Consider the following 72,089-nt stretch of genomic DNA (forward strand, 5'->3'; position numbering starts at 1 on the left):
GGCAACTTCTCACTAGTGATGTGGAGCATTAGCTTAGCTCAGAAAAGTGAGCTAACTCAGAGCCTCCTAGCTCACTTGTTTAATGCTCTGTTAAGCCTGGGCAATCACCCATTGTCCAGAATGACCCTCTCCTTTGCAAAGCCATGGGTCTACACTGATAGGTTGGTCAGGCTTAGTACCTGAGCTGAGGAAACATTTTTTTAAAAAAATCCTGTCAGCGAGAGGGAGTGCACCCTCCCCATGCATAATTAGCAAAAACACTCCGATGCTGCCAGACCAGGAGTTCCTTCCTGCCTGGCCCAAAGCTACAGCACAGCACAGCAGTGGCAGAACTGGAAGAAGCAAGCATGGTGCACAAATGGGGTTTTATTTTTTTTATTTTTTTACTAACATTTCATTCAGGGGGGTTGGGATGGTGTGGACGGGGCATTGAACCCCCAGCCCTCAGATTGGCACCACCTTGGAAAAAATGGGTCCATTGGGGCAACCATGTTTTTAATGTACAAGCTGCATTGTATCAAGCTACTGAGCTATAGTCATCACCCTTCCCCTTTCCTACTCTTAGGATTTGTTTGGTTGTTCGGTAAATGTATATGCAGCCCTTCAGCATAAAACTGTCAGGGTGCTGCACCTGAAGAAAATAATGATAAATGCAGTAAAATTTGACCTAAAATGCAGAGTGGCAAGTCAGTAAAATCCAATGGAGCCATAAAACCATTTTTAAAACATTCTGAAATTATCATAATCCCTGTCAAATTCACCATATAAAATAAGTTCAGCCATTGATATGACACATGTAAAGACAAATTCTTCAAATCAAATAGTTCAGTGACAGCTTTTCAGTAATTCACACTTCTTAAGTGCATAAGGAAAACAACTGTCTATACCTTATTCTTCATATATATATCGATTTTTAAGGATGCAATCCTATGCCTGTCTAGACAGAAAAAAGTCCTACAACTCCCAGTATTCCCCAGCCAGGTTTGCTGGCATTATGTCCTAAATTGTCCTTCTCAACTTTCTGCAACCTCAAATTATTCATGACTTCTTTCGGATCTAAACCCTGTGAGACAATAGAAAATTAATTTACTAATATCCACAAACTGTTTGCTAAGACTGTATTCCCACGCATGCTATTTTGCAAATATAGCAGCACAAAGATAAGACATTTTAATTTGTTTAAAGAGTCACACACACTGCCTCTTTATTTTTGGCTAATTTCTAATGCAGGTGTGTCTCTTATTTTAAAAGTTAAGGGTTTACAAAAAATGGTGTGGAGAGAATGAGTACATAGATATTTTTCTCTGTCACAACACTAGAACTTAGGTTTGTCATGTTACAAATTGCCGCTGCTAGTGGGTCTGGGATAAAAAAAGACCTTTCTGGGCCTTCTGTACTTTTAGTACATAAGACTAAGAGGGAGGGAGGGTGGCCACTTATGAATCTCCAAAAAGAGCGAGATGAAATTTATCACCAAAAAAAAGGACAGCGAATGTGTAAAATGTGCAAATGCTAATTTATATGTGTAGAAGCAAATTTACAAATTAATTTCTGAATAATTATTGTTATTAAAGAGAAATACAGTATATCTCACCACTGTGAAAGACTGTGACCAGGTAACCTATGTGCCTGCCTGTTTAGTCTGCTGTTCAAGTGCTTACTATTACTGGGCAAGAGTTCTTATGTTTCTTTGTCTTTAAACTGGAATTGGCCAGGACAGGCCTTCAAATGGAGGATGGTCCTCTGGTAGCCCTTCAAAACAAAGGACTGTTCTCTGTACAAGAGGATACGTGGGCAGCCTGGTTCAGGGAGAAGGGAGCCAACTAGAAAGTACAGTCTGGCCTCTTTAGATCCAGCTCTCAAAAGACCCATGAAGCCTGTGGGAACTACTCTAGCTCACATCTTCAGCTCTGTCTCATTTCCCAGCCCTGGCCCAATACACCTTAAGGTGGCAGAGACACACCTTCCCTAGCAAGACCGGGCTGATGATATAGCCTTGCTTATTCCAGGAGAAGCTGGGTGCCTGAAACAACTGGGTGTCACTCCCTGTTGGGTGACATGAGGGCCTCCTCTTGCTGGGTGGCAATGGTGTGATATGGTTTTTGTATTTGAGCAGGCCCATGGGGCTGGATGCAGACACAGGTAGCACATATACCCTGCTCCATTTAAGGGTCTGCTTGCAACAGGGAGAGGGGGTAAATAGCAACTCTGCATATGGTGTGAACTTTCTCCATTGGGCTTCTCTATACGAGGCATTTATTGTGCACTTGTGATTCCTTACTCATGGTTGTTTACAGGCTCTTTAGACAATGTCATGATCCTCCAGTTTTGCTTATGTTTTTTCAGAGCACTTTCCTGTTGTTGTTGTTGTTGTTGTTGTTGTTGTTGTTGTTTTACAATGGGGAAAATGCGGTATTATTTTAGCACAGGAAAATGGCATTTTTTCTTCTTGTGTAATTGTGATATTTTGCTATAGCACAGCTCCACCTATAGGTTATGTAGCAGAAAAGCAGGAAAGGAAAAGCTGTGTAGATCTCAGATCTAAATGCTGCAATAAAACCAAAAGAACATACAGCAATCAACAGCCTCATGCAGAAAACCCCATTGACTAAAATTTAGTTAAACAAACTCTGCTGTCTCCTGGCATTTTCTTTGGAATACTGAACCATACCATTTCCCCTGCCATTTGCTCTATATATGCAAATATAATTCTGTTTTACAGAGCCTGTAATGAGTTAAATACTGGTAAATACTTTAAGTCACAGGTCCTATATTAGAATATATATTCTAAAAGGTTTGTACAGGTCTTTTGCATTTTTGAGAGAACTTTTCTTTTTCTTAACTGGAGAATTATGGAGTATTCACATACCCTTTCAAAAGTACTGTTAAAAATTAAATCCCTGGAGATATGGCAATGGCCAGGGTGCTGCATTTATAATATTATCAGTGCTCACAATGCTTTGAACGGCTGTCAAATGTACCCTACAGGTTTGTGGAATACCTGTTAAAAGGAGCTGTTTTGCACTCATGTAACAGTTACTTAAATGCAATTCTCAATGCATTAAGTGGGTTAATTCTTAAAACGTTGATTCAAACCCCTAAGGGTGAACTCTGGTGTGAATTATAGATAAATGGGAATCTTACTAGAAGAAAATCCACTGGTATCTTAAAAAGGGAAGCTGGTGAAATTATGGTACTTTTGAATTTAAAATTCTTCCTACCACCAATGCTTGAAACTGATTGCTTCGTCACTGGTTCATATTTCCAGCAACCTACAGACCTGGATTTAAAAATTCTGGTAGATCGCAAGCACCATTAGACAGAAGTACGAGCATTAAACAAGGGAGCCTAGAGGTTCTGCTGGTTGCTGCACCCAATATGTTTGTTTTACATTTTAAAGTGAACCAACCAAATCTGCACTTTCTGAACAAATACACAAAAGCAGAATGCAATTATTGCTCAGGTTTTTGTACTTCTCTGAATTTTGCAATGCTGCTCTCTGATCAAAAATTGCATGCAAAAATATGTACCTTCGGGACAATTGCACACAAAAAGGAATGGAATAGGGAAAAGTGCTTCCAAGAAATTATAAACTAGGGTAAATTGCATATGCAATTTTCTGTGCATGAAAATGCGTACAAAACCTACGTGCATTTTTGTGTAGAGTTTAAAAATATAAATAAATAAATCCTAAATTGATGTCAAAATGAGATAGAATGAACTTGTTCTTTAAAAAATGCGACACTATAGCAAGCTAAACAGACAGATTTGACTACCCCTATTCCCAGCTTGTACTGTCCTTTACACCCCCACACCTTCTGATGACTATATGGCAGAGTGAGCACTAGGCAGGCTAAGGCAACCACGGCATCATTGGGCTCATATCTGTGGCCTATTTGTCAATTTGGAATTGATGGATTCAAATGGACTAATTTTGGACGTCCCCTTAATCCATTTTAGGGAGCAATCCGGGGTAGGCGGCTGCCTCCGAACTCAGAGGTGACCACCTATCCAATGCAGGGCAGGAGAAGTGCAGAGGGGATTGTCCCCTCCATGCTTCAGCTGACCTGCATTTGCAGCTAGACAGCCGATTTTGGCTGTCTAGCTGCGGGAAGGCAGAGTGGAGGAAGTAGCTGCTGGACAACATGTTGGATGTGTTGTACCAGAATTTCCATCTTCCCCACTCCAGAATGCCCCCCCCCCGGGACGCCTCGTTTTGGCCGCTCCGCACTCCTCTTCCGATCGTGGATCATGGGGCCATTCCGCGCTGCCTACAAGGCAGCGTGGGGGGGGAGGTTGGTTGTCAGGGAACTGACCTCGGAGCATGGGCTCTGTAGTTGTTTCCCAGAAACCGACATATCTTATGGCTGTCTAGTCTCTGACTAGCGGCCATAGGATTGTGCCCTAAATGTATTAATTCAGGCCATCCAGCCATCACTAGTGCATGCAACCCTCATCATTATGCATGTTTTCTTCTGTTGGACCAGGTTGCATGCATGAAGCTGTCCTAAGACTGCGAAGCTGCACCCCCCAGCATTGTTTTCCCACTAAATTTGCTCTTCAGTTGCTCACCTTTCAAAAGCGATGGCATCTGATTTATCAACATTAATCTAGCATATCTGTGCCCGGATGAGAAATTATTAATGACTGCAAGTCCAAGTGAAATACATTGGGAGAGCAAGGAAAATTGTCTCCAGGAGCCTCCTTAATAAATCTTGCAAAAAGAAAAATCTGGAGATTGTATAATGTCTAGTCTATACTTTCCACCACCACCCCCAGCCTATAAATGCTACCTCCATATAGGCTAGGTTTATTATATATCTCAAAAGCAATTTCAAAAGCTTCTGAATTATGCTCCTTTTCAGCTTCTAAAAGAACTTAGAGCAATAAAAAGAGAAAAGTAGCCTCCGAAGTTCATTTTCATATAGATTTATAGGAAAAGTGCTTTGATGTCTTCTGCATTCCCTTGCCAGTTAAAGAAGGAACTTCTATTAAATTTAACACCACCTCCCTCACTCCTTTTCTCTCTGCTTCTCTTCCTAGTTTTCAGCTTGCCTCCTACCCTTTGTGCTTCAAACCTCATTTATCTTTTATGAGTACTGGGCATCTTGCCATAATAATGCTGTGAATAATACAAGACTCCTGTAACCATTCAGAGTTTTTACTTTTCTTTTCCCCAATCAACATATCGCATTATTGACTTTCTCATTCAAGGAGGTGCCATGAATGGTCCTATGCTTATAAGCACTGCAGCATGCTATTCAACAGAGTGAATAGACAATGTGATGGTGATAGCCAAACTTTTGGGAATGAATTATGTGCTATGAATGCACAAGGCAATTCCCCCCCCCCCCAGTGATACTGGGCTGATGTTTGAAAGTGCTGCAAATCCATCTCTTCCATAGATTGCAATAGAAGTTCACAGCAGAGTACAAAACTCCTGAAATTAGGCCACAGAGAGACAAAGATTTCAGTTTTACTTTTGAGAGGTTTCAAGGGATGCATTGCTGGGGTTCCAGGAAAGATAAAGAGAAATAAAGACAACTCAAGAGATGTGTTCATATTGAATATAACCTTTCCATGACCATAGCCCATATCTGCTCCCTTTCAAACAGAAGGAAACATGGAACACCACATTACAAGAACTAAGCTCTTCTTTCTATAAAGACACTAAAATACACATCACATTTTTATAGAAAAATAAAGAAGGATAGAAAAATTGCAGGTTACAGAGACGTTGGGATGGTGACTAGGAAAAATAGTGATACTGATGGTATCAGTCACATTGCCAGATCTCTGCATACATTGGGGAAAATGTGTGTCTACCAAAAGAATGCAAGAAGACAAACAGAAATGACAACTTTGGGGGAACTATAGATAGTTCCAATCTGCCCCCTGGTCCCCAAACAACCTGTTTTGGTGGCTTCTGCTGGCCATACCAGGCAAAGTTGGGATGGCATTTCTCTTCACTGGTGGAGAGGAGCCTCCACGGCATCCTAACTCCTTCCAGCTAGCAGACCTGGGAGTTTGGATAGCACTGTTAGGAGCCTAGCCAGAGGAGAGCTGTATTCCAGACAGAAGAACACAAAAGCCAATAAAGAGTTAACTGGAGAAACCTACATGTTAGATTACTAGTTTATCAGCCAGTTCAAGGTGGTTTACATTTTAATTTTAGGGATGGACATAAGCTGTTGAGCTAATCCTTCTGCCTGTCCCCAAACCCCAAACTGCAATAAGGCCTGAGAGATCCATGGACTGCTCATGAACCAGCGCGAGTCCACAAGCTGAAAACTTTCACTCATTATGATCTTGTTGAGGATGACAAAAGGAACTGGTGCAGCATTGCCAGCACCTTCTGCCGCTGCTGCTCAACCCTTGCCCCTCTTGGTTTATACATGATGTAACAGGGAATTTGAAGTTGCAAATTCCTCTTTGAGACAGGAGGTAGTACCTACCAGCCTCTTTGAAAAGGGTGGCAATCTGGCCACTCCAGAAGAAACCTAATCTGGACCCAGAAGATCTAAACAACTATTGGCCAGTTGTTACCATACCCTTTTGGGGCTAGAGTTGGTGGTTGTAGATGAATATAGAGCAGTACTGCTGTGCTGTTAGGCCTTAACGTGATCCAAGCATCTCCTTGGTTAGCAAACAAAAGTGGCCTGATGGCAAACTCCTCTGACTTCTGATCAACAGTTACATTGCTCCTATTCTCTACTCTTCCTTTCTTCCCTTTTACTCTTCATCTTCACAAAGGTAACTGCATCCACCAGATCTGGATGTAATATACAGGTTTTGCTAAGTTTGCTATGTTTAGCCTAGGACATAGAATTGTAGAGTCTCCCCAAAGATTTCTGGAGTAAAACTGAGTGGTTTTGTCCATCAATGTATATAAACAATGCTGTTTTCCAAATTAGCATAAGATTTCCTGAATATACTGTGGTTTTAAACTATGACATCTGATCAACTGTATATGATACCCAGAGGTACGCTGTACTTGGGAAATGTTTGCACACTTTTGGTCTATGTAGGCATTCATCTGCAACATGAGTAGACCTAACTCGGGGAGGGGATGTGGGTGCACACTTAAGCCTGACCTCCCAACATCCCAATTATGGGAGCTTTATTCATCTGAAAGCTCTTACAGAATCGTTTTGATATCTATAAGAGAAGCCAAGTGTGTGGGGATGTTTGGGAGTGGGGCATGCCTGCATCCCCTCCTTGGTCTACTACTCTTGTTGCATGCAGGTGTCTATGATAGCTTCAGATCCTCCTTTTCCATTTTACCCTCTTCTCTTGCAAACTCATATTTATTGTTCTTTGTTTTCTGTCTAGGATTCATTCTCTTGAATTGTGCCTTATATTATCAAACAAACTCTACTTTCTAAACCAACTTTAAGTTTTAATTGAATCAAGGTTTTTATAGAGCTCTCTCAGTCTCTCCTCAGGCCAGAGGAAGTGTGCATTGACCCCAACTAGAACAATGCAAAGAAATCAAGGAAAACAATAGAATGGGGAAGACTAGAGAACTTTTCAAGAAAATCAGAGATCTCAAGGGAATGTTTTGTGCAAAGATGGGCATGATAAAGGACAAAGAAGGCAGGGACCTAACAGAAGCAGATAAGATTAAGAAGTGGAGGAAAGAATACACAGAAGAACTATACAGGAAAGATCTGAATGTCCCTGATAGCCATGATAGTGTGGTCACTGAACTTCAGCTGGACATCCTAGAGAGTGAAGTCAAGTGGGCCTTAGGAAGCATTACTAACAACAAACCTAGTGGAGATGACAGTATTCCAGCTGAGCTATTTAAAATCCTAAAAGATGATGCTGTTACAGTGCTGCACTCAATATGCCAACAAATTTGGAACACTCAACAGTGGCCACAAGACTGGAAAAGGTCAGTTTACATTCCAATTCCAAAGAAGGGCAATGCCAAATAGTGTTCAAACTACCGTACAATTGCACTCATTTCACATGCCAGCAAGGTGATGCTCAAAATCCTACAAGCTAGGCTTCAGCAGTATGTGAACCGAGAACTACCAGAAGTACAAGCTGGGTTTCGAAGAGGCAGAGGAACTAGAGATCAAATCGCCAACATTCACTGGATCATGGAGAAGCAAGAGAATTCCAGAAAAACGTCTATTTCTGCTTCATTGACTACGCTAAAGCCTTTGATTGTGTGGATCGCAACAAACTGTGGCAAATTCTTAAAGAGATGGGAGTACCAGACCACCTTACCTGTCTCCTGAGAAACCTGTACGAGGGTCAAGAAGCAACAGTAAGAACCGGACATGGAACAACCGATTGGTTCAAAATTGGGAAAGGAGTACGACAAGGCTGCATATTGTCACCCTGCTTATTTAATTTATATGCAAAGTATATCATGAGAAATGCCGGGTTGGATGAATCACAGGTCGAAATTAAGATTGCTGGGAGAATTATCAACAACCTCAGATACGCAGATGATACCACCCTAATGGCAGAAAGTGAAAAGGATCTAAACAGCCTCTTGTTGAGGGTGAAAGTGGAGAGTGCAAAAGCTGGTTTGAAACTCAACATTAAAAAAACGAAGATCATGGCATCTGGCCCCATCACTTCCTGGCATATAGAAGGGGAAGAAATGGAAGCAGTGACAGATTTTATTTTCTTGGGCTCCAAGATCACCGCAGATGGTGACTGTAGCCATGAAATTAAAAGACGCTTGCTCCTTGGGAGGAAAGCTATGGCAAACCTAGACAGCATAGTAAGAAGCAGAGACATCACCTTGCCAACAAAGGTTCGTATAATCAAAGCTATGGTTTTCCCAGTAGCAACATATGGCTGTGAGAGCTGGACTATAAGGAAGGCTCAGCACCAAAGAATTGATGCGTTCGAACTGTGGTGCTGGAGAAGACTCTTACGAGTCCCCTGGACTGCAAGGAGGTCAAATCAGTCCATCCTAAAGGAAATCAACCCTGAGTGCTCATTGGAAGGACAGATACTGAAGCTGAAGCTCAAATATTTTGGCCACCTAATGCGAAGAGAAAACTCCCTGGAAAAGACCCTGATGCTGGGAAAGACTGAAGGCAAAAGGAGAAGGGGACAGCAGAGGATGAGATGGCTAGAGAACATCACCGATGCAATGAATATGAATTTGAGCACACTCTGGGAGAGAGCGGAGGACAGGAAGGCCTGGCGTGCTATGGTCCATGGGGTCACGAAGAGTCGGACACGACTGAATGACTGAACAACAAGTTCCTAGTTTCTCCCAGAAAGCACAACGTACTCAAGCTGTATGAAAGTGGCTCTTTCATACCATTACATCCTAAGAGGCAAGCTTATGGAAATATGTAAAATATTACAGCGTAAATTAATGGTTATTTATTTATTTATTTATTTCACAACTGCCTCCTTAAATGGGACTCATACACAGGACATTGAACATATAATACATATTACCACATAGGGATGGGGGAAACATTAATTAAGTTTGTATTTTAATGTGAACTTACCTAATTTTGCACTTTTGAACGAATATGCAAAACAAAACTCAGTAATCCTTCAAAATTTGCACTTCTCCAAATTTTGCAATGAACTTTTCCAATCAAACGATGCATACAAAATATGTCTTTTGGTGGACATAACGTTTACAGTGTGCATTATATTAGAAAAACTGCTTGCAAAAATGTGTATATGGGATGAAAACACATATCAAATGCATGTATGAGGACAAATGTGCACAGAAAGGCTTATGAATTTTCTTGCAAACTTTAAAACAGAAAAACTCAAGTTTGAGATGAGAAATTTTCCAAGTTCAAGATGGATCAAACTTAATACTGGAAAAATGAGGAACTGTGAGAAAACACAACTGACCAATTCATTATCCCTATTACCAGATAGACTGCTTACAATGAAGGGAAGTTTGGGGCCTTAGAAGAGGTGGATCCATCAAGTTAAGTTGACCAAACTTTAGAAATCTGGCTAATATATGCCATTTTTGTTATGATCTTTAGGGCACAATCCTAAGTAGATAGGCAGCCGCCTCCACCCTCAGCAGGAGAGGCACAGGGGGGATCATTCCCTCTGTGCCTCTCCTGCCTTGCTTTTTTTCGCTAGACAACCGTTTTCAGCTGCCTAGCAGCAGGGGGGGCTGACAGGGAGAAGAAGCTGCCATATGACACATCAGATGTGTCATACATGCAGCTTTGCTCTCCCCACCCTGGAATGCCCCCCGGAATGCCCCTTTTCAGTCGCTCCGTGCTCCTCTTCTGATCGCAGAGGACGGGGCTTCTCCACGCTGCCTCTGAGGCAGTGCAGATGTCAGCATTGATTCTGAGCGCAGGGAGATAGTTAGCAGCTCAGATTCAGAAGAGGAGCAGCCAGAACTTGGGGAGGCTTTTTCACAGGCAAAAATGGGAGGCGTGCTTCTCAGGTTACCAGCTCCCAGATGGCCGGGCATGAAGCTTCCTCTTTGCCCCCCTCTGTGAGAAGCAGCGAGCAGGAGGAGGAGGGGCTTGAGGACTGTGACCCAAGGGATGCGAGGCGGAGACACAGAGCTAAGAGGGAAACATCAGGGGCAGAGCTCAGATGGTTGAACCGGTTAGCGATGCATGAGAGGCTACACAGGGAAGCATCACGCGAGGGGCAGGAGTCAGGACCTCCCTCCCTAAGTTAGCCTAGTCAGACAGCCACCCTTTCAAACTGCGGCAACTTTCGGTGATCCCATTTGAATCCCCTGAGGCACTCCTTTGTAGCCAGAGAGTCTTCGAGGATTTGCATCTGTAATAAACCTGTGAATAAAGACGTGAGACTGAAGCCTCTCTTTTTGTGTTGTTTGTGAGTGCTTGAGGAAAGAGGAGGCCAAGTGAATCATGACAGCGGATGAGGGAGGAGATCAGATTTCCGGGAACCGACCTCGGAGCACAGGTGCCGATGTCAGTTCCCGGAAATGAGCATATCCTATGGCCCTCTAGGCAGTGTCTAGTGGCCATAGGATTGCTCCCTCCATGCATGGTGGAGCATGTCGGGTAATGAGCTGCATAGATAGGCAAACTAAAACAGTATGAAGATATATATGATGCGTTTGAAAGGATTTCAAATATGCCAAACTTTTCTTGTGAAAGGAAGAAGATGATGATAGATTGACTGGATGATACATTGATGTAGATAAATTGCAATGTTTTCAGCCCTAATTTAGGATAAGCAAAATGTCTGTTGCTATTTTCTCCTATTGACAGTTGTTTGCTGGAGAAACTAACAGTGTAACCTTAAACACTTTACAAAGGAGTAAGTCCCGTTGAGCTTAATAGTGCTTACTTCTGAGTAAACAACCAAAAGACTTTAGTGCACACCTTAGAATTTGGAGGTACAGAGACTAGTTTCCTTTCTCCCTAAAGCTGGGATCCAGAGCTTCCCCCTAAACTAGAAAGAGGTGGAAAAGCTCTTTTATGTTTGGAAGGCAAGAGCTGATTTGCCGTTTAGTTTCCAACACTATGCAGAAAACTCTTGCTGAATGATCACCTTCTTACTATTTCTACTGAGTCAGCCCATATACTAGGTTAACTCACATTAACATTAATGGGAGCAGCGTGGCTTCATCTGAGTGCTTCCCACAGAAAATGTATGTCACAGCCCTAAAGTATTTACAGCTCATACTGTTATTTGGTGCAGACTTAGGGTGGGTGGGAGTACAAAATAGTGCCCTATATTCTGTCTCTGGATTTTCAACATCCCCCTTTTAAACAAAAATGGGCCCTTAAAGCTAGAAACAGAAAGAATTAATATTAGTTTACGCAACTAGCCGTGGAATCCTATCCATGTTTCCTCAGAAGTAAATCATACTGTTCTCAATGGAGCTTACTCCCAGATAAGTGTGTGCAGGAGCTCAGCCTAAAAGCTTTACTTCATTCACTTGCATACTGCTCTGGTGTCACACACCACATTATGTAAAGCAACACAGGCCTCCAGTTGGGCTACCAGGGGCATGTTACCTGAACAGAAGGCTGCAAATAGATCAGGACCAATGGAGGCTGGTGGCTCAAATGTCAGTGGGTGGTGAATCTGCTCCGGGTTTCAGTCAGAACTCTAAAGGAGCTATAGCTGGAGCAGATTCACTGCCGCACTGACATTGGAGCCACCAGCCTCCACTGATCAGGACTGTTATCCACTGCTCTGGATTGTCACCCAGCAGCTAACACAAGGAGCTAAAGTACATCTGCTGTTTGCTACACCCTATCAAGGGCTCCTTGAAGGGCTCTCAATCTAATCCAGTAGCCAAGTCCAGACACAGACAAAGGGATTCTTTTCAAAGCTTTATTCTTCTTTTACAACTTAACAGCTCTACAGGTAGCAACTAGATCTGAGCAGCAGCATCCCTACGCCCTAAGTTAGAACAGTTGGTCCCTGTTTGAAGGGCAATTACTGGCAGACCCCTGAATATAAGGACTAGGGAGAAACCCTCCCCTTTTCCCTTGGATCCTCTGGGCGCAACCGTTCTTTGAGCGCGAACCATTTGGCGCCGCTCTCTGCGTCTGCGCCACGCATCCCCCCCAGTCTGCTATCTGTGCTGAGTCACTCCCTGGACTGCTTTCTAAACTAGGAATGTGGGTGGGAGGAATCTCCGTCAGCTGTTGGTCCTGGGAAAAAAGGAGCGCGCTCCTCTCCCAAAGGAGCGACTGCTCTTCCTCAGCATCAGAACTACTCTGGGATTCTATGGGCTCAGTGTCCACCCTGACACACCCAAGCTGAGGCCTGTCAAACACTCCTGGGAACTCAAAATGTGTAATGTCATACTATACAGCCTCAGAGTAGAACTGGCTCTTGCTCTTTTAGCTGAGCAACCTGGTTTAGGGGTTTGGGGGGGCCTAGCAATATGATCCTTGCTGAAGTTGTGTGAAGTTCCAGGTTCAGAGCCTAGACAAGCCCCGTCCAGTGGCTGTACAAAGGCTGGGCCCATAGCTTAGTGGTAGTACACATTCCAGGCATCTCTAGCTGAAAGATCTCAGGGAGCAGGGAAAGGCAGGAAGGCCAATGGACCAAAGGTAGGAGAGTATTTATTTTATTTATTTAAGAAGGACCATTGGGGGGGGGAGCTATTTATTCCAGATAAAGACCCAACAGGGAATCTCCTGTTAAGTGCTTGATCTCACAGCAAAGCTGCTTATTTTCATTGATCATCCAAACACTATCTGAAGTGCTGCTACAGGACCATCCATTTTTGGAAGGCATCCTCTATTTGAAAGGCTGCCTTGTTTGATTCCAATTTAAAGATAAATAACCATAAGACTGAACAGGTGGGCACACAGGTCACCAGGGCCAGATCTACGCTAGTGTTTTTTATCGGTATTGAAATGCACTGATAACTGTTGGGCAGATTACGTATTCTGTACTGCTTTTCTTATTTCCTGCTTTTCCTTCTGTATTATCCAAAACACTGCAACAGATGTCATTGTGTGAGCTATGAGGTAAAAATGCACAAGAGGGATATAGCATTATCATGACGGGATCATATCAATATGACGTGAAGTGTAGATCTTGCCCAGGCCACAGTCTCCCTCTGCAATGTACTGTATTTCTTTTAAAATTAAAATAATCTTTTCTAAATTTGCACTTATACATATAAATCAGCATGTGCAAATTTTATACACATCATGGTCTTTTCTTTGTCCTATTTTTTTGTGTTGTGTATCCTTTTTTTGGGCAATTCTAAAGTTAGAATCTCATTTCGAATGCCACCAAATCTCCTCAAAATAAGGGGTGGGGGTGGGCAGAGAACGCAGGATCAGCTTCTTCTTCGTTGAGTCATAGAATAGGGGGTATACATGATCCCCAAAATAAATGAAACACAATGACTGTTCAGACAACTGGTTCAGCATAAGAACATACCCAAAGGGGTGGGTGGGGATGGACAAACTACAAAGCATGTTTGCCAGAAGAAAATATGATTGTGAGAATGAAGAAAGACGGAGGGAGCAATCCTATGGCTGTTAGTCAGTGGCTAGACGGCCATAGGATGTCAGGTTTTCCAGGAACTGAGCTTGGAGCCCACACTCTGAGGTCGGTTCCTGGAGAACCGACCTTCCCCCCATTCTGCCTTGTGCTCCCGCTCAGAAGAGGAGCAAGGAGTGGCCAAAATCAGGCGTTTTGGGGGGTGTTCCGGGGTGGGGAAGGCGGAAATGCCGGTACGACACATCCTATGTGTCATCTGGCAGCCTTCTCCCACACTCCGCTTTCCCACAGCTAGACAGCTGAAATCTCCTGTCTAGCTGCAAATGCAGGGCTGGAGAAGTGCAGAGGAAATGATCCCCTCCGTGCTTCTCCTGCCCTGCATTGGATAGGCGGTCGCCTCCGAATTCAGAGGTGGCTGCTGATTCCCATAGAATTGTGCCCTAAGAGTGTAAATCTATACATGTCTACTCTGAAGTAAATCCCATCTATTTCAATGGGCCTCACTCTGAGGTAAGTGTGTGTAGGCTTGCAGCCTAAATCCCTTTTATTTGCCACCTCATGCAGTTTAGATTTAGTTTGCATATTAAGTTGATATTGCTATGTGGGATATTTCCCATGACTAGGAAATATGATTTCTATCCTATGCTCCAGCTGCTTTCTGTCTGCATACTCCACGCCACCCCACCCCCAGCCTGTCTGGCACCAATCTTGAGTGTGAAATTGATGAAGGAAAATGGAAGGCACACCGCTTAGAAATAGCTTCCACTTACTCCACACATTCTCCAATTTGTTTGGTTCTTACCGACGAAGAGAATGCCTGTCAGCAAGCTGATGCTTAAATACAACAGGTGTTTGCCACCTGCAATTTCTTTTGCTTTGCATTTTACAGTGATCAAACGGGGAAATTGATGCTGGTGTTTTAATTTCATCTGTTCAAGAAGCAGGAACACTTTCTTTTATAATGACAGCAAAGGTGACAAATTAGTGACCCAGAGAAACCAGAAGAACCCAGAGCTCAGGTATCATTCAGCCAAAGTTTGCATGACCAAAGCCCTTTATTGGGTGCACTGAATGATTTTGATATGGTTTCAGTGCCACCAGATGCAAATGCCAACTGTTTTACATTGTGTCTCATCGTATGCATACCTATGGCAGGCATAACCTAGCCAAAGATAAATACTTCGAAAGACTCATCACAGATGTCACTGGGGGAGAAACAGGCACGTGCTTTGCCCTTCTGCTGCATATGTTCCAACTTTTTACAGATGAACATAGAGATGCTCCTGCACAGAAGTGGGTGGAATCTGTCAGCCCAGTGATGTGGCATATTGGGCAAGAGTGAGGCCTTCACAATCCATTCGAGAAGAACATGGAAACTAAAAGTGCACACAAGCAGAGAGCTCCAGATCAGGACCTGCCTCAGAGTTAGGCATGATTGAGCACCTTCCAGTGGCCCCAGGGTTCTAATGGCCTGTCCAATCCCACTACCCCCACCACCATCAGAGCCTCCATTCCATGCTGCTGCAGCCACGAGCTGGTCTGTCAGTGACTCATCTCTGCCCCTGGACATATTTACTAAGGGGCAGCATTATGATGAAAGGGTTGGGAGTTGAGCTGTCACTCAGCTGCAAGTGCAGCAGGTGGCTGCCATCACAGAGCCCCCAAATGCAATGCCCTACATCCATTGTGCCACTGCCTGCCAGGTAAGCACATCCAGGGATGGGAGTGGCTGGTGGGCAGCAATGGTGTTGCCATTGGGAAATGATACCCAATGATGGAGGTGGCAGCACAGAGAACCTTTTTGAGACTCATTTTTCTCACCCCCCCTCCATTCAATAAAGAAGACCGTTTGGCAGAATTTCCTGCAAATAGTCTCTATCATTATTATTTTGTTTAGTGACTCTAACCATAGATATGTATCTAAAGAGCCATATATTGTAGTTCCAGCCAGGTGCATTCACTTCTGAAGTTAAGGGGTTCATATTCTGAAAAGAAGCAGCAGCTATTTTTCTTTTGTCTCAGGATCCATATCCATCTGGGCTCGTCTTTCCACTGGCTAAGCCGTCTAATGTATTCATCATTTGCTCATGGTTTGGATTACTTTCTGTCTGCTGTGTCCATGTCCTGTATCAATGCAAGGCAAATGGTGCCAGATACAGCTTATGTGCTCCCCAAAGGAACACTAGTAAAATGAACAAGCGGAAGTTGGCCAAAGTTACTGCTGTTATGCTAGCATCAGCCTCTGTCTGCGTTAGGAGAAAAAATGTGCTGGCAGGCGTTCTAGAAGGGTGGCGGCCTGAAGAATGAGCCAGGATAGCCATCTTTTTTTTTCATCTCATTCTTTTCCATTTCATTAATCCAGCTTGCATGGAATGCAGGCTTGATGGCAATCTACTTTTAATTGCCTTGTTTCAACCTCTGAGTTTAGGTGGAAAAACATCTTTCCTTGGTTCAGTTAGTTACTGGTTTTGTAAGTAAATTCATAAGGGTGACTCTGTGCAGTGTGGCTGCCCATGGGCTCCCTGCAGCACAGCAATGTTTGACCCTTTGGAGCTGCGACTCGGGTGGCCACTTATGAAGCACCCCCCAAAGAGGAAATGCATCACCAAAAAAGAAGGGGACAGCAATTTGCATACCATTTGCATATGCCAATGTATGTGTATGGAAGCAAATGTCCAAATAATTATTATAATTTAAAGAGAAATACAGTATATCTCATTGTACAGTGTAAGACTGTATCCAGGTGACTGTGTGCCTGCCTGGTCAGTCCGCTGATCAAGAGAGCTTCAGCTATGGGGTGGTATAGAAATGTAATTAATAGTAATACTACTGCTGCAACTGCTACTCATGTGTGTGTTTTTCCTAGGCCTTTAAACAATTTTAGTCCATGGTGAAATCAGTGTTATGCTGCCTTTAAATGGGGTTGGATCCAGGATCTGTCTTCCAGAGGGGGGAAGGGACCTTCTACGAGAAGGAAGGACATTCCATGAGAGTGAGGCCTCCAGTTGCAGAAAGTCCTTCCATCCAAGCTTTGGGGATACCCTCTCCCCTCCACACACCAGCAAAGTCTCCTGACTCTCCATGCAGCATTTTCTGGGGGCTGGAGGAGCTGCTGTGTGAAAGCGGGGGCAAGGGGTTTACTTTTATCAGCGCAGTTGATCTGGCATAAATCTGGATCCAACCCATGCACTTCCATCTGTTGTTAGTTCTGATACTGCTGCATGTTTATTTCTGATATTTTCTGTTGATAGGCAGAAGTTCTTATAGTTCTTTATAACTGTCTCTTTATAGACAGAGGCAGGTCACTAGGGCAGATCCAAAGCAGAGTCAATCCAGAGGTAAAGACAATTGCAGGCCAGAGTCTGAGCTGAGAAGTTTGCCTGAATGGGAGCTGAAATGAGGATGTAGTCAGGCGAGCAGCAAGTGGACAGGGAAGCTGAGAGACAGGGAGCAGTGGAGGAAAAGATAAGTGAACCAGCCAAGATATCTGGTGCAAGACCAGACTAGGGAGCCACACAAGCAAGGCCAGGGTCTGACTGCTACCCAGGCCTGACCTAGAACTTGCATTTGGAACAAGGGGTGGTCAGGAGGAGGAGGAATCAGTGGGCCATATGGGAAATGGAGCCAGGCTGGGACCTGGATGAGCAACACCATCCCCAGTCCTTCTTGTCTATGCTATGGCCTTGCATGTCCCCTCACAAAGAGCAACTGTACATAGACCAGGACATTCTGAGTTTGATAGTGTGCATGGGACCTTTCCCTTAACAGAAGAGTACAGGAAGCCCATGTTCAAATGGTGCTTTGGGTAACGCCTCTTGAGCAAGTGATCACCACAGTTCAAGATGAAGTGATGCTTTTCTGTCACAGGACAACTAAGTCTGAAAATATATATAAACTTCATAGGAAGTGGCCTTGTACTGGGCCATAACGTTTGTCCATCCAGCTCAGTGTTATCTATTTTGGCTGACAGTGGCTACTCTGAAAGAGAGAGGCTTTCCCCCATCACTTGCTACTTAGCCCTTTTATTAACTAGGGATGGTAGAGACTGAACATCTACATTCAAAGTATGGGCTCTGTCACTGAGCTGTGGTCTCTCCCTCCATACAGCCTTACTTGGTGTTATACATACTATGGTTAGATGCAGGATCTGCCTCCCTTCCTTCCATCCACAGGAGGCTTCTGATGCAGCAGAGGAATCCCCCTGGTGGAGTTGCCGTGGTAGCAATATTAAGCCATTCACTGACCCTCTGCAGCCAGTACGTCCCGGCAACTCTGCTCCTGAGGATTGGGGAACTAAGGATGTACAAGAATTTCACTTCACTTCGGTTCGTTTGTGAACAGAACTTGTCCCATTCACACTGAGGAATGCAAATGCATTTTGTAAGCAAAGCTTGCAAGGCTGGTTTGAAAATCCATACTTAGGGGAAATGCACATTTTAGTCAATGGGGAGAAAATACGTACTTGGGTGAGCACTTAAAAAAAATTTGTACCCAAATGTGTTCTTTTCCCATTCAAACAACAACAACTAAAGCTTGCAATCAGGAATGGAAATGAGGTAGACCAAACTTCGAGGTAGAACTTGGAAAACCTCAATGAGTCAAGCTTTGCTGATTCTCCTCTCTCTCTCTCTCTCTCTCTCTCTCTCTGGAACAGTGGGGGAGGTGGCACTACTGGCTGCAGAGGGAGGGGGAACTTGGTGAAGTTCACCTCCCCACCTTTCTGCTGGCAGGAGTGTTCCGAGCAGAACTCCACTCGGGGAATGCTCCCATCAGTGGAACAAAAGCTGGATCCAACCCTATCTATATCCATAGCATTTTAAAAATGGAATCAGAAAGACTGTAAGTTGAGTTGTTTTCATTTTGTAGTTATTCGCAATGTTTTTCCCCTGTTCTATCCTAAACAGCCATGGGATAAAATAAAGTAAGAATATTGTTGTGGGCGGGGGACAATAAAGCTCTTAAGATGTTGTTTGGCATCTGTTTTAGGCTGCCAACAGCTGTTGGATTCTTCTTTAGTGGCTCCTTATTTAATAAGACTGCATAAATCTCTGCCCACCCCCCCAAACCCACACCGTTTCACTCGCAGCTTTATTCTGCTTCATTTTAAAGTTCAAAATGAGAAGTCTTCCTCCTCTGCATTTTCTTCCTAAATAATTTAATGGGATCACTTGAAGTTATGTGAAATCACAAAAGAGAAAGAGGTTGCCCTGAGATTTGCGCCTTTGGGATCCTCTTATAAGCAGAAAGTGTTAAAGTGAATAGGGATTGGGGCAGGGGAAGATCAAACACTGGATGTCTCTGACTGGGAATGTGAAGTCTCAGGACTGGACAGCTCAAATTTTATGATGGAACTTGTACACATAGTGATGATGTCTATTTCTTCATTGTTACGTAGACATGTCTGCATTGGATGGAGGGGTGGCTATCTAGGAATGATTGTAATATACATGGACCTGTTAGAGAGAGTGGAACATTTCTTCCTGGACTGCTTCAGTTTTTCTGACTGTTCCATTGCATAGACTGGCAACTGGCCTAGATGGTGAAAAAGATGGGCAACATGGTAAAATACCACCCAGATGGCAGCTCTACTATCATCACATTTTTTAAAAAAATGATCAACATCATTCTCCGCAGCTACCCTGCCTTTGAGCTTCTCCCTATTGCTCAGGGTACTTTGTTCAATTTGCTTCTTGGCTTTTCAGACCTTCTTCACATGTAGAGCAAATATGTAGAGAAATGAATGGGGCTGTGCCACTGAGGTTGCCACACCCCACTGGTCCCATTTGAGAACTCTGCATGGGGAGTCTGAAAAGAGCACTCAAATGTACAATATGCAGGTATACATGCATAGGTATTTCATGCGGTCAGGAACCCCAATCTATCCCTGATTGTGTAATGCACTTACACACTTACACCTGAACATGCACAGGTGCCCATATTCACATGTTTGGCTGTCTATGTGGAGGTTCAGGAGCAAGGCCAGTGGGGTGCAGGGCAGCTGGGCCTGAGTCATGTCGGCATGGTCCCGCTCCCTTCTCCACACATTTGTGCTATTTGTGGAGTGACTTTGTGAACGGGGCTTAGTGATGAAAGGATTTCCCCCATTTTTCCATTTGTGGAATGTCCTCCCTAGCTGCTTACACCTATGTCACAGACATTTCTCAGCACCAAGTAAAATGTCTTCAATTAACCCAAGTATTTCAATTCAGTATTTCGACATATTTGATTAGAATTTATTTTTGATGTCTTGGAATTATTATTTAATTTATATTGCCTTTTAAAATTCAGACTTTTATTTTCTGTTATGATGTTTAAATCTTTTTAATGACATTTAATTTTTTAAATGTATTTTATGCTTTTTATGTCTCTGTAAGCTGCCTAGGACAATGTTTGGAGAGGCAATGAAACAAACAAACAATGTTCCTTCAGAGAGCAATCCTATGCCCCCTTGATAGCGTGGGCAGGGGGCATAGGATAGTTCAGATTTCTGAATCCGAGGTCAGAGACAGTGCTCTGACTTCAGACCCAGAGGTCTGAGCTATCCCCCCTCTCCCTGTTGCAGCCAGTGTGGAGAGAACCTCAGAGGGAAGGGAAAGAGGGCATGCCAATGGGCGGGGAGGGGACAGCTTATGCTTTATTCCCATGCCTTCCCAGCCTCCATCCATCCCCCTCCCCAGTGCCAGTCTAGCTAAATTGTAGAGTGGGAAGAGTAGTGGAGACAAAGATCGCCTCTGCTACACCTTCCACTCTCCATGAGTTCGGAGGCTCACAAGTAGCAAGAGAGGATCTGATTGGATTGCGCCCTTATGTTTCCATGGGTTTGCTCTAAGGAATTTCAAAATTTATGCCAGAACTGGAACATTTATGCTCTGCTACAGCTTTCAGTGCCTTCAGTTTATCTACATCTCCCCTCCCCCACCCATCTGACACTCATAAAACACCAGCAAAAAAAAAACCAAAACATTACTCTTGAAGGGGTGGGGTGGGATGGGTTGCATGATGGGATGTATCTAGATTCTTTCTTGTATTCATGCATGCATGTACTTTTGTGCATTGGCAAATAAGCACTACACGAAGAATCTTGTTGGTAATGTACATACTCATCACATCAAGACTGATTTGATTTTTCTGGTGTTTTACCAATGCATACATGCATATCAGTAAAACACTGGGGGGGGGGAAGAATTTTGTTGCAGTCATATGTAAGATCACATCAATAATATTTTTGTGAAGTGTTTTATCAATATGTGTTGTTGTTTTTATTTTATTACATAGTTTATATAGCACTTTCCAGTGGTTTTCTCTGAAGTGGTTTAGAGAAAAGATAAAAGCATAAATATAACTATAAAACACAATAAAATAATCATTGGTCACTCCAACCATAATGGCTGGGTCACCCTTCAGAGAAAGCCTGCATCAAGAGGTGGGTCTTGAGCAGACATAAAAAAATCAAGACAGAAGATCTCTAAATAATGTCAAGGAGGAGCACATTCCAGAGTGCTGCAACACTAAACACTCCATTACAGGTACTCCTGAGGAGAACCTCTGGAGCATGCAGCAGCATCGGAAGCACTCCTACTGAGGACAGCAAGGGCTGGGCAGGGACATAAGGGGTGAGGTGATCCCTATGGTAACCCGGTCCCAAGTTGCTGAAGGATGTATATGTTAACTACGTAACCTTAAACATGGCCTGGTCACTTATTGGCAGCCAGCCAGAGTAGTTCTTTTAACAGAGGTGTAATGTGCTGCTGAAAAGAGATCCCTGAAAGCAGCCTCACAGCTGCACTCTGCACCAGCTGTAGCTTCCAGACCAGGCCTCACAGCTGTAGTTTCCGGACCACCCACATAGAGTAATCCAATCTTGAGATTACCAATGCCTGAACAACTGTATATGTGTAGATCAGTAAAACAGAGGGAGGGGGAAACCACAGGTAAACATAAGGAACTGAAAGCTGCTGCACATGCTTGGTGCTAGGAACAAAATTCAGAAAGACAAATTGGACCCATGGAGGATTCCAAATGCACCAGTTCTGCTTTGAAAACAAGTCCTGGTAATTCAAAACTCCAAAATCCAGGCAGAAATTTAGAAGAAGACCATGGGCTGTATCCAGCTAGATAGCACAATCCTATGCACATCTACTTGGAAATAAGTCCCATTGTGTTCCATGAGACTTACTCACAGGCAAGCGTATATAGGAATGCAGACTTAGGCATACTTAGAGTAGACCCATAAAAATCAATAGGGCTTGAGATAGTCACCCATTGATTTCAATAGGCCTACTCCAAGTATGACTAAATCTGGACACGACCCAATTTCAGGAGCTTTTCTATCACTTACTTAAGTTCAATGTTCTGGTGACTTCTGAGGTATGGATTTTTTCCTTAAATTTCTTTTCCTCTTCTTCCTGACTTCATTCTTAATACAGTATTTGAAGCTTGTATTGGGAGTTGCTGGGGGGGAGGAATTAGATGGATAAAACCCCTAAATCTGGGAAGCACTGGTGGAATCTTTGCCCCTCCAGTAATACGTTCATAGCAGTTCTCTAATTATAACAATAGTGGAGCTCACATATCCTAAGGCCACTGGAAAAAAAAATAGTTTGACTGGTATTCCATCATCCCTCCCTCCAACTGCTAAATCTTTAATAGCATTTGTAATCTCTCCTGTCATCAAATAAGCTTCCAATAATAATTTATCTTTAGTTCTCCTTATAGGGCTTTGCCCTGAGTAGGTAGTGAGAAATGTGCAGCACACAGCTAAGTACCCAAGGAAAGCCAGCTCAAGAGATGTATCCTCTCTAGGCTTAATTATATCGAAATTAATACACCAATGCATTAAAATTAAATGAAAATTAATTTTTTATTCTAGATATGTGTGGTATAAATTAAACAAGAAATCAATGACAGAAACTCATTCTTCGTTTGAAACAGTTTCAGCAGTATTAGTATGCCTTACCTTCCTTCTGGAATGCTAATTCGGAACTCCTACTGTGTAGCGGTAGGAATTCTTAGGGCAACCTGGAAACTGTCAGTCTAAATGCAGAGGTTTGGCCTGTCATGACTGGATTTCAAGGGTTTGAATGAAAAGAGCCTCTCAAAACTTTCTCTGTCCTGAAATACAAAATCTGGCTTCATAATATCCTGTGTCTTTGGTGTAGGGTGGGTCTTGGAGGGCTATATAAGCCTGTGCTGTTCCCAGCCAGCTCTCTTTGGCCATTTTAAAGGGCAGGACATGGATCAGCGAAGAGAAGCAGAGAGGAAGGAGGAACTTTCCTTGTGGCCCAGCACCAAGGTCATGTCCTCCTGGCAGGTTTGTAAAGCCTTCAAGCCTAGAGTGGGATCTTTGAGGGCCAAACTAAATGTTCTGTCTAGTACACATGGGTGAGCTATGCATGCTAGCTTTCTCTACCTGTGTGTAAGCATGCATGGGCCTGATTCAGATCAGGATTCTAGGAGTGGAACCTTTATACAGGGTGGGGATGGGATTTCACACCAAAAAAGCAAGAAAGAAGGGAAGGAAGGAAGGGGTTAATCTTTCTTCCCTGTGTGATCCTGATCTGAATTGGGGCCACATGCACTTACTTGGAGGTAAAGAAAACTAGCATCATAGCTCCGCCATATGTGCTAGACAGAACATTTAGTTGAGGCCTAAGGTTTGGAGGCATGATGCCCAATGCTGAAGGTTTGTAAGCCCAGTGACAGCTTACGCATCTGAGGTGTGTGCATGTGTGCAGTTGGTAATGTGGTTCTTTTGTCCCAGTGGTGGACCTTGAGCGGGGGTAAATGTGCCCAGCACCACTCTGGGACTCACCTCTTCTTAGTGGAGTGGCTGGGACTCCCATGGTTTCATTGCCCACTTCCATCCATGCAGGTGGGTGTGGATCAGTAGTGTAGTGGCGAATTCCGAAGTGCAGGGTCCCTTCCTGACAGCCACAGCCACGCCCCCTCACAGCCCCGCCCCCTTCTAAGATTGTACAACCTTGTAAGACATACAGCCTTCAGCTGGGATCCAAAAACAGTGCAGCCGAGAGTAAGGCAGTAGTATTTCAACTGGACGTCTGAGAAAAAATGCAGGGGTGTTAATCTTTTTCACTCACTCACTCAAACACAAACATTTTAGGTTTTCAAAATATGATACTATATGGAAGCATCACCCTCTCAACTCAGCCCTCATGGACAGATCCCTTCTCATTTCAGCAGCCCCCTTGCACACTCCCTTAGCACCCCAACATTACCCCTTAGCCTTCCCTGAGCTCCTTCATTATATCTCTCCCACCCCACAACAGAAGTGTCCATACACACCCAGCTGGATTGAAACACACACACACACACACACACACACACACACCTACCTACCTTCTTTCTCCTCTCCCCCCCAACTGATTTTTTTTCTGTTTCCCTCCCCTCCACCAGGGCTTGTTTGCCCAGATACATGCCAACTTTATGCCAAAAAGTATAGCTGACAGAGCAGGTTGCATTTGGCAGTTCTGCTTACTGTAGAAATTAATGTTCAAGAATTAACGGTGCAATCCAACGGGTGTTTATTTCGAATTGAATTTACAGAGATCTTGGGAAGGCAGCTAAGGCTGCAGTCCTATGCACACTTACCTGGGAGAAAGCCCAATTGGCAGTTGAACATAGTGGGATTGACTTCTGAGTAAACATGCATAGGATTGTGTGATAAATCCTAAAAACTGGCACAAACCAGCCACCTGCCCTGCCCCATTAGTAAATAATGGTGGCAGTGCCCCTCCTTCCTGCCGCCGTGGCCAGCAGCAGCAGCCCTGAACGGGTGGCCAGTGTTGCAGGAGATGAGGGCAGCACCGGGCGCGCAGGCACAGATGGGCAGAGAAGCCAAGAGCTGAGGGGGAGAAGGGGGATAAGAAGAGGCTGCAGAGCTCCCTCAGGCTCCCTCTCTTGCTCACTCCCTTTGTCTGGCCAGCTCTGCGTAGTAGACGAGAGGAAGTCAAGAGGCGGCTGTCCCGGAGCGACCTGCCACCACTACACCACTGGTGTGGAACATCTCTGGCCCCTCGAAGTGGGGTCACAGTTGGAGATGGTGGCATATCTAAGGGTCTTGGCATACCTGAAGAGCAGCTGGACCCCTAAGGGACCCCTCCCTGCTTTCTGTGCGTTTTCTGTGCTGTGCATGACCTAGAATTCAAGTGCAAGGTGGCCAGCCTGGACCATTATTCTGCTACCAAGATGGACAACCACTAACCAGGTGTCAGTTCTGGGCAGTAGCCAAGTTCAGCCTAGCATCCTTGGGTTTCAGGGTTTGGGACACATTTGTTCAGGACTGGGAATGTTCTACAGCTAGAGAGCTTGGTTTTCATGAGAAGTATATTCTATCAGTAGCTCAGTGGCATTTGAGTGCATTCGGAAGTTATATCCTCTCCTTCCTGAGGCCTGGTATACAGCAAGGGTAGGCAATGTGGTACCCATGGGCACCAATGGGTCCCCTGACTCCTTTCTTGGGGCTCATTGAGATGCCCTTCCCCTCCCAGTTTAAAAACTAACAATGAATACATTTTCTTACTGGCAGCTCAGATTGCTGTGAAGCCCAGGGGAGACATCTGTGGAAGGGAGGAGGTTTGGGATTCCTCCACAAGCCCCACTCCCACAGAAGATATGGGGCAACCTGAGCAGTCCCATTGAAGAGGTGCCACACCTGAGGTCCTTCAAACACCTTTGACCACATCCCAAGCCCTTCCATGGTTCATAGATTCATAGAATAGTAGGGTTGGAAGGGGCCCATAAGACCATCGAGTCCAACCCCCTGCTCAGTGCAGGAATCCAAGTCAGAGCATCCCTGACAGATGGCTGTCCAGCCTCATCTTGAATGCCTCCAGTGTGGGAGAGCCCACCACCTCCTTAGGTCATTGGTTCCATTGCCATATTGCTCTAACAGTCAGGAAGTTTTTCCTGATGCTCTCATTAACTCCCTGCTCAGAACAATGTGCTTAAGACAGAAGGGTGCTTGTGTTGGTACTCACTAGGGGTGGGTGGATCAGTTACCCCGTTCCAGGTGGGGGAGTCTGCAGGGGAGGGGAGGCGATCCATCCCTCCCCCTGGAATTCATCCAGGTCGGCTCCACTCCGCAGTGCTGGTGATCTGGCTGGCTGCCATTGCCATGCTGTATCGCTGTGCTAAGTCTGGACACAAATGGTGTCCATTGTGGCATTTGCGTCCCTGTTTTCACGTGATAGGCTATGCAAATATCTATGTAAATATAATTTGCATAGCCTATCACGTGAAAACAGGGACGCAAATGGTGTCATGGATGCCATTTGCGTCTAGACTTAGCACAGCAATACGGCACGGCAATGGAGGCTAGCCATATCACCAGCACTGCAGAGCCGGTGGCCGGCTCCGCAGGATCACCACGTGGAGGAGCTGGCCTAGATGGATTCTGGAGGGGCATGGAGGTGAGTGCTCTGTTCCGCCATGGACCGCAATGGGGCTGGATTCTTGGAATCCGGCCTCATTGCGGTCTGTGGCAGAATTCTCTGACATCCCTAGTACTCACCTGTGTCCACTGCATGGACTTTTAGGACAGTCGTAGAGTCCTGGTGGTGCATTTTGGATAACAGCTGGAGCTTAGCTGTTGGTTAGGCAAGAGTGGTATGAAATAGTCATGTACTCCTGGCTTTCTTTCAACATGAAACATGTCACTTCCCCTGCTGCACCTGCAGGTGGGGAGGGGGCAATGATTTAGGGTTATTAAAAGGTAATTTTCCTGGCCTTGGAATACTTTTTCTGGTGGTGATGGCCAGGGATGCATATCGTTAATCTAAGATGTTGCCAAGAAGGGATTGGAGGAGAGAAGGGGATGTACAGTGTTTAGACTGGTCTTGTAATGATAGATAGATAGATGATAGATAGATAGATAGATAGATAGATAGATAGATAGATAGATTTGGATTGCCTTGTGCAATGGCTGAGGGAGCAATTTGCGTTTTGAGATCAAACATTTATTGATAAACTTAGGGCAATATCCAACTGTGACTTCTGCTAGTGCAAATGGCATCGTGCTAATGGAAAGTAGGTTCTGAATTACGTACAACTCAATCTAACTAAATTTACATGTGATTGAGCAACCGGTTACACATTTTAGATATTAGCTGAAGACTTTCTGGCTTGTTTCCTGAGACATACATTAAGGGAGGAGCAAATCAGCTGTGTGCAGTGCCGTGAGGCTTGCTCATAACTTGGCTTATTTATCATCTGAATGGGGCCATTGACTGACTTTGTTGGATCACAACCTTTTGTCTCAGTCCAGTGATCTATAAGATGCAGGCCTAGGAGCTCTAGCATGTACACATAGTGCATGCAACAAATAATGCTTGTGTGTTTCCTTTACAATTGATGTGTCCCAGGTGTGTTTTGTATTCAGAGATATCTACAGAGAACACACAGTTCTGTGGGAAACCACCCTGAGTGTATCTTGATCTCTGGATTAGACTTGATCCTCAAAAAAATAAATAAAAATAAAACCCAAACCACCTCCCAGTGGCTTAAAATAATTTAAAAATAAATAGGCCACACAGCACTAACCTATTAATAAACCTAGTTAGTGATTCATGAGTCACTTACCAAAAAGAACATGCAGAGAAACAGAAGATTTAGCCTTACCTCTTCCTTCCCCCATCTAAATTTAGATCATAAGCTCCTGGGGGCAGATACCATACTGTCTGCACTGTTTGAGATCTTTACTAGCTAATTGGTTTCTATTAAAAGCAATAGATTTTATGAGCTAAGAATTTAATTTGGTGAACACAAGCATGCTTCCTCAAAAGTAAGTTCCATTGTAATGAATGGAACTGAACTTGTAGTACATTTATATTAGACTGAGATGTACTTTGTTGAAAATGGAACACCTTGTATTTGCAATGTGCTTCCTAAAGAGTTGACCAGACAATATACTATGACCAGGAAAAGTAGATGATGGTGGATAAATAAGGGTTGCACCTGACTAGGACAGTGCCTTATTAGAACTGATGTAGTGTGTTGTCCCCTTCATGGATCACTGCCTTGTTGTGGCGAAGGGGCTTGCGTAACTCAGTGAAGCCATAAGCTATGCCATGCAGGGCCACCCAAGACGGACAGGTTATGGCAGAGAGTTCTGACAAAATGTGGTCCACTGGAGAAGGAAATGGCAACTCACCCCAGTATTCTTGCCAAGAAAACCCCATGGAACGTATCACAAGGCTAAAAGATATGACGCTGGAAGATGAGCCCCTCAGGTTGGAAGGTGTCCAATATACTACTGGGGAAGAGCAGAGGGAATTTCCAAGTAGCGCCAGAAAGAGTGAAGCGGCTGGGCCAAAGCCGAAAGGACACTCAGCTGTGGATGTGTCTGGTGGTGAAAAGAAAGTCCGATGCTGTAATAGGGATGGACAAACGTCACTTACCTGGTCCCGCAGCTTGCTTCGCAGTGGGGGGGAGGCGCTCCGTTCCTCCCCACTGAAATTCTGGCCGGGGGGGAGGCGCCCTGTCCCTCCGGCTGAAATTCTGGCCGGGGGGGAGGTGCCCCGTCCCTCCGGCCACGAATCCTCCTGGCCGGCTGGGACGCAAATGGCGGCGGCCGTAGCTGCCGCCGTTTGCATCCCTGCAGTCAGCTGTGATAGGCTACGTAAATCCTTACGTAGCCTATCATGGCTGACTTTGGGAAAAAAAAGAAGCGCGTTCGCAAATGGCGGCGCCCATGGGCGCCACCATTTGCGTTCCTTATTTGGGCACGTGTAGTCTACATCAACATTTACGTAGACTACAGAGAAAATAAGGGCAATGCAATGTTTACGTAGACTACACGTGCCCAAATAAGGAATGCAAATGGCGGTGCCCATGGGCACCGCCATTTGCGTACGTGCTTCCCCCCCCCCAAAGTCAGCCGTGATAGGCTACGTAAGGATTTACGTAGCCTATCATGGGGTTTTTGGAAAATCTAGCTGTGATAGGCTACATAAATCTTTATTTTTTTGTTTTTTGTTTTTAATTAGCCATTTTTTGTTTTTAATTAGCCACCGCCATTTGCGTCCCTGCTAGCCAGCGGCTAGATGTCCGGCCGCTGGCGGAGCCGTCCGGCGGCTCCGCAGAATTACTGCGGAGCGGAGCCGGCCGGCCAGGATTCGGGCGGGGAGGGACGGAGTGCCTCCCCGCCGGCCAGAATTTCGGAGGGAGGGATGGAGTGCCTCCCCCACAGCATCAGCATAATCCGCGAACAGGTAAGTGACTTTCGTACATCCCTACAGAGTTCCAGAGAATAGCAAGGAGAGACAAGAAGACCTTCTTAAATGAACAATGCCAAGAAATCAAGGAAAACAATAGAATGGGGAAGACTAGAGATCTCTTCAAGAAAATCGGAGATCTCAAGGGAGTGTTTTGTGCAAAGATGGGCATGATAAAGGACAAAGAAGACAGGGACCTAACAGAAGCAGATGAGATTAAGAAGAGGTGGAAAGAATACACAAAAGAACTATACAGGAAAGATCTGAATGTCCCTGATAGCCATGATAGTGCGGTCACTGAACTTGAGCCGGACATCCTCGAGAGTGAAGTCAAGTGGGCCTTAGGAAGCATTACTAACAACAAAGCTAGCGGAGATGACAGTATTCCAGCTGAGCTATTTTAAAATCCTGGAAGATGATGCTGTGAAAGTGCTGCACTCAATATGCCAACAAATTTGGAACACTCAACAGTGGCCACAAGACTGGAAAAGGTCAGTTTACATTCCAGTTCCAAAGAAGGGCAATGCCAAAGAGTGTTCAAACTACTGTACAATTGCGCTTATTTCAGCAAGGTGATGCTCAAAATCCTACAAGCTAGGCTTCAGCAGTATGTGAACTGAGAACTACCGGAAATACAAGCAGGGTTTCGAAGAGGCAGAGGAACTAGAGATCAAATCGCCAACATTCGCTGCATCATGGAGAAAGCAAGAGAATTCCGGAAAAACATCTATTTATGCTTCATTGACTATGCTAAAGCCTTTGATTGTGTGGATCACAACAAACTGTGGCAAATTCTTAAAGAGATGGGAGTACCAGACCACCTTACCTGTCTCCTGAGAAACCTGTACGAGGGTCAAGAAGCAACAGTAAGAACCGGACATGGAACAACCAATTGGTTCAAAATTGGGAAAGCAGTACGACAAGGCTGTATATTGTTGCCCTGCTTATTTAACTTATATGCAGTGTACATCATGAGAAACGCCGGGTTGGATGAATCAGAGGTCGGAATTAAGATTGCCGGGAGAATTATCAACAACCTCAGATACGCAGACGACACCACCCTAATGGCAGAAAGGAAAGAGGATCTAAAGAGCCTCTTGTTGAGGATGAAAGTGGAGAGTGCAAAGCTGGTTTGAAACTCACCATTAAAAAAGCTAAAATCATGACATCTGGCCCCATCACTTCCTGGCATATAGAAGGGGAAGAAATGGAAACAGTGACAGATTTTACTTTCTGGGGCTCCAAGATCATCGCAGACGGTGACTGTAGCCATGAAATTAAAAGATGCTTGCTCCTTGGGAGGAAAGCTATGGCAAACCTAGACAGCATAGTAAGAAGCAGAGACATTACCTTGCTGACAAAGATTCATATAAACAAATCTATGGTTTTCCCAGTAGCAACGTATGACTGTGAGAGGAAGGCTGAGCACCGAAGAATTGATGCGTTTGAACTGTGGTGCTGGAGAAGACTTTTACATGTCCGCTGGACTGCAAAGAGGTCAAATCAGTCAATCCTAAAGGAAATCAACCCTGAATGCTCATTGGAAGGACAGATACTGAAGCTGAAGCTCAAATATTTTTTTGGCCACCTAATGTGAAGAGAAAAGTCACTGGAAAAGACCCTGATGCTGGGAAAGATTGAAGGTAAAAGGAGAAGGGGATGGCAGAGGATGAGATGGCTAGATAGCATCACTGATGCAACAAATATGAACTTGAGCACGCTCCGGGAGAGAGCGGAGGACAGGAAGGCCTGGCGTGCTATGGTCCATGGGGTCACGAAGAGTCAGACACAACTTAACGACTGAACAACAACAGCAAAGTGATGTTGTGGGCATCTGGTTGGGGCTCAAAGCTGGGTGATTTCTTGCTGCCTTGGCCCCCCCAGATGGCAGTCTGTGGATCCCTGTGCTTGCCCAACTTGGAGCACACTGAGTTGGGCAAATGCAGGGATCCCCACCACCTTAGAGAGCTGCAAAATGGATGCTCAGACTTTTTTTTTCTAAAGGGCCATTTTATGCAAATGTAATCTTGTGTAAATGGGCTGCTTCATGGCTGCTATTTGCATAAAACTGTCATTTATGGAAGAGACTGAGTTGCCCTTTGCATAAAATGGTGTCTCGGGGAAGGTTGAGAGGTGAGCAGGGTTGGGTGGCTGGTGGGGGCCTGGCACATGGCGCATGCGGTGGACTGGGGTGAGTCCGTCCATCCCTAAGGTGATGTAGATTCAGATTTATGGATGAATTTCATTAGCTAATCTTGTAAGAGCTTCTGCAAGGCATTTGTTAAAATCTCCATGAGAACCTGACTATATATAAAAAACAGCCTACTTTCCTGGGCTCTGCACATTCACTGCAATATCTAAAGATTATGCAGTCTCTCTCTCTCTCTCTCTCTCTCTCTCTCATGCTAGATCACACTTGCAAACATTTGTCTCAGTTTACTCAGAGATGCATTATCCATGTTTTTTGTAGAAAGGATTAGATTCAGGATGAAAAAACAAGAGGAAAATGCGCTGGTTGAGAGCCAAATATGCCAGTTTGGTTATGTTCTACCATTGCCAGCTCAAGTCTCACTGTACCCAGCAGCAAATGAGCTCAGCTGAGAATTGCACCTTCAGTGTACAGCTTGTGTACAGAGTACAGAGTATAAATCTTTTGTTTGGAATTACTGAGAGGTTTTCTTTTTAACTACCAGTCATAACAATCTTTCGTGGGATCCAATTCTAGCCATCTGGATAATCTTGTATGGTAAAATAAAATATTTCCCAAGACAGCTTGTAATTAGTGATTTAAACACACACACACACACACACACACACACACACACAACTGCTCTCTAGGTAAGCGAAGGGAAGCACCCAAAATACAGAAGTTTGATATTCCACTTCACTAAAGCTACAATCCTATATCCATGTACCTGAGAGTAAGCCCCACTGAATGCAATGAAACTTGCTTCTGAGTAGACATGCATAGGATTGCACTGTAAAAGAACAAACTGTTCTATGGTACTTTAAGGACTAGAACATTTCTTGTGACTTAAGCATTTCAGGGGTGCTTCCCTGCAAGTGCTCATGCCACTGTATACGTGCTAGTCTTTAAGATACCATATGCTTTGGACACAACAAATTTTCTTTGGTTTTATGCAACTTTACTGTCATGGCTTCCTTCAAAGAATTCTGGGAATAAAAGGCTAGGGGTGACATATGAACAATATTTATTTCAGTATTTTAAAAATATTTTCTATGTCCAGATGTAATTTAGTACACACAAACACTGGAAATAATTAAATGACTCCATTATTATGAGTTGACATTAGATTTAACCAGTGGAGGCTGGTGGTTCTGAGTTCAATGGAGTTATGAATCATTTCTGGGTTTCAGTCAAAACCAGCCAGAACTTTAAAGGAGCTATCTAAGGTGCTGAACCCTATCCCCAAAATAGGTTCAGCACCTTGCATTTAAAGGTCTGGCTGGTTCTGACTGAAACCCAGAATGGATTTAGAGCCCCACCAAAAGCAGAGCTACCAGCCTACACTGGATTTACCTGCTGATATTTTGAGGTGCTAAAGAGATGGGAACATAGGAAGCTACCTTATACTGAGTCAAACCATGGTTCATCTAACCCTGTATTGCTAACACTGACTGGCAGCAGGTTTCACACAAGTTTCTTTCCTAGCTCCAGCTGAAAATGCTGGAGATGGAACCTAGTGGGAACCATTACTTGCAAAGGATGGGCTCTGCCACTAAGCTGTGGTCCCTCCCCTCCTGGGATCAGAAATGCAAGTAAAAGGGCTAGCATAAGGAGGCAAGTCATAGCCCTAACCATGAATCCACTTGCTGCAGCAGTCTCTCTACTTTGACCGTGGGTGCGTCCAGACAGATGGCTCATAGTGCTTCCAGTCAAAAGACACTAAGCAGCTATTCTGTCTTTTCCCCCCTTAACATATTTTCTGTGATAAGAAAGATGATGGGAGAAGTGGTGGGAAAAGATGGGAGGGTTACACATGGAATATGAAGTTGTCTGGACCCCACATAAAATTCTGTGATCGAGGCGGGGCGGTTGCACAACAAATATCTCCTCTGGAAGGGTTCTGCATTCCCGAGCTTAACTTTCCCTCCAAACTAGCAGTGGCTTGGCCAGGTAGGTCTGTCTCTCTTGTCGGTGGTGACACAAGACTCATTTTAAAAGGTACATTTTGCTGGTGTCTCTCAAACCCTGTTGTGTTAATGCTGCCCAGTATCCAGTTCCCAAGAAGGGGCTTCAGGCTTCAGCCCAGGGAAAGGTATACAGCTCTTGGAGGTCCTGCTATGAATGTTTCCTCCATCCCTTCTTTCTGAGGAAGCATGTGTGTGTTTCTGTTATTTATTAAATTAAAGTAGGGTGTGTGTGTGTGTGTGTTGAGGTTGTTGCTGTTGTTCAGTCGTTCAGTCGTGTCTGACTCTTCGTGACCCCATGGACCATAGCACACCAGGCCTCCCTGTCCTGTGCTCTCTCCCGGAGTGTGTTCAAGTCCATATTCACTGCATTGGTGATGCTATCTAGCCATCTCATCCTCTGCTGTCCCCTTCTCCTTTTGCCTTCAATCTTTCCCAGCATCAGGGTCTTTTCCAGGGAGTTTTCTCTTCACATTAGGTGGACAAAATATTTGAGCTTCAACTTCAGTATCTGTCCTTCCAATGAGCACTCAGGGTTGATTTCCTTTAGGATGGACTGATTTGACCTCCTTGCAGTCCAGGGGACTCGTAAGAGTCTTCTCCAGCACCACAGTTCAAAAGCATCAATTCTTCGGCGCTCAGCCTTCCTTAGCATCCAGCTCTCACAGCCATACGTTGCTACTGGGAAAATCATAGCTTTGATTATGTGGACCTTTGTCGGCAAGGTGATGTCTCTGCTTCTTACTATGCTGTCTAGGTGTGCCATAGCTTTCCTCCCAAGGAGCAAGCGTCTTTTAATTTCATGGCTACAGTCACCATCTGCGGTGATCTTGGAGCCCAAGAAAGTAAAATCTGTCACTGCTTCCATCTCTTCCCCTTCTATATGCCGGGAAGTGATGGGGCCAGATGCCATGATCTTAGTTTTTTTAATGCTGAGTTTCAAACCAGCTTTTGCACTCTCTACTTTCACCCTTAACAAGAGGCTCTTTAGATCCTCTTCGCTTTCTGCTTTAACTGATTTGATTGGAGTCCCAGCTTTGTGAGTGCATCTTTCTGTGACTCCTCTAGTGGGAAGGATTGTGGCTGAGACCTTCCCCTTTTGGCTTTGTCTCGATTATGGGGTCTAATAGTCATCCCCCTTTTCTAGAAGAGGTGATAGACTATGAAGTTCCAGGAGTTCCAGGAAGCAGATGGCAAGTGCACAAGGCACTGGTGTGTGTGAGTGTTACAACCTCTAGAGAGACCGCTATGTGTAGCCTTGCAAACTACAGTGAATGAATGCTGCGTGTGGCCAGATCACAACCCCCTCCCTATTTAGCCTAGCTTTCCTTCCAGCCTGCTCCTCCTATGCTCTGCTCCCAATGCTCACCCCATCCTATATCCCCTTTCCTTTCCTACTCACCTGAGTGTTAGGGTCTTTGTATAACCTAAACCCCTCCTCCTTGTGCTATCATTCCAATCCACCCATCCATTGCAGAATGGACTGTTTCCACATGTCTGCAGACTTGTTTTGGGCTTCAGGAACTGGCCTTTCCAGAAGGTAGCTAATTTCACCATGCTGAGTACAGTTCTCAAGAAAGGCTTGAAGGTTCGTTGTCATTATCATGCTTATGTTTATATTGCATTGCTTTACCAAGTTAATTTTCCCAACGGTCAACTTGTGCATTTTAAATTCTTGTTTTAACCAATACATGTGCCAAGTGGCATTATCCTAACACTTTTGTGTGAATCAGGATCCTTGGGTGGGAGGTACCTCCTTCGCCATAGATGCTTTATATGATCAAAGTCTAAAGGTCCCTTTGGGGGTTTAACAAACCTGTGTCTGTAAGTTCATGGGCAAGGATATATACATGTCTGCACAAAAAAGGAACACACCCAGTAACAGCAGCTTGTGGCCCTCCAGATGTTTTGGTCTACAACTCCCATCAGCCCTGGGCAGCATAGCCAATGGCTATGATGGGAGTTGTAGGCCAACATACTGTATCTGGAGGGCCATAAATTGCCCACCCCTGGTCTACAGTGACTAGCAGCATGTTTCTATCAGGGGTCTTTCTCAATGTTACCAGAAGATGGTATTGAACCTGGGATCTTTTCAGTGCCAAGCATGTGCTGTATGACTGAGCCACAGCCCTTCCCCAAAGGACAAATGTCTTTTGGAGCTGGAGCTCTAGCAATATTTATTTATTTATTACATTTATATCCCGCCTTTTTTCCTCCTTAAGGAACCCAAGGCAGCTTACACAATCCTCCTCCTCCATTTTATCCTCACAACAACAACCCTGTGAGGTGGGTTGGGCTGAGAGTCTGTGACTGGCCCAAATTCACCCAGTGAGCTTCCATGGCAAAGTGGGGACTAGAATCCAGCTCTCCCGACTCGTAGTCCAACACTCTAGCCACTACACCACACTGTGTGCAAAAAAGGTTGGGTTGAGGAAAGGAACAATGCATAAATGGGTGAGATGGTAAACACCAATGAGTACAATTTACAAGGTGAATTTGTGGTTGTGTTATTATCTATTCAGACAAGTAGACCTGGGATGTAGAACAATTATTGAAAAAAGGCTGTTGAGGTTCTTCTCTATTACTGGCCCAACTGAAGTAGTAAAATACAATAAAAGTGGGTTAAGCAAATCCAAAAGGGACCTTATCAGAGCAGTTGTTTCAACATTTTTGAACCTTACAAAAACCATACGCGAGTTGGTTCCCCAACTTCATCAGTCCGCATAACTGACAGATGGTTGTGAAACCACCATATATTGTACAGTCTCCAGTAATGTCTTCCTACAATTGATTTTACTATTTATTTATTTACCATTTCAAAAACATTTCCAGAGAGGGGTGCTTACATGATAAGTAGCAATAAAAGCACAACAATAGAGAAGGACTGAGATGGGTAAACCATTCCTGCCCCATCTGACTAGCTTTTTTTGTCTTCCTTGAACAGTTATGTCTGTGACTCACCTGACGAAGAAACAAAACAGAGGCTGGATGGACAGACCCCAGTCAGTAACAGATGTGTAAATCCCAGCTGACTGTTCTGGACTTCAAGAATTAACATGTAGGTTGTGGTACCTGAAGCACCCCTCAAGTCAAATAACCCAAAGTGGTATCACAAAATATATATTTATTGTCAAGCAGTATTAGAGAATAATGATAACTTTGTAATGATGAAACAAGCAAAACACATTACTACATACAATGCAGTTAAGATGATTAGAAGCATAATAGAATAGTGGCTAGCAAATTTCTTAGTAAAATTAAAGTTCTATTCCTCTCAATGGACAAAGCAGTCATAATTAAGATCTTATAGTTACCTATCTGGCAGGCATGATTGGCAGAGCTTAGGTAATGGTGTTTGGTAGGCTTCTCATTCTCCCAGGATCTCTCTGGTCAACCTTGGCAAAGTCTTATTACTTACAATATTCTACCTAGCAATAGCTGTAGTTCCTTTATCTTAAGCACACATCTCTGCACCTTGACTTTTTGGGCTCAGGCATACCTCCTACTCATGACCTCAGGAAGGTCTCTCCACAATACAGCCAGGCTTATAGCTAACTTCACACGCATCCTTGCGAAGGCCCTTCTCCTCAAGAGGCAATGAGCTTTTTCTTTCCAAGAACTAACCAAACCACCCGTGACAAACTTTTTTGCCCCAGTTCCAAGAACACAATTTTGCAGTTAAAGCTAGCTTATAGTATACACAGCTAAGCACTCTATACTTACAGTTAGCATACACAGATTATTATGAATAGCACTCCAATGAAATATAATGAATCCTTAGCAGCAATACACATTACAGTCATACTTTGTGACAGGACCTCTTCTCAGTCTTCATCGGTCACATGTCAAATGGTGGGGTCACTTGGAGGAGGCCTTCAAAGACAATCCTAGAGCACAATTCTAAAGGGCTGCTGTGCTCCGATACTGAACCTATGTCCTGCCAGGCAGGGTAGGAGGAACTAGAGAGGTGAAAACACCTCAAATTCCTCCTGTCAGCTGTTTTTAGCTGGGTGGGCCTCTAAGCCCATACAGCTTGCTGGCTTATGTGGGATCATGGGTGGGAATGGAGAGGCTTGTGGATTCTGTGGACCTACATTTTCTCTGTTCCCTCCCCACCCACTGCCATAGCCCCTTCCTACCCTCCCTGACCCTCTTCCTAGATTGCAACAGTGACCTTGGAAGAGAAGCCACTGCAGAATTTGCCATGGCAACTACGAGGGCTGGAGGTAGGGAATCCCCATTCAGATTTCTTCTTCCAAAGTTGTAGCAATGTCTACAGCCTCAGGAGGGGAAATCCAACATAACCTATGGTTTCCTGGGACACTCTCCCAGGGACCAACCATAGGATCGCTCTCTTAGGGCACAATCCTATCCAATCTGAACTCAGAGGCTGCTGAGTATCTAGTGCAGGGCAGGAGGAGAGTGACGGCTCTGTAATCCAGCCGCCCCACATTTCTCCTAGATGGGTGATTTTGCCTATCTAGCAGCAGCCCCTCAAGGGGTGGGGGAGGAAGCTGGAGCAGTCATAGGAAATGGTGTAAGGCAGCTGCCCCTGTCTCCTCCCCTCCCTGCCCCCAGGACCACCCCCTTTTCCATGTCTCTGCACTCCATTTTCTGGGGACAGAGAGGTAGCCAGTGCCATTCTCTCCGTGCTGGCTACAAGGGGGCAAGGGAGAGGGTGGGGAGCATGGTTTCCTGGCTCCCAGATCAGAGCCTGTTCTCCAACCTTGTAGCCAGGAAACTGAACAGTCTTATGGCCCCCCAGAAGCTGTCTAGGGGCCATAGGATTGTTCTCTTAGTGTATGGAACATCGTATATGGAATGGGGGAACATTGTGTGGGGTGGGGGAAGAAAGAAAGGAATATACTACTGTTTACTATCAGTCATGCAGATATGTGTCTCATGAGACCCCAAAAGTACAAGTAGGCATAATCAGTGATATTTTAGGCTGGAGACAGGTAATAGATTTTATGAGAGTTAAAAGAGATTTGAGAGAGACTTTTCTTCTCAATCAGGGATCATGCAGTGATTGGGATAACATCACAATTCTGTGTAACCAATCAGATTTGGCTATGTGACTATGTTAGAGAGGGCATGTGAAGGCAATTATTAAAAGTGAGAAAAACAGAGAGTAATGTCAATGAACAGGAAAATATTTTCAGAAGGAATTCAATAAATCATGAAAAAGAAAATAAAAAGTGGGGAGTGTTTTTTGAAGTTTTGAAGAAACTTGTACATAATTCTGCCTTATCCCTAGGATTAATTTATATTACTATTTCTGCTTCTCTTGCCTCCCAAATACTGGTTTGATCTGAAACTCCTCCCCTACCCTATGAGCTGGCTTTAAGAATCCTGATAGCTTGGAGGTGTGTTTGCCTCCTTCTCATATTCATGAGCCCTGCTGCTTTATTTATTGCATCCTACTTTCATACGTTTCCCTCTTATGGTTCATCTCTCTTGGTGCCCTGATTTGTAGTCTATTTTTTCTAGTTCATCTCTCCGTGGATTTCCTATCAAAGCTGCTATGAAAATGACTTGGGGAAGAAAACCCTTAGGATATAGAATTGCTCAGCTAAAACTATTCATTGCTTACACCAACTACATGAATATATGACAAATCCAGAAAAAATAAGAACCGAACAGGTTTTTTTTTTTTTCTGTGTTGAAATTTGACTTCTTTTTCAGAAGGTTGTTTTGGAATAATATGTGGGTCTCTTCTTCCAGAAAAATAACAGTGCCATGCTACCTTCTTTGGATTTCAAAATTCATGTAAGTTAGGTGGGTGGGAAAAAAGCAGTTTACTCCATTCTTGGTGAAACCATGATGAAAATCCTACCTTTTTCATGCTACTGTTTCTCTGCTGGAAAGCAGAACTGGAATACTAGAGAAACCATGCTTTACCAATGACAAATTAATGTCTTAGAGGCTAACAGAGCAGTCCTATGGTCTGCTATCCCAGGGACCACAGAATATGTTGGATTTGTCCTCCTCGAGTTGTAGACACTCCTATGACCTTGGGAGGGGGAATCCAACACTGGGCCTTTCCTCCTTCCCCAGCTCCAGTCCCTTGCAGCTCCTGCAGAAAGTACTACAAGGTCACAACAGCAACCTCAAAGACCTTGAGGAGGGCAAAAATAGGGCAGAATGGTGGGCAGGGAGAGGAGAGGCTAGGAACTGGTGAGTCAGCTAGATGGGTTCAGAAGCCCATCTAGCTGAATTTGTGTTTTTTTAGGGGAATGGGATGTGAAATCACCTCCATTGTTCCTCCTGCCCTGCCTGCTTCTTGCCATCTCAGAGATAGGGATGGATGGACTCACCTCCATCCGCACCACTGGGGGCTTCCTGAGCCACTGCCATCCATCTGCTCCTGTTTGGCTCCGTGGATGAGCCACCGGCCACCACATGGTCTGTGGGCACCTGTAATGTTGTGTAAATGGCCCCTTTCCAGCCACTATTTATGTAACATTACATTCATGGAAAATCCTGAGCCACCATTTTTTTTTTTTTTTTTTGCAAAATAGCAGCTCACTGAGGAGTTGGGCAACTGCTGACCACTCGCAGACTGCATGGCAGCTTGGTGAATGGGGTCCAGGAGGCTGACCAAGGGGAGCATGCCAGACTCCACCCCCCTCTCGAACCCCCGCGACATCCTTACTCAGACTCCTCTGTTAAGGGGAGTACAATCCTGATAGACAAGCCCCTGGTTAAATTATTACCTCTGTCACAAACTCATTATTTGGTGTTAGGCAAGCCACTCTTAGCCTCAGATCACCATTGGCGTTGTAGGTCTGGAGGCTGGATTTGGCCCGCTAGAGCTCCAGCAGGTGGTTGGTGCTGCGTGTGCTGTTTTCAACCTAATGGACAATATCCAAGGGTACTCCTACACTGAGTAGACTCACTGAAGTGACTGGGCCTGGTTTACATAAGACTACCATTGGATATGGCCCAATCAGGAACTGGCCATGAAGTCACGACATTTTCATGAGTCCAGTCACAAATAGTGGCTTGGAGGCCTATAGGGTTGCAGATTCAGAGGTATCACTGGTTGCAAGATCAACCAGTCCTATCTGAGAGGGAGGAGCCTATGAACTCCTGTGAAGATACGAAGATGAAGCAATGGGAGACTCAGACCCCAAAGCCAGCAGTTTTGACCATCTGAATGCACTCTCTGAATCCATTATGTGCAGGGACAGGCGAATCTGTCAAGCTCAATTTCACTCAGCTTCTCATATTTCCATGGCTAACTTGATTCTGTCCCATTTCCGCATCATGTTGTGGTTGATTTTCTGTCTGCACAGGAATGTTTTTGTGCACATTCTCCAAAATATTAGGGATGGCGGAGAAATCAGCTGTGGACCCCAATGAGGCCGGATTCAAAGGAATATGGCCTCCAGAGTCTGCAGTGGAGCGGCACCACTCACCTCCACCTCCCTCCGGAATCCTACGGAGCCGGCCTCTCTCTGCAGCGATTCCACAGAGCCGCAGGCTGGCCCCGTATCACTGGCCTGGCGAATGGATACAGCCGCAAGTGGCATAGTAGATGCCACTTGCGGCCATAAAGCCCCTTAGTTTAATCTAAGTGTAGCCATTTACGGCTGCATTTAGGTTAAACTAAGGGGCTTTATGGCTGCAAGAGGCATCCGCTACGCCATCTGCGGCTGTATCCATTCGCCAGGCCAGCGATACGGGGCCAGCTGCCGGCCTGCGGCTCTGCGGAATCCCCGTGGAGAGGAGCTGGCTCACAAGGATTCTGGGGGGAGGAACGGATTGCCTCCCCCCGTGGGCGGATTCCACATGGACCGGCAGGTAGGGAATCCACCCATCCCTACAAAATATATACATTATTTATAAAGGAACATCAGTTGTTGACTCCTGCTCCAGTGGTGCTGGTACTGCTCCAGTGGTGCTGGTCCAGTGGAGCTGGTCACGAGGGAAGGGGCCATATGTCCATGTGATAGAGCACATGCTTGGCATGCAGAAGGTCCCAGATTCAATCCCCAGCTTCTCCAAGTACAGCAAGGAAATAATCCTGCCTGAAACCCTGGAGAGCCGCTTCCAGTCAGTGTTGACAATTCTGGGCTAGATGGACCCAGGGTCTGACTCAGTGTCAGGCAGCTTCCTAGGTTCCTGTGTTCCTGTTTTTGAGCATGTGATTCTTGCTATTTCTGTGTATTTTATAAATATTGTAAGCCACTTTGAGGACTCTAGTCAAAAAGTGAGATGGAACGCAAATAAATAAATAAATAAGTGTGCACATTTTTTTCCAAATGTGCATATTTTTGTGCACCCTTTCCCAAAAGTAGGCATTTTTGCAAGTGATTTTTCCATCGAATAAATGGTTTTTGTGCACATTTCCCCAAATATGCACAATTTTTTTTGTGCACAGTTTCAAATGTGAGCATCTTTTGTGCACACTTTTTGAAATATATGCATTTTTTGAATGCAGCAAACTGCCTTGCAAACTTTGGAAAAGTATGGGATTTCTATATCTATACCAGTTCCAGTTTAGGTTGGGGAAGTGCAAATGTTAGTAAACTGAATTGCACTGAAATGTGAACTGAACAGATTTCTTATCCATCCCTAATGATGAGTTGCATGCCAGAGGGAATGCATGTTGGGCATACCTCACTGGTACAGTACAGAAGGCCCCTATTTATTTATTTATTTATTTATTTATATTTCTATACCACCCAATAGTTGAAGCTCTCTGGGCAGTTCACAAAAATTAAAACCAAAAAGCACCAGATAAAACAATATAAAATATAAAAGCATTAAAACCACAATATAACAATACAAGCAGAATAAAACCGAGCAGCAATGCAGAGATTTAAAATACAGATTTAAAACACCAAGGCTAAAAGACTAAATTTCTATCCCCAGTACCTCCAATTAAAACAATTTCATTTCGCAGGGCAGGGAAAGGCCTCTGCCTGACACCCTGGAGAACTACCACCAGCCAGAGTAAATGATTTGGGCTAGATGGATTGAGTTCAAGACACTTTTATATGTCTAACGCTCCAACTCCTCTGGGAACTTTCAGTGAATGGGAGCGCATATCTTCAGAGTTCTTATCCACTTAACCATTCTCATTTCATTTTTATCTTTGTATCATATGTAGTCACTGAATGCTTCACTTGGGAAAGAGATATTTTTTCTCTCACAACTATCAATACATCATTCTTTTATTATGAGAACTTGGACTGAGTACTAAGGAAAATAATGCACGCTTATATAACAGCACTTAGAGGAAGAATGCAATCCTTAAACACACCCAGGAAAGTAAGTCAGCATACTGACATAAGTGAGACTTACTTCCAAGCAAAAATGCTTAGGATCAGGCTATGAGAGACCTGAGACAACATTTTTCAATAAAGCATTACTTACAGCTGGGAGGGAAAGAAAGAAATGGATAGCAATAACAGAGCAGATGGATAGTTCTAATTAGGGCTGTGCATGGACCCCCTGATCCACTTCAGATGCCAGTTCAGATCATCTGAAGTGCCCCTGATCTGCCTTGGACCAATTCGGACCCCCTCCAATCTGACTCGGATCCAAATCCGAAGCGAGATTGAGATATCCGGATCGCGCGGTTTTGGCGTTTTCCTATTGACTTGCATGGGAAAACACAAACGGTCATAACCTTTCCAGGTTTTAGGATACAGGTGTGACAGTTGGGGACCTTTCCACCCCCCTGGAGAGGAGGCCACCTGCAAAATTTCAGACACTTTGGCCCCGTGTTTGTTTGTTTTTGCTAGGCAGAGTTATAATCTCAGGTTTTCCAAAGAAACTCTCCAAGCCAAGAGCAGCCTGTAACTTCTCCCTGATTCCACACATGCATGTGACACCCTGGTCTCTCCCAGCCCCCCTCAAGTGCATTACACCCCCCAAAGCCCAGGCAGTTTGGCCCACTGGCTTGTGTGCTAGGCACTGGTGAAATTTGAGTTTTTCCAGGAAAACTCCCAAAGCAAAGAGGCGTAACTTCTCCCTTTTTCCACAGACGTGTGTGACACCTGGGTCTCTTCCAGCACCCCTCGAGTGCAACACACCCACCAGAGTTCAGACACTTTGGCCTACCAGCTTGTGTGCTAGGTGCAGGTGAAATTTGAGTTTTTCCAGGAAAACTCCCAAAGCCAAGAGCTGTAACTTCTCCATGATTCCACACACTCACATGACACCTTGGCCTTTCCCAGCCCCCCTTGAGGGGGCGTTGCACCCTCCAAAGCCCAGGCAGTTTGGCCCATGGGCTTGTGTGCTAGGCACAGGTGAAATTTGACTTTTTACAGGAAAACTCCCAAAGCCAAGAGCTGTAACTTCTCCATGTTTCCACGGATGTGCATGACACTTGGTTCCCTCCCAGCACCCCTCGAGGGCATCCCACTTGCCAAATTTCAGGCACTTTGGGCCACTGGCTTGTGTGCAAGGCACAGGTAAAATTGGTAAAAAAAACAGGTAAAAAATGATTTTTTCGCCCAGGAAAATTCCCAAAGCAAAGAGCTGTAACTTCTCCCCACCTCTGCCCCTGCCAACACCCTGAAGATGCCTCATATTGCGCTGAATTGCTTTGCCACACAGTGGACTGTTATTGGAATAAGAAGGTAATTAATATAATAGATGCTATGTGTCTCATGCTTTTTCCACACTGCCTTGAAATTTGGATTTGTAGTGTTGGTGGAACTACAACCTAGCACACACACACACACACACACACACATGGACACAGACACACAAAAGCTAAAGAAAAGCAGAACTACCTAAGCAAATGACGGGTGTCTTTAATTTATTGTTTTATATTTCATGTTCTTTTATAGAAGGCAGGATAACTTCAAGAAATACAGAGCGATAGCATAGACAATTAGATAACAACCAAATCAAACCCTTAAAAAAAACTCTTTAATTTCTGTTCTGGGAGGATCCACACAGAGAAGACACAGACGGTTCACTTCAGCACAGTGGGCAGGGGGACAAACGCTACACACATAGGATGCTATAATATGCCTTTCTTTAAGAATTTAGAAAGAAAGAAAAACCTAAATGCTTGAATATGACTTAAAAAGTGTGTGTGTGTTGGGGGAGGAACATGTCCAGAAGCCAATGTTTGCATTTAAAAAATTGAAATAAGACTGGGTTTGTAAAAATCTAAAAGAGACAGAGTTGACTGACAAAAATGACAAGGAAATAGAACAGAGAAAGCAGAAGTAAGGGTCAACGTTACACAATGAATGCAGCCTATTTCAGAGTCAAGATAAACAAACAAGTTTATTGGGCTTCATAACAAGGTGGTTTGGTCCACAGCCCTAGTTCTAGTTCCTCCCATCTCAAGGAGATTGGCATGGATAGACAGAAAGAATATTCCCCTAGCCCAGTCTTCCAGATGATTTTAACTTCAATTCCCACCAGCCCCAGCCAGCATGCCTAATGGTTAGGAATGCTGGGAGTTGTAGTCCTAAATATTTGGAGGGTACCAGACTGGGGAAGTCTTCCCTAGCCCCACAAAACTCTAGTCTGATGGATTGTAACTTGGAACCCATTTTCCTTGCAGGGAGAAAGATGCAGGTGTGACGCAAGCAGCTTCTTCATAAATCTTGGGATGTATGAAAGTCACTTACCATTTCGCAGATCTGCTTCGCGGTGGTGGGGAGGCGCTCCGTCCCTCCCCCCGGAATCCTCGACGGGGGGGAGCGCTCCGTTCCTCCCCCCCAGAATCCTCGACTGGCCAGCTGTGCTCCACGGCGGCTCCGCAGAGCAGCCAGCCAGGCCCAGGCCAGAGCCGTCTGCAGCCAGATTTCCGGCCGCGGAGGGCTCTGGGTAAAAAACAACAACCGTGTATGCAAATGGCGGCGGCTACGGCAGCCGTCATTTGCGTTCCTTATTTTTGGCCGTCTTAGTCTATGTAAATATTTACGTAGACTATTACGGCGAAAATAAAGGGGAACGCAAATAGTGCCCGCTACGCTATTTGCGTTCCAATTTATTTTGGCCGTAATAGTCTACGTAAATATTTACGTAGACTAAGACAGCCAAAAATAAGGAACGCAAATGGCGGCGGCCATAGCAGCCGCCATTTGCGTACTTTTTTTTTTTTAGCCTGCCGTGATAGGCTACATAAATACTTACGTAACCTATCACAGCCTCTGCAGGGACACAAAAGGCATCCCTGCGTTAGCCGTGATAGGCTACGTATGTATTTATGTAGCCTATCACGGCATGAAAGAGGAAGTGAATGGTGGCTGCAGGGCAGCCGCCATTGGCAAGTCAGTGCCAACGGGAGCAGGTAAGTGCTCCATTTCACACTATTTTTGTGGGGTGGGGGCTTTGTGCGCCCGACTTTCGTGGGTTGGGGGAGGAGGGGGCTTCGTTCCACAATGGATTTCGGGGGGCCGAATGCACTTGCATTCGGCCTCACCGAGATCCATCGCAGAATTCTCTGACATCCGTACATAAACCTAAAAATAAGATAGTTATTCACAAACCTCCTGAGCTACTCCAGCCTTGTGAGTATTCTGCAATCCCACATCACTATTGAGAAGGACCTCCTGGGCACCTCCCCACTCTCACCCTATTGGTGGCATCTTTCATGTCCACACTAGGGATGTCAGAGAAATCTGCTTGAGGGTGGAAGTCAATGGGTTTGCCTAGGTTTGGCCTCCAAGACTGTTTTGGTTCCTGCTGCAGTGCCCAACTTGATCTGCAGCAAGTCAGGCCAGTTTGCAGATGTTCTGAGAATTTTGCACATTTGGGGGAAGATTCTGCAATTTTTGCGAATTCCTGAGCAATTTGCACAAATTATGGCCAAATGTGCACAATTTGTGCAAATTTTGCTGGAATTGGCATACATTTGGCCATAATTTGCACAAATTGGCCATAATTTGCACAAATTGCTCAAAAATTTGTCTGGGGAACAGCTCACAGCTTGTCTTGAAGGTGCAAAGTGAGTTGTACATGCTGCAGAACTCTGTTGAGCCAAAAAAGAACTGGATTTTCCAGCAATGGCCATCCCTAGTCCACACTGGTCTTCCTGCTAAAGTTTTGACAAAAAAGAAACAATCAGAAACAGTTGAATTGAACCAAGGAACACCCCCCCCCCCCAGTAGAAGGAATAAAAAAATAGTAAAAACAAACAGATGTTTAGCTTGAGCTTTTGGATGCTTCAAACCAGCTTGCCAAATTTGACTTTGAGGGATGCTTCAGCACTAATGGGTGAATCCAGTCTAGTGTTCAGAGGGTTCCAGTCAATGGAAGTGGGTTTGTGGAGATGGACTCCTGCATCTAGTGCAGTCCACAAGGGAGTGGAAGGGAAGAAGGATGTGATGGGGGGCTGGACTTGGACTACCCCAGGTCTGTAGCCATTAATTCTACTGATGAATTTTAAATCAATAATATGTATCAACTTGCCAAAAAAATTAATTTCATACACAGGTAACACAAAAGATGGAAGCTAAATCATCTGCTTGTAAAATTGTAAAAGAAAAGCTAATTTACCTAACACAAGTAGGAATATCTATATCTAGCAACACAAACCCATGTACGTTTACTTTGGAAGTAAGTCCCACTGAGTTCAATGAAGCTTACCCCCAAGTAAGTGTGCATAATCTTATAATCATCCCCGGGAATTTATTTAGAGATGATCAAGAGTTTCTGCTCTTGCTTGAGCTCTGTGCGTCCTTATTTTCTGACATCCCACTGTTTTATTTAGCCCATTCTGGTTCCCTCATTTATTTTCTTATGTATTCTTTGACTTTCTGATCCCCTGCCTTGGATTTCATTTTATCACTTCTTATCCCAAAAGATTTTAAAAGGGGGGGGGGCAGGGGAATACAAACATAGCTCTGAGAAAATAGCTTGGGGAGAAGATCCCTGGGGTGAAGCCTTCATGATGTGAAGCAGCCGCCGCTTAAATATAACAATGAATTGGACATAGGGATGGTGCAGCTATAGTTAAGGGCAGCAGTATTTTTGTTTGTTTGTCTGATTATTTGTCTGAATGATAATTCTAATTTTTACAAGCTTATCTAAATAGGAAAATGCCAGGGAAAATGCTTCAGTCTTAAGTTAATTAAAGCTGTAATTTCACTTGAGAATCCAGAACTGTTGACTGGTCTTTCTGGCCAGATTTCAACAAACTTCGCACAATATAATCGAGTCCTGGGGTATTACAGCAGCTCACATTATCAGAAAGATTATGGATGACAGCTGGGCTGGTTGATGATAGCTGAAGAAAAACAAGTCTTGCTAGCTGGAGAGATTATTATTGAAGGCCTCCCAGTGGGTTAGATGGTAAAAAAACAAAAATCAAATATAGACTATGCCTTTAGCTATTGGAGCTGAAATTCAGATGATCTTGAAATATACATATGCAACCTGATGGTTTCATTTCATTAGTTCTTTCTTTCCTTCCACTTCTGAATACTGATACCAAAGGAAATATGTTTATACACTAGGGCTATGTAATCATTAGAGTATTTGTGGATTTATAGTTTGTTTCTTGCTGAAATAATATAACATACTACCATTGACCAAGGATGTAATGTAAGGTGGCCACTTTTGCATTGCCAGAAAGGATTAAATGCATCACCAAAAATGAGGAGGCATATTTGCATACAATTTGCATAGGTGAATTTATATGTATACATGCATATTTCAAAATAATTGTTATAATTTAAATAGAAATACTGTATGGCCTGGTTCTCATGATTGCTATAGCATGCTTTATTTAAGCCCCAGTGATTTGCTGCATGTGCTGATGTCTATTGTGTATATTCAAGCCATGGCGGGAGGTCACTGCAGTGTATCGTGATGTGCAAACCTGGCACAGGGTGGGTTGTTGCCTTGGTTAACAAACCACTCACAACCAAAAAACAGCCCATGGTTTGTGGGTGGTTTGTTAAACATAGCAATAACCCACCCTCTCCATGTTCACATGTCATGATAAGCACAATAAGCCCCTGGAGACTGCTCAATGCAGCTTGAATTACAATGGCTGCCGACATACATCACAACCCACTGTGGACTTTGGTGATCACATGAACCAGCTCTACATCTCACCGCAATGGTTAAGACCGCCACCAGGTGACCCATGAGTTTGCTCAGTCTGCATTTCATGTGTTACTTATTGGTGGGCAATTTAAAGGCCTTGCTCTCTTTTTCCTTATGGTTCTTTATCAATAAACCAGACATAGACAGGACAGCCCTTCAAACAGAGGCTCTGACACTCCTTCAAATAGAGGGCTGTAAAACAGGACACATAGCCATCCTAATGAAATGTGTCATGATCCATCTTATATGTGGATTCATTACTGATGTTTTAAAAAATCGCTAACAGCCTGATTGAATCATAGAATCATAGAATAGTAGGGTTGGAAGGGGCGTATAAGACCACCGAATCCAGCCCCCAATCATGTACATGATTGTATGTACATACTATAAGTACGTTATGCTCTGATGTGTGTACTTCAGCTGTTTTGGTGCCAGCAGTGATTTCTGCAGCAGGAACTCAAAAGTAGCACACCGTACTCTGCCTTACCTGACAAAACATGTCGTTCTGCTTCTTTACTTGTAAGTGAGGGTTGGGAACCTTTTTTGCCCTGAAGGCCATATTGCCTCCTGGAAACCCCTTGGAGACCACATGCCAAAGACGGACGGGCAGGGCCAAAGTCCAAAGTGCACAAAGGTATAGCCATCCTCTCTCACAAATACTCATGTTGCAGGAAACAGCTGAGGGTGGCAGAAAGGTTGCCAAACAGTAGGGCTATGCAGCCTCCCTTTCTCAACTTCTCAGGTATTTCCCAGTGCACTGAGCATGGGGGCTGGGGCGTCAGGAAGGTGAGAGTTAAACCACCCCTTTCCCACAATGTTGTTCCCCCACTTCAAGAACCATTGCTTTAAGGTACTCAAGTGCATCACCAAAAATGAGGCCACATATTTGCATAAAATTTACATAGGCTAATTAATATGTATGCATGCACATTTATAAATGATTACCATAATTTAAATAGTAATCCAATACATCTCACCATTTCCCACCAGGAAAGTCGAGGGGTGAGTGGAGCCTTTGAGAACTGCCACCTTCTTGGAGCACCTTGAGGTTGTTTGAAGGGCCCAACTGAGACGGCTTCATTTGCCCCTCACCTTCCCCATTGGTTTGCCACATGGTTTCCTCTTGTAATGTTAGCGTATAGGCTGAGAGACAGCATCTGGCTCATCTTTCTATGTTTGTTAGGAAAATTTAAATCATGCTGAACAGGCATTTGATCCTAGGTCCTAATTTCACACCCTGACCACCATGTCACACTGACTCTCAATATAGTGATGGTGCCTGTGGGATACAGGCAGGTTGCTCCAGTACATGACTACATTCTTATCTCACCTTGCTGAGGGTGACATATATGGTTCTCCCCTGTTATTTTATTCTCAGAATGAGTCTGTGAGGTAGATTTGGCTGAGATATAGCAACTAGGGCTGTGCTGAAAATTTCACATTTTTTTCAACCATTCTCATTTGATTTGATAGAAAAGAAATTGCTTTCCAAAATAAATTCTAAGGGGGAGAAATTTTGGAGAAATTCCCATGGGTTGGGTTTGGGGTTCTTACCTTACTTGTGAGGTGGCTGAGGAGCATGCATGAGTGTCCTGTCTGTCATTGTACAGTAATCTCTGTGGCAGCCTGTAGCCTCGTTGGCTTCCCATCCCACACTTCAGTTAAAGCCATCATGAGGGAAATGTCATGAGGCAATTCCTCCTATGGGGCTTTTTCAGTTCAGAAAGTGCAGGTGGTCCAGAAGGCTCCAGAGCAATGAGAAGAGGTGCAATAGAGAGAGAAAACATGCATAGCACTCTTGGCCACCTCACAGTGATTAGGTAAGCTCAAAAATATTGCCAAAAGAAATTAAAAATTCTGCCTCAAAGGACTGGAAGCCTCAACACAGTTGATACTGTTGCCACTTGCAGGAGCAGTGCAATAAACCAAAAGCCCTTAGGAAGAAAGAAAGCACCTGTGCTACAGCCCCTGCCAATAGTGCCAATAGCCCCAATATGCCAATAAATGTGCCAATAGCCCCATCTGTGAGAAACTGTTGGAAGAGAAAAATTCGCCCTAGGAGAAATTTGGTGAAATTGTTTCCCCAATTTCTCTGCCCACAGATAGGCTGGGGAATTTTGAGAGGCCATTTGTGCACAGTTCTAATAGCAAGAGACACAAGATCACCCAGTAAGCTTCATGACTGGGTGGTGATTTGAACTTTGGTGTCTCCAGTTCTTGTCTGAGAGAACTGGAGCTCCAGGGGTGAGGGGCCTCAGACCCTGGGGCCAAATCCAGTCCTGGTTCCCCTGGTACCCTCCTTTTCTCCTACCACCAATAGTTTGGTGCTTTCCCAGCTTTGGTGCCATTTTCTCTACAAACTTAAAATGCCTCTCCTAAGGCTTACGTACTGACAACAGGAGCTTTAAGCTACAATATATGGTGTGTGTGTTTTGTATTTTTGGCCCTGCCCTTTTTGCCATTGTCCCCGTCCCCTTTGCCCCACCCACCACTGGAATGCGGCCTTCTCCGAAATTGAATTTGGCCCCACCCCAGCACCACACAATTCTGGCCCTGTACCTGGCCAGCAGAAGCAGAGCAGGTGGTTAACCAGAGCAGAATGCCCTGGACCTGAGACAGCCCCTGGAGGGATCTGCTACATCAAATGAAGGGCCAGGATTGAATTAGGGATGTAGCTGAGGTAGTCTGGCACATCAGAGGACGAGCTAAGATGGAACCTAATGGCTTATGGGAATACCTGAGTAGAATTTAAAGGGCAATGGGTGAAGCCCTGGCAGAATCTGTGGTGTATTGACTTTTCAGAATTATTCCTTGACAGAACACAGTTCAGTATTTTACTGGCCAGCCCAGTAAAATAAATTCAGAGCAGGGAACAACTGGTGCAAGAGCATAGATGGTGCTAGGACATTTTTGCTTACATTCATGAGCTGCTTACAGATGAAGGGTTGGGCCAATAGGTAAGACACTATGAGACAGAGGGAATTGGAATTAATGTAACTGGGGAAAATATGAAACAGCATATGGACCAATCCATGTCCATATCATTTTGCCTATGATATGTAATGAACTAAGCTGGAACTACTAAAGACTACATTCAACCGTATACATCCCTGGCTTTGATTAGGCTGTGCAGGGTGTCCGTTACATGGGAATGTGATTCTTAATATTATATTTGGTGGCAATTAGCCAGGCTGGAATCAAGGTCCAATTCTATTTGCATGGTAATGAAGCATTCTTTGAATGAAATCAAAACACTAATGAGATTTTATTCACAACACCTGATGGTTGACATTAATCAGAAAATGTGGAAAAGATGTTCATTTGTTTACATCAATATTCCTGTGCGTCCTAGGCCAAGAAAGCCGTTAGTTTGGAAGATGAACTACCAAAGGTGACATGCCCTTTAGGCATCGAGTTCTTTTCTACTAAAATTAATCAGACCTGGAAAAGGAAAAATAATAATAAAAGCAAGGCATTCAGCTATTACATTCTTCATACAGACAGGGTAGATTTTTTAAAAAAATATACCCAAGTTGCCTGGAATTAATGTTCTGAAACCTTTCATGTTTGGTGGCTCTCCATATCTGGCTACTCTAGAAGTCTGGATATTGTGCTGTAGGGATGGGAGAAGGAGAGATGTTCAAGCTCACTGAGATTCGCTTTTTTCCACTTCAGTGTTCAGTTCACCTCATTCTCATTCCCAAACATCAGCATCTCCCCCCCCCCCCGAACAGGAAAAGTGAGTATTTGGAACAGGGAAAATGCACATTTTCTAAAGTATGCACCAAATGTGCACATCCTGCCCCCACCTGCTGGGAAAAAATGTGCATTTTAAAGTGTGCGTTTTTTTAAAAAAGGATGCATTTTGCGAATGCGACCACAAGCTTGAGAATATGTGAGCTTTTCCTGAAAAATGCATTTGTCTTCAGGGTTGTGAGTGGGGCATGCTTGAGTGTACGGTGAACTGAAACAAATTTCTTCTATGTCCCTATTCTGCTGGTGTACCATTCTGCTGTCCATCAGTGTCTTTGCATGAGATGATGGAGTCGGTCTCGGACTTGATATTGAAGACCTGTATGATTGTTCTGGGGGGATCTCACTATCCATGCCAAAGCTGCCAGATCCAGGGAGGCTCAGGACTTCATGGCTGCCATGAGAACCATGGGGCTGTCCTAACAGGATGGACATGAGATTATATAAATTATATAGTTATATAAATTATTATTATTATTATCTATTAAATAATTTATATAACTATATAATTTATATAATCTTCAACATGTTTTACATACATTCTCTTGTGTTCCTTACAAATAGGTAGCTCAGGATGAGTAAGCCTGCCTTTTTAAAGGCCCATTTTGTGAGTTCATCTGAGGTAAGATTTGAACAGGAAGCTTCCAGATACATAGCTCAGGCTTTTAGCCACTACATTACTCCCACCTGGATGCATGTGTCTAAGATACACATAGCTTTGACTAGTCAGAAGCCTTACTGAAAATGAGATCTCTCTTCCTTTTCTGATCCTTCCTGAAGTCGCTGGAGGGCATGAGCGATGCTCATTGACTCATGGCCCGATCTCTGCTTTCTGGCATATGTGCTCCAAAAGCCTGTTGTCCTTGAGGCATAAGCCAGGCTGTTGCGAAAACCACACTAGAGGGTCTGATGACTTAATCCCTTTCCTTCAGCCTGTCATACGAAGAATATAATAATCATTTTAATGCTGAATCATATGCAAGACATGACACTGATGTACACCATGGTAAAAGTGACATCAAGTTGCCTCCTTATGCCGATTAAGTGCAGCAGCGTTAATATATCTCGGATGTGCTCCTTTGCCTTATTGGATCAGCGAGAGCATTGCCACTGGGTGCCATGACACCTTTAACAATTCCATGGCAGTGCAGGCTGACCCAGACTGCAAGTGAACAATGTGACTTGGGGCAAGGAGAGCATTTTCATGCCACTCTCTTATCATGTCATTCTTGAAGCCGCTACGACTGCAGCCGACCCAACTTGCTTCTGAGTCAGCCTGAAGGTGATGTGGCCATGGAGATGCCACCTTTAGTCTGATATAGAAATGACCTTGGTCAGCTGTAGCTGTTAGAGGTGTATAGAACTGGTGTGTGTGTGTGTGTGTGTGTGTGTGTGTGTGTGATGGACTTACTAACATTTCCCTCCCTCCATTCACAACGGTTTTCAAAGTTGGATCTCCAGCTGCAACACTATCTTTAAAGACATCTGGCAGCACTATCAAACATAACATGTAATCCTATGCATGTTTACTCAGAGCTCCATTGAGTTTAATGGGCCATACTCCCAGGAAAGTGAGGCAAGGATTTCAGCCTTAGATTTACCTGTTTACTTCTGAGTAAACATGCATAGGATTGCACTCTTAAGTGGGTTCTCTCTCTCTCTCTCTCTCTGTACACACACACACGCACCCCTCTATAACTATGCTTGACATGGGTTATTTAAAGTAATTTATTTAAAGTAGTATCCCAAGAGAATCTTCAGTTCAGACCTCTTTGCAGGTGGACAGTAACTAGCATTTTCATGTCTAATAGTTAGTAACATGCTCCAGCTCCACAACTGATTTTTCCCTTATTTTCTATTTCTTCTTTATTTTTTTCCCTCATTTTCTTTTGATAATTTATTTTTTCTGTTTCAACACTTTTTATTACCAAGTTGTTCCTCAGCTTTTCACATATTTATCACACCTCATACCTCTTTTAGACTGCATTTAAGTTGCTACTTGAGCTTGTGTTGAATCTATGGATTTTAAGATAAATCCACCTTATTGGATTTTTAACTATATTGAATGCATCAAACTGATTTATTCAAGCTTGCTTTGTTTGATGTCAGGTAAGTTATTATATTTGATTTTTTTTTAAAAAAAAACAACTTAGCACAGGGATATCAGTGAGGAGTTTAAAGGAAAATCCTTTGTAGGGGAAAACTCATCTCCCTTTCATTAGTCAATTTATGACAAGTAAACTAGTCTAACATTTAATTTGTTTTGATGATTGAGACAAAATGATTTTTTTTTAAATGATTTCATTGGCTGGTATTTCCACAAGAAATGCATACAAATCATCAGAAGTTTCACAAATAGTTGATAGATTTGGAATATATACCTGCATATTATATTGACTAAAGACTGCTTCATATATTCCTGTTCATCATTAGTTCACAGAAGCATCACAAAATGGTTTATATGTCTGAATGTGCCTTTCACGAATTAGCCACCAGAGACAGAACATTCCACATCTTTTGTGATTTACACTCAAATGTAACACTTTTCAAGTAAGATTGTTCTCTTATTGAATATCACAAGGGGTGAGCAAGCAGGAATCAAGACATGACAAATCAAGCCATTAGTCTCATGAGATTATTTGTTGTTTCTATTGATATTTTTATGTACCTGTTTTTTTATGTCTTGATAGTTTTTTAGTATTTTTCTTTTAGTTCTATTTGTTATTTTGTATTTTTCTTTTAATTTTATTTTATATATCTTATTTGGTGGAAAGGCAGCATACACTGGATCCAGATTTAGTCCCGCGTAGAGTACACCCATTTAAATGAATGGGACTTCAGTTCATCATGACTAATTTGTGACATTGATTTCAATGGGTCTAGTCTAAGTAGGACCAAGTCTGGATCCAATCCATGATTTTCTCCCAGTTCAAATAGTTCCTTCAGAGGACGGCTTTTCAGCAAGGGAAGAAAGGGTTTGTTTACTCCTCCATGCCTGCTGTGATGCCAATAATGATCACCCCTCCAGCTGATGCAATTTGAAATTTTTAAAATCTGCAATCCTTTTTACCAGGTATGGGGAACATCCAGCCCATGGGCCAAATTTGGCCAGCTATGTTGGCTTATCTGGCCCATGTGGCCTCAGTAAGGCCCCTCCCTGAAAAATGACATCTCAGAGGGGAGAGAGAGCAGGTGAGCAGCCAGTCCATCAAATTCCCCCTGTGGGAAAGCCCAGGCGGCACAAAGCAAGCTCCACAGATGAGGCCCTGGCTGAAGGAACCCCAGCTGGCACTTTGGCCAGAGATCCGATGATGTCAGGAGGGTAGGGATCATCCCCGGATGTTATAGAGTCTGTGGCAGGGTTGAGCGGGGCATTATGGGCCCTGCACTAAAACTAGATAGACACACCTCCTATATACACATGCATAGACATGCACAGTACTGCACTATCAGTGCACTACACTAGCTAAGTGAAAATCTTAGGTTTTTATTTCATGATTTACTTGCAATGATTCCTTAGCTGTTTTGTTCATCTTGCCACAACATTGTTTGATTTCATCCTCTGGAGCCATTTTTAATCTGCAAGGTGCACAAGAGAGGCTACATGAAGAAATGGAGTGCTTTCCGTTATATTTCTGCTTGAAATGCAGGCACCACCAAAGGGAGTCTCAAAGAAGAACCCAAATGTTCCTATTGCACTGAATTTGCCAAACAATTTGCTCTGTCTTGTCAAGCGAGCTGCCCTGAAGTAAACATTAGTGGTTCTTTTCTTCCTTTCCCTTTAAAATGAAAAAAGAAAAAAAAAAGTACGGCTTGCCTGTATTCTCAGGGAAGAAAAATAACTTTCCCTACCCCAACATAAGCCTCCTTGATAATGCCCAAATGTGAAACTTCATGAGTTCTGTGTTCCTGATTCTATTTTTTGATAACTAAGAAATTGCAATGGTTGCGGTGCAGTTTCTATGTGAAAGAATGCTACAGCTTTGATTTGGGCCTGCACTTTTATCTGCAACTTTAATCAGTATACAGTGCAACGTTTTCTCTGACATTTGTAGCAGCATTCCTGAGATTGATGTTGCCGCCCATTATTATACAGGAGAACATTTGATACTAAAGGTTCCCAGAGCTCCCATCAGCTTTCTATAGTATGTCTGCTCTCTTGACATTTAATGTCCCCAAAGCTTGATATGGTCTGATAACTTCAACATGCCATGTGCTTTGGGAAAGGGGCGGTGGGGGAAGAAAGAGCTGAGGTATCTCTGCTTTTCTGTTGAGATTGTCACTATCGACATTCACAGTGCTTAATTTTGTCGCTGCTTTATTCAATTAAAAATGAAATGCCATATGCTGGTAGAGTAGATCTGTCTGTGAAAAACCAGATTAGAAGAATATTCTTAGATGTGTTTGGCTACGGATATTGAAGAAATCCTCAACAAATTCCAATGAGTTTTCTAGAAATCTGACCTGTGGCAGCAGGCCGCCATTTTCTTAGTTGTGTGGATTCTGTGCACTTGCAGATTGTTTTTTGGAGGGGGGGGGCAAAAATTGTTTTTTTGGTAGTGCTGTGCCAAAAATTTCAATTCTTCCATTTCTGGCATTTCATAGGGGGTGAGGGTGAAACAAAAACTCTGGTGGAAGAGGCTGGGAGAGGCGAGAATTTTGGAGAATTTTCTCCTTGGGGAGTGGGACAGGGTTTCCACATACCTTTCTGAGGGGTCTTCCTTCCATTTTTTAAAAACTTCTTAAAAAAACAACAACCCTGCATTTGCAGGACCCCATGACTCTTCTCCAGCCAGGAGTTCTTCCTGAATGCCTATTGGAGAGGGCAAGGTCACATGGTCTCATGGGAGTAGGGATGTTGGAGAATTCTGCCACGGACTCCAGTGATGCCAGATTCTTTAGAATCCGGGCCCCCGGAGTCTGTGGCAGAACAGGGCAATCCCCCCGCCACCCCACAGAATCCCCCCGGGACGGATCCTACCTGGCAGTGGTGGCAGCTGTGGTGGTGGTAGCGGCAGCGGCCCTGGCAGCGGCGGCTCCAGATGGTCTTCTGGCCACTGCCGGGCTGCAGCCGCAAATGGCAGCCGCTATGCTGGCCTCCATTTGCGTCCCTGTCAAGCCATGATAGGCTACGTAAATATATACATAGCCTATGACGGCTAACGCAGGGACGCAAATGGCATAGCGTCCACCATTTGTGTCCCTGCGGTAGCCGTGATAGGCTATGTATATATTTACATAGCCTATCACGGCAAAAGGCAGGGATGCAAATGGCATAGCAGCCGCCATTTGTGTTCCTGCCTTTTGCTGTGATAGGCTATATAAATATATACATAGCCTATCATGGCTATGGCAGGGACGCAAATGGCAGCTGCTATGGTGCCCGCCATTTGTGGCCACAGCCCAGCAGCGGATGGAGGTCCAGCTGCGGGTGGCCCCGGCCGGCGGTTCCACAGAGTTGCCGTGGAGCAGAGCCGGCCAAGGAGGATTCTGGGGGGGGGACACAGAATGCCTCTCCCCCCACTGCAGATGGCCCCAGCGGAACAAGGTAAGTGTTTTGTACACCCCTACCTGGGAGTTCAGAAAGACCTTCTAGGCTGGAGAAGAATCCCTGCAAGTGCACAGAGTGGTTTGTTTGTTTTTTAAAATAAAAAATAGAAATAAGACCCCCTCAACAACTGCCTACACTTTTAAAAGTATGTGGAAACCCTGTCCCCCTCTCCAAAGAGAAAATTCTCCAAAATTCTCCCCCTCCCTGCAAAAGAGGCGGAAAAAACAATGCCTCTTTCGCAGGGAAAGAAAAAGTTCCCAAAAATAGGGGGTAGGATTCGGCACAGCCCTATTTGGGGGGGGGGATTTTAACAAGCGCATATTAGTGCATTTGCAAACAGGAATGAAATTGTCTTACAAAAATCCGATTCCTTCAAGTAACAGAGGATGGAATGAAAGATGCTTGACACAAAATGCAGACAGAATGGATTTAACAAAATACATCCCTAGTTTGGAGTGCAATTCTCATCATTCCCAGCCAGACAGAATTGGCCATGGAAAGCCTAGGCAATAGAAGGTAAAGGGGAGACATGATCATGATCTTATTTTTATTAATTAATCAATATATATATATAGACCACCTTTTGAACATAAGATCCTGAAAGTGCTGTCCAAAACAAATAGTAAAGCCATGTAAACAATAACAAAGAATATCTGAAGGGCTCTCACATATAAGATGGAGCAGACTTGTTTCCTGTCTTTCCAAAAGGCAGGACTGGAAGTAATGGCTGGAAATGGCAGGGAATCAGGTTTCACTAGGGATGGCGGAGAATTCTGCCATGGATTTCAGTGAGGCCGAATGCACTGGCATTCGGCCCCCCGAAACCCATGGTGGAATGGCCTCCCACACCCTGCCCCCCCCCACGGAATCCCTCCCAGGACGAAGCTTACCTGGGGTGGATGTTCCGGTGGCGGCAGCTCCAGTGGTGGTTCCGGCGGCGGCAGCTGGTCTCTCGGGCGGCTCTGTGGACTCAAATGGTGGCCGCTGTAGTGGCCGCCATTTGCATCTGGCCAGGCTGCCGTGATAGGCTACGTAAGTATTTACGTAGCCTATCACGGCAAAGGCAGCCACGCAAATGGCGGCCACCACACCATTTGCGTAGCTGCCTTTGCTGTGATAGGCTACGTAAATACTTACATAGCCTATCACGGCAAGTTAAAAAAAACAACAACACACCAGCGTACGCAAATGGTGGTGGCTACGGTGGCCGCCATTTGCGTTCCCTTTTTTTCGCTGTTTTAGCCTGCGTTCCCTTTTTTTCGCTGTTTAGCCTGCTCCGCACCTCCCTCTGAAATCCTAATCTGGCCGCTGGAGATTCCGCGGAGCTGCCGGCTGGGGCCACCCGCAGCTGGACATCCAGCCACTGGGCAGCCTTCCGGAAAAAAAAAACAGCATACGCAAATGGCAGTGGCTACGGCGGCTGCCATTTGCATTCTGTTTTGTTCACTGTCTTAGCCTACGTAAATATTTACATAAGCTATTACGGCAAAAAAAAGGGGAACGCAAATACCGTAGTGGGCGCTATTTGCATTCCTTTTCCCCCCCGCTGTAATAGCTTACGTAAATATTTACGTAGGCTAAGACAGTGAACAAAACAGAATGCAAATGGCAGCCGCCGTAGCCACTGCCATTTGCGTATGCTGTTTTTTTTTTCCGGAAGGCTGCCCAGTGGCTGGATGTCCAGCTGCGGGTGGCCCCAGCCGGCAGCTCCGCGGAATCTCCAGCGGCCAGATTAGGATTTCAGAGGGAGGTGCGGAGCACCTCCCCCCCACCGTGAATCACCCCGTCGAAAAGGTAAGTGACTTTCATACATCCCTAGGTTTCACCTCAACAGTAGGAGAATATTCCAAACAATGAGAGCTATTCAACAGTGGAATGGACTGCCTTGACTGGTGGTGGACTCTCCTTCACTGGAGGTATTTAAGCTAGGGATGTCAGAGAATTCCGAAAAGATCTCGGTAGGGATGTCAGAGAATTCCACCACAGATCTCAGGGAGGCTGAATGCCAGCGCATTTGGCCCCCCGAAATCGGTGGCGGAATGGTCTGCCTCCCCGCCCCCCTGGGACAAGACTTACCTGGGGCGGATCTTCCTGGCAGCGGTGACTCCAGCGGCCGGTCTTCCGACCGGCTGCTGCCGCCGCCATTTCCAGTTTAAAACAAACAAACAAAAAGAGACGTGATAGGCTACGTAAAGATTTATGTAACCTATCACGGCTAGGTTTAAAAAAAACACGTGATAGGCTACGTAAATGTTTATGTAGCCTATCACACAGCTGACTTAAAAAAAAACTACGCGCATACGCAAATGCGCCTACACGCCTACGCTATTTGCGTTCCCCTTATTTTCGCCGTCTTAGTCTACGTAAATCTTGACGTAGACTAAGTCATGCCAAACTAAGGAATGCAAATGGCGGTGGCTGTGGCCGCCGCCATTTGCGTATGCGTGTTGTTGTTGTTGTTTTTAAAGTCAGCCATGATAGGCTACGTAAACATTTACGTAGCCTATCACAGCTGACTGCAGGGATGCAAACGGCAGCGGGTACGGCCACCGCCATTTGCGTCCCTGCTAGCCAGCAGCCGGATGTACGGCTGCTGGCGGAGCTGGCCGGCGGCTCTGCAGAATCCCTGCGGAGCACAGCTGGCTAACCAGGATTCCAGGGGGGGAGGAACGGAGCGCCTCCCCCCCCCCATCCAGGATTCCGGGGGAAAGGACGGAGCGCCTCCCCCCACCACCATCAACATAATCCGCAAAAGTTAAGTGACTTTCGTACACCCCTAGATCTTGATGAGGCCAAATGCCAGTGCATTCGGCTCCCTGAAATCTGTGGCGGAATGAAGCCCCCTGCCCCCCCACCCCACAAAAGGCATGCGAAACGGAGCACTTACCTGCTGCCATTCGCACTGCTTTGAGAATGGCGTCTGCGTCTGAGGCCGCCATTCACTTCTTCATTATAGCCGTGATAGGCTACGTAAATACTTATGTAGCCTATCACGGCTAATGCAGGGACGCCATTTGCATCCCTGCGGGGGCCGTGATAGGCTACGTAAGTATTTACATAGCCTATCATGGCAAAAAACAAACAAAACAGCGAACGCAAATGGCGGCAGCTACGGCGGCCACCATTTGTGTTCCTTTTTTTTTTTTTTTTGCTGTAATAGCCTACGTAAATATTTACGTAGGCTCAAATGGCAAAAAAGTAGCCTATCACGGCAAAATACAGGGACACAAATGGCTGTGACTACATCCCTGTATTTTTGTGTATTGTGTCCCTGCAGGCTGCCCAGCGGCTGGATGTCCGGCTGTGGGCGGCCCCGGCCGGCGGCTCTGTGGAATCTCTGCGGAGCGGAGCTGACCGGAGAGAATTTCGGGGGGAGGGACGGAGTGCCTCCCCCCCACTGCAAATGTCAGCCTTCAAAAAGGTAAGTGACTTTCATACATCCCTAATTTAAACTGAGGCTGGGTGGGGGCATCTGTCAGGGACGCTGCACTTGCAAGAGTCCGGTACTGAGCATGGGGTTAGATTGGATGATCTCCAAGTTCATCCATGAGATTGGCATGTGGTGAGTTTTAATTGATCCTGGATTCATTTTATGGTTTGGCTGATTGTTTAAAGTTGTGTTTATATATATATCTGTGTATACTGTCTGTTGTATGTTTTTTATGTTTTTAAATTTTGCATATTGCATTTTTAATTTTTTTAAAATCTTTGTAAACCACCTAGAGAGCTTTGGCTATGGGGCAGTATAGAAATGATGATAATAATAGTAATCGTAATCGTAATCGTAATAATAATAATGATGTCCCTTCTAACTCTAAAATTCTATGATTCTCTAATACATCGCATATTGATGTAATTTACAGGTATGCACACAGCTGATCTGTGGTTGGACTTGGGTGTTTCTTTTATAAATTCATTTCCTCTTCATCTACACCCATGATAGCCCCCCCCCCCCGCCCCTGACACACATGCGTTTAAAAAAAAACAAACCTGGTGATTTTTTTTTCTTTATTGGAGCCCTGTGGTCTGATAAGTATATAAATCATCTTCTTGCACTGAACAACCTGAATACATTGATGCATGTGAAAAAGGCTTGCATGCTTATCAGATCCCCTACATCTAGGATATTATAAGCTACTTTTGTATCCCTTTCTCTGAGGCTGGAAAAGGCTGGACTAAGAATTCAGAATGCTTCATCACCAAGCAGGAATTTGAACCGGAGTCCCCCTTATCCAGATGCAAGATTCTCACCACTATGCATACTGATTCTCACCCTGGGACAGATCACTGGATTGGGCCATGATTTTCTCATTGTGTAATACAAAAATAGATATAAGCTTATATAACATATTGCACAAGCTTGCAATACCCTGCAAATTTACTGTGCCTCCCCTCCCCGCCCTTCTATCTAGGTTGCCTGTACAGACAGTGGGCTGTAATAATAATTTTGGCTGTGTCTTGAGGGTTCAGCATGAGCTCATGGGTCACTGATTTCATTTATCTAGCTCATCACAAAGTGCAGTCACAGCAAAGTCACCCACTGTGTTTCCTTCCACCAGAGCAAATAACATGGCAAAGCTACATAGTTGGTTTGCTTGGGAAAAGTAGCAACGAAGCCACAGAGAGACTACTTTGGTTTATTTGGCTGTTCACAGTGCAGTCAGTTTACATGGACGCTTGCTCCATTTAATAGCCACGTATAGTTACTTGCTGGGGGAAAGGTAGTCACGACTGGGGAAGGCAATGGCAAACCACCCCGCTACAGTCTGCCATGAAAACGCCAGTGAAAGCGGCGTCCCTCTAGGGGTCAGCAATGACTCAGTGCTTGCACAGGAGGAACCTTTCCTTAGGGGCTGCGGTGGCTTAGTGGTTAAGACGCTGAACTGCAGACTGGAAGGTCGGCAGGACAGCAGTTCGAGACCCGAGTGCTGCGTGACGGAGTGAGCTCCCGTCTTCAGTCCCAGCTTCTGCCAACCTAGCAGTTCGAAAGCAAGAAATTGCAAGTAGATAAATAGGTGTTCAGTCATGCTGGCCACATGACCATGGAAGCGTCTTCGGACAGCGCTGGCTCTTCGGCTTAGAAACGGGGATGAGCACCGCACCCTAGAGTCAGACACGACTGGTTGGGGATACCTTTACCTTTACCTTTTATAGTTACTAAATATTATCCTTTGGGATTGTTTAGTTCTAGGTTATAGAATAAGCAGTTTTCATGACAGAGAACAGCTGTGTGGTTGGAATGTGGAACTGGGCGTCATTCTGTTTTAAGATAGATCAGATATTAAATATTTGGAGCTTTCAGGACCACTTTACACATTTGTTTGTACTGTGCGTTCTTCATATATAGTATTGGATGTGGCTACAAACCCCATGCAGATGTCTTCCTCTGTACATGCTTACTAATCAGTTGCTGCACACTTCAAAGGACACTTCAGTTGGTGGGGGGGACAGACCCAAGTCCCCTCCTTGAATTTTACAGCACCATTTGGGTGGTAAAAGGAGGGGGGGGATTATGCCAGTGTCATGAGAGTGTCTTAACTTTAGCAGTGGTGGTGATGGCTTCTTTTAGTCCTTTCTTTGTGAACCATTCACCCCCCCCACACACACACACATAATGCCTCAGAACAATGCTGATTCTGAAGCTTTGTGGAGGAAGAAACAGCTGCAAGCCTGCTTTGAAGGGAACTCCGCTGTTGCGGTCATGACTGCCACCTGAGGTGGCAACAAATAAAGTGAAAAACAGACCAAAAGAAGCTGTCACTACCAATGCTAAAGAGAAGCCTCGTCTCCATGAACATGGTGGCAAATTTCACAAGATCCATAAAAAAATAGCAAAAGGGTGCCTTGTTTGGGGGCCCAATGTTAGGGATATACAAGAATTTCATTTATGTTTACAAATCATGCGGGCATGAACTGTTTGCAATCCCAAATGCGAACATAAGCTAAGCACATGTTCTCTGAAAATGTCCACCAATTCCCAAACTTGCATTTGGAACATGTGCACTTTAAAAATGTGCATCCCCCCCCCCATGCAGATTTTCATGATTTATTCTATGGGGGAAAGTGCACATTTGGGTGCACTGTTTTAAAAATGTGCATTTTCCATTCAAAATGTGTGGTTTTCCCCTTTGAACCAAACAAAAACAGAGCACAATCGAACAAAGGAAATGAAGCAAACCGAGTTTCAAGGTAGTGGTTGGAGAACCGTGAAAATCACTTGTTTGCCTGTCTCTATCATGCAAGTTCTCTCCCCTGCATGAACATTTCCCATGGCCCCTGCACTCCAGGATGTGAAGAAGAAGAGGTGGAAAAAAGCCTCTCTTTCTCTCCTCTCCCTGCTGCCCTCGCTTCACTACTGCAGCTACTGGCATCAGAAAGGATGGGGGGAATGTGTTTAGTGGGGGTGGAGTAGAAGAGTTTTGGGGATGAGGAGAAAAAAAGAGAAAGGCGTGGTGGAAGAGGTAATTCTTCTCTGGCAGTGATGTTAACCTTATCTGGGCTTGTAAAGAAGAGCCATGCTGAATCGGACCAAGGGTTCCTCTAGCCCAGCATTCCGTTCTCACAGTGGTCAACCAGCTGCCTTTGGGAATCCCACAAGTAGGATATGTGCAATAGCAGCCTCCCACTCATGTTCCCTAGCAATCTGAATACAGACTAATACTGCAGCTGATACTGGAGGTAGTGCATAACCATCATGACTAGTAGCCATTGATAGCCTCATCCTTGATGAATTTGCCAGCAGGCAATTTTGCCTTCTCCATGAGCCCCTGCCAAAGGAAGTGAGGCAGGTGGCTACTAGGAGGAGGGCCTTTTCTGCTGTGGCACCCTGGCTGTGGAATGAGCTCCGTAGTGAGGTTCACCTGGCACCTACTTGTATTCCTTCTGGTGCCAGGTGAAGACCTTTTTATTTTCCCAGGCATTTTAGCATTTTAGCTCTTTAGATGTTTAGCTTTGCTGTTTTAAATCTGTATTTTAAATCTCTGCATTGCTGCTAGGTTTTACGCTAGTTTTATTCTGGTTGTAGTGTTATATTGTGGTTTTAATGTTTTTATATTTTATATTGTTTTACTGTGCGCTTTTTTGTTTTAATTTTTGTGAACTGCCCAGAGAGCTTCAGCTATTGGGCAGTATAGACAGAAATAAATAAACAAACAAATAAACAAATCTGTCTAATTCTCTTATCAAGCCATCAAAGTTGGTGACCATCACTACATCTTGTGGTAGTGAATTCCATAGTTTAACTATGCATTGTGTGAAGAAATGTTTCCTTTTATCTGTCCTGAATCTCCCACCTTTCAGCTTCACTTCTCACTTTGAAGAGGGCTTTCCAAGCCTTCAAAGTTTTTCTTATTTCCCTGAGCCTGACTTGGGAGAACTTCACTGGCATCTCTAATCAAACCTTCTTTTGGGCTGCGAACAGCTTTGAACAATTGAAGGATAAGAAGATTATCATTTGCTATTGATTGTGTGGTTTATTCAGTGAGGGAATTGTCCCATGCTACAAAGACAAACTAAATTGATCAAAGTAATGTATAACCTAAAGGGCCTTTGGGAAAGCATATGAAAGAAGTTCAATGAATGAACTGGTTATGCCAAAAGATAATTTGGTCTTGATCTTTCAAGACTGAACTTGAACTCTTTTAGACTTTGGAAATGGATTAATGCATAGACAAACATACACGTTCTAGTCACTTACTCATCTGGATAGTCATGGAGAGGGAGGGTCATGCCTGCTGGCCCCACCTCTGACCTCCATGTTGTTTAAATGTAGTATTTACAAGGAGCCTAATAGTGTATACCTGCATGTGTTTACTCTTCTGTACTCACGATCCTGTCGTGTTGGAGAAATCTGCAATGGAATCAAATAAGTTCAGATTCCTATGAATCCGACCTGTAGATTCCGCAGTGGGCCAGCTTTTCCTGAGTCACACAGACTTGTGGACCAGTTTTCTTTTCTTTTTTTTTTACTTTCCGGGATTTTACGCAAATTTAGTTGTAGAATATCCATTTCCCCATAGTCTAAAGCATGAAAATGCACATTTGGGGAGGATTTATGCATTTTGGGGGGATTTGCACATTTGTGCAAGTGCAAATATGCACAAATTCAGGAAATTGGAAAAAATCCAATTCCATCAAAGAGCGGATGACAGAACAAAAGGCAACTGGCAATCTGTGAAATACAAATGGATGGATTTTACAAAATACATGCATCCCTATCCACTACCCTGGGAAATGGAATATACCAGGTAGAAGGGGTGTGCATCTCCTTTAAATGAAGCCTGAATACTGAATTGAAGCGGCCCACCTCCAAAGTGAAGACCACTTCCTAAGTGAGGTGGCTCTTGTCTGAAGAGACATAAAGCAAAATGGGCTGTTCCCAAAGCTTTGGTGGGTGGTTAGCTTAAGTTTCATGTAAGCCCCAAATCGATAGGATTTTCCTACATGCAAGCTCTTGATAAAAGAAAAAAAGACCAGGAATGGTAGGAAGTGTAGTTCTATGACTAACAATTCTAGCTTCCAACCAGGAAGTGAATTTACCAGGTCTCTGCAGTCATGATGCTTTTGGGAGGGACACTGAGGTAACATATCAGAAGTTGTGTCCTTGTTTTTCAGTACTCTTTCCAACTTGACTTTGCACCTATTTGCAAGTTGTAAATTTCAAGTTACTTTGGTAGCCCTCTCTGAGCCAAAAGGTGCCTAAGAATGTAAATATTTAAAATATTTATTTTAAATAAATAAAATAAAACTCGAGCCCCTGCACCTATTCTTCTCAAATTTTTCTTGGACCTTACCTAGCTTGCATGAACTTACAATGTACCTCTATGTTGTATGTCATGTTCATGCAAATTGCCCACAAAATCATCCCTTTAAAAATAACAATAGTAAAGGCTCCTTTCACACACACAAAAACCCTGCATCTGTTTGTCTGAGATTTTTCAGGCTTCATTCCCTCAGAAGGGGCTACTATGCCTTCAAATGTCTTCCAAATTTATATCAAAATTTTAAAAAATTATAACTCAATTTATAAGTTGAGTTACTCATTATAGTTAATGGGGAAGACATCTGGAAATGAATTAAATCAAGTCTCCACTTTGGATCAAAACCGAAAAGATATGTCAGTCCAGAGTACTGAACTGAAATCACCTATTATCAAAACCTATTATTATTTTTCTGTACACACTTCTATCAGATAGTACGTACAGGATCGCAACATATGCATGTTCTGATGCGTGTGCATAGGTTCCTTGCAAAAACGTAGATTAAGGGTGCAATCCTGTGCATGTTTAGACAGAGAAAAGGTCTACAACTCCCAGCATTCCCCAGTCAGCATGGCTGGCTGGCTGGGGAATGCTGGGAGTTGTAGGCCTTTTCTCTGTCTAAATATGCATAGGATTGCACCATTATTTAGTTAGAGAACTCCTAGTCTGCTTTTCAGTTATTGTTATTTTCAATAATTCCCAAAGTTCAGGAGCAGACCCTCTGTATGCTTTTGTATCCAAGTGAACATAGAAATAGAGCAACAGATACATACCCTTCATGCAGAGATGGGCCTTGTAAACATAATTTAGTGACAGATTTTACTTTCTTGGGCTCCAAGATCACCGCAGATGGTGACTGTAGCCATGAAATTAAAAGACGCTTGCTCCTTGGGAGGAAAGCTATGGCAAACCTAGACAGCATAGTAAGAAGCAGAGACATCACCTTGCCGACAAAGGTCCGTCTAATCAAAGCTATGGTTTTCCCAGTAGTAATGTATGGCTGTGAGAGCTGGACTATAAGGAAGGCTGAGCGCCGAAGAATTGATGCTTTCGAACTGTGGTGCTGGAGAAGACTCTTACGAGTCCCCTGGACTGCAAGGAGGTCCAATCAGTCCATCCTAAAGGAAATCAACCCTGACTGCTCATTGGAAGGACAGATAATGAAGCTGAAGCTCCAATATTTTGGCCACCTAATGCGAAGAGAAAACTCCCTGGAAAAGACCCTGATGCTGGGAAAGACTGAAGGCAAAAGGAGAAGGGGACGGCAGAGGATGAGATGGCTAGATAGCATCACGGATGCAATGAATATGAACTTGAGCACACTCCGGGAGAGAGCGCAGGACAGGAAGGCCTGGCGTGCTATGGTCCATGGGGTCACGAAGAGTCGGACACGACTGAACGACTGAACAACAACAAACATAATTAGTCAGACTTCTACCTGCTTCTGAATCATTACAGAGAGGGTTCAAAGTGAAAACACCTTTATCAACACAATGGATAAATTAAAAAGCTTTTAGCAAAAGGTGCAGACAAATTAAGGGAGCAATTGCCATGCAGCAGAGGTGGGTGTTCAGATCACAATATAGCAGGAAAAAAAATAACTGCTAAACAAATCAGTTAGAATGTGGAGTAATGCAAAATGCGGAACAATGCTATTAACAGTAAAGCAAAACATAAATATCATAGAATATGTATAGTCTCATTGTCAGCAGCAAAGTAAGACCCATCAATATTCCATTATAATTTTTGCCATGTCTCTGGATCAATGCTTTCAGAAAGGTGACAACTTCAGCTTTATCAGGGAAGCACCACTACAGTACAATGAAATAAGCATTGTTTCTAGTTTCAGCCTTTTCACCAGTTTTTAAATAGCCCAGTGAAAACACTAGCAATAGTGGAAAACTAGGGAATAGTGCATATGCATTATAATAACATACACCCCCCCCCCCTGCAGATTAAATGCAAAGATGCATAGAATATCCCATCTAGCTTGGCCTGAAATGTAGTAGTTTGTATCATTTCACTAAAGCCTTGTGTTTATGCTCTGCTATGATTACTGAATTGCTGGCTTTTAACAAAGGTTGACAGTTTTTGTAATTGTTTTTGTAATTGTTTTCAATCATAATGTTGTATTTTGATATTTAGTTATATTTATTGTGAGGTGCTTTGGGTGCAGCCCACTGTGCAAAAGCAGGAGAAAAGCAGGAGACAAACAAACTTTAACTGGTTAGCCAAATAACTAGTAAGAAAACCATTCTACACAGTTTTACCTGTGAAGATAAGGATGTTAACCCACAGACTGGGACAGCGGGGGGGGGGGGATTTCACTCTGCCAGTTAACCTCCATTTCTTCCATACATGCTTCATTTAACTGAATTTGATATAGGATACCCGAACAAGTACATTAGGCATCCAACCAAATTGCACTACTGCAGCAGCTGTGAGAAGAGTGACTTCAGTATCCATGCGTCTAGATGGCCATAGGATACTTCAGTTTCTGGGCACCAAGCTTGGAGCCAGGGCTCTGAGCTTGGTTCCCAGAAACCGTGTTCCCTGCCCATTCCCACCCCCCACCTTCTAGGCGGCATGGTTCTTCCCTGTTTCCGCACTCATAACCACAGCACGGAGCTGGCAAAAGGGGGTGTTCCCAGGGGCTAGCAGGGGAGGGAACCACGGAAGCATCATAATGACGCCTCCTATGTGATGTCTGGTATCCCCCCCCCCACCATCCACAGCTAGATAGCCAAAATCGGCCACAAATGCAGGGTGGCTGAAGTGCAGAGGAGAGGATCACCTCCGTGCTCCGCCCACCCCTGCATTGGATAGTCAGCTACCTCCAAGTTCGGAGGCGGCTAACTATCCTGATAGGAAATCCACCCTTAGTGTCTCAGCACAGTGGAGAGCTTTCTCCATCTAAACAGTATTTTGTTGAGTGAATGGAATATAAATCCACATTACATTGAAGAAGTAACATTTCATGTTGCGTTTTTCAGGAAGTGGGATAAATTTGTTCAGTTTGCATTTTAGTGTGAATTTACCTAATTTTGCACTTTCAGACCACCATGTGAACCAAAACTCAGTTATCCTGCTGGTCTTTGCCCTCTCAAAAATTTAAATCTTCTTTTCAAATATTGTCATAGCCAACAACTACAAATATACACTATGTAGAAAACTGCGTTCCTTGTTTTTCATTCATCTCAGTACAGAACACATTCAGCTTTGATTAGAAATGGATCTTTCATGTATCCACAGGATTTATAAAACTCTTAGGGATATGTGAAACCCCTTAGAAGCAATCTTGCCCTTGTAACTTTGTTTCTAACCCCAAAGTAATGGATTTCTCTAGAAAATCTCTGAGCTTTTTCTATTGGCTCTCTCTGTCTGTAGTACTATATTAGCCCCACTCCCTCTGTGATTACTGCATATGTGTATTATACTCAAAGTCACATGGTATCATGGGGTTTGTGATCTTAGAGCTGAGCAGTAGTACCTACTAGGTCTTGTGTAAGATACTGTGTGAACTCACTGAACATGTATAGGGTCAGACTGTTGGTCCATCTGTAACTGAATGGTCTATTCTGTCTCCCAGCTTTTTCTCAGCCTTCTTGCCTGAGATCTATTTAGGTGTAGATAAAAAGAACCTGGGACATTTTGTTCTGAAAGCATGTGTTCTACCACTAATCTATGGTCCCACCTCATAATTTAACATATTCATTTGCAGATACTTGGCAATGTCTCAGAGATGGATCTAAGTGTGAATAAAAGTTATAACACAAGATTTGTTTTGTGTAGATTGAGGGGTACGGGTGGTGGTATCTGGCCGGGTACTGTTACATAAAGCCTTCATGATCTCTTCTAATTCCCTCATAGCTTCTGGATAAGAAATGGTTTCAGGCCTGGGTATGGGATGGAGACAGCTTTGGTCGCCTTGATGGATGACCTACACTGGGAACTGGACAGGGTGTGTGTGCCCCTGTTAGTTCTGCTGGACCTCTCAGCGGCATTCGATACCATCAACCATGGTATTCTTCTGGGATGCCTCGCTGGGATGGGACTTGGGGGTACTGTTTTACAGTGGCTCCATTCCTTCCTAGCGGGATGAACTCAGAAGGTGGTGTTCGGGGATGCCTGTTCGACTCCATGGCTATTAGCTTGTGGGGTCCCTCAGGGTTCTGTTCTGTCCCCCATGCTATTTAATATCTACATGAAACTGCTGGGAGAGGTTGTCCAGAGTTTTGGAGTTCGGTGCCACCAATATGCTGATGACACCCAGCTCTATTACTCCTTTCCACCAGATTCCAGGGAAGCTGTTTCTGTCCTTAACTAGTGTTTGGCATCAGTAATGGACTGGATGAGGCATGAGGGAGAACAAATTGAAACTTAATCCAGACAAGACAGAGGTGCTCCTGGTCAGTCAAAAGGCAGATCAGGCAATAGGGATTCAGCCTGTGTTGGATGGGGTTACACTCCCTCTGAAGACTCAGGTTCACAGTTTGGGGGTGCTCTGTCCTGGATTCAGCCCTAAGCCTGGATGCTCAGGTTTCAGCGGTGGCCAGGAGTGCCTATGCACAATTAAAATGAGTACACCAACTGTGCTCGTTCCTGGAGATGTCTGATCTGGCCACAGTGACACATGCCTTAGTTACATCCCATTTGGATTACTGCAATGTGCTCATGTGGGGCTGCCTATGAAGAGCATTCAGAAACTTCAGTTGGTTCAAAGTAGGGATGTACGAAAGGTACTTACCTTTCGGGGATTATGCTGATGGTACGGGGGGAGGAGTTCCGTCCCTCTCCCTGGAATCCTCGCCGGGGGGAGGCGCTCCGTTCCTCCCCCCCCGGAATCCTGGCCGGCCGGCTGTACTCCGCAGCAATTCTGCAGAGCCGCCGGCCGGCTCTGCCAGCAGCCGGACATCCGGCCGCTGGCTAGCAGGGACGCAAATGGCGGCGGCCATAGCCGCCGCCGTTTGCATCCCTGCAGTCAGCTGTGATAGGCTACGTAAATGTTTACGGAGCCTATCACGGCTGATTAAAACAAAAAACGCACGTAAGCAAATAGCGGCGGCCATGGACGCCGCCATTTGCGTTCCCCTTATTTTTGCACGACTTAGTCTACGTAAACATTTACGTAGACTAAGACAGCGAAAATAAGGGGAACGCAAATAGCGTAGCGTCTACGCTATTTGCGTTCCCCTTATATTCGCCGTCTTTGTCTACGTAAATGTTTACGTAGACTAAGATGTGCCAAAATAAGGAATGCAAATGGCGGCGGCCATGGCCGCCGCCATTTGCGTACGTGCGTTTTGTTTTGTTTTTAAGTCAGCCGTGATAGGCTACGTAAAGATTTATGTAGCCTATCACGTTTTTTTGTTTTTTAACTGGAAATGGTGGTGGCGGCAGCCGGTCAGAAGACCAGCTGCCGGAGCCGCCGCCGCCACCAGGAAGATCCGCCCCAGGTAAGTCTCGTCCCGGGGGTGATGGGGGGGTGGCAGACTGTTCCACCACCAATTTCGGGGGGCCGAATGCACTGGCATTCGGCCTCCCCGAGATCTGTGGCGGAATTCTCTGACATCCCTAGTTCAAAGCGCTGCTGCCAGACTGTTGACTAGGGCTGGTTACAGGGAGCATACAACTCCTTTGTTAAAACAGCTTCATTGGCTTTCAGTCTGTTTCCGGGCACAATTC

This window comes from Heloderma suspectum, chromosome 1, assembly GCF_057233095.1.
Source record: "Heloderma suspectum isolate Gila_16-S chromosome 1, 16-S_ref, whole genome shotgun sequence".
Taxonomy (NCBI): domain Eukaryota; kingdom Metazoa; phylum Chordata; class Lepidosauria; order Squamata; family Helodermatidae; genus Heloderma; species Heloderma suspectum.